Source organism: Myodes glareolus, chromosome 13 (assembly GCF_982192425.1).
Source record: "Myodes glareolus chromosome 13, mMyoGla1.1, whole genome shotgun sequence".
NCBI classification, from domain to species: Eukaryota; Metazoa; Chordata; class Mammalia; order Rodentia; family Cricetidae; genus Myodes; species Myodes glareolus.
Genome location: NC_142038.1, coordinates 40,866,277 through 40,928,153, shown reverse-complemented (window position 1 = coordinate 40,928,153; position 61,877 = coordinate 40,866,277). Strand labels below are relative to the sequence as shown.

Here is a 61,877-nt window from a genome sequence, read left to right as displayed (position 1 = left end):
AATCGTTGAAGGAAGTCAGTCAGGACAGGAACTCAAACTGGGCTGGAACCTGGAAGCAGGAGCAAACGCAGAGGCCATGGAGGGGAGTGACTCACTGGCTTGCTCCTCATGACTTGCTCAGCCTGCTTTTTCAGAGAACCCAGGACCACTAGCCCAGGGGTAGCTGCACCCTAGGTGAGCTGAGCCTTCCCCCATGAATCATTAACTAAAATGCCCTACAGTTAGGTCTTATGGAGGCATTTTCTCAGCTGAGGTTCCATCCTTTCAGACGACTAGCTTGTGTCCAAGTTGGCGTAAAGGTAGTCAGCACAGTGTTTAGGTTGATTGGCCATGCCTCATGAGGACTAAAGGTCCTTGACAGTGCTGTGCACAGGCAATCAACTGATGGACCACAGGCAACTCTTAGCACTTAAAATAAGACTTCCCAAGCACGAACAGTATCTGAGGAGCCTTCCAAGCAGGGGGTCCTTTTATCCCTATAGGTCTCTCTCTAATGTATAATTTTGCAGCCATATTTTCCTAATACCAAAGGGTTCCTAAATTGAGTAATCGTAATCTAAAATTAGCCACGTGCTGGGGTTAACTGGAGAACCTTACACAGGCATCTAGCTGCTGCTGAATGCTACACAATCCCCAAAGTGCCACGCACAGAAAGACCAGAGCTCCCATCATTCTCGGGCAGGCTAAACTGCATCATCGACATCTGCCAGGGGTCATGGTCTCAGCGGCTCCCATTCTTCAAATGGTCACTATGATGTCACTTTTATAGATGTTTATGCTTGTGGTCTGTAGAATTGTCACATTTTACTGTTTTTCTTCTGGCTCTCTCTAGTTTGTTAGCACCAATTTCTTCCCTCCTGTGGAAATGGAAACAGCCTGGTGAGGTAGGTTTTCCTTCTAAAGGTTCAGCAATTGACGACTAGTAACTGCAGGCATTCTCGTAATGCGTGTGTTAGCTTCTGCCGTGTGTCCTGCACATAGCCCAGGGGACGCTAGAATGGGAAGGCTGTGTTCAGTGACTCTGGAAAACCTCGTGCACCTTTCTTGTGCTCTCTAGGGTTAGCAGGCGATGGCCACTGACTTGGTTTCAGCCGTTTGAGTCTTCTTCCTCTTCCTCCTCCTCCCCTTCTTCCATCTTCCTCCTCCACCTCCATTTTTTTTTTTAAGTCAATTCTTGTGAATCTTTTCCAAGAATCTTTTCAAACAGCCAGCTTTTAGACTTGCTGGTTTCTCATTCTCAGCTTCATTCTTTGCACTCTTACCTTGACTGTTTCTCCTGTTGTATATGTAGTTTTCTCTTACATGCCTTAAAGTACTCCACTCACATGAGGTGGTTTGGAGCGTGCGCCACGCTGCCCGGTAAGATTTTATTCTTTATGCTGGCATTTACAGCTATAAATTCCACTGAAAGGACTACTGTGGTGGCCTTCTACAGGTTTGGGGGAGGTTGGGGAGGAGCCCAGGGTGAGCCCAGGGTACTCACTGTGCTCTGCTGCTCCCTGGTGTCCCTGACCCTGGCCTCTTTCGTCACTGCTGTTACAATGGGCACTGCTACACGAAGGTTTCTCGTGAGGAACGGAAAAGTCACTACAACAGAAGCACTTCACCTTACAATCCACGCTAGGTCAAGAACATGGCCCAGCACCAGAGTTAATGCATATACTGGGCAGGGAGAAACTAAAGTCAGAATCTAAGTTTAAAGGCATTGCTGTATACCAAGCTGACAATTAAACAAGAATAGAACGGGGAGCGATTGTTCCAGACCCTGGACATGAGCCGCTGATCGAGACAGATAAAGAGACCCAGAACTCCTGAGTTAAGAGCTGATAAACGTGCTACAAACAGATGGAACGTTTTTAATTATGCAGTTGTCAAGCGTACAAAGCATGGGAAAAACCCACAATATTTTTATCACTCAGCCCAACAATGATTGACACATGGCCAAACTTATTCAGTCTGTAACTCCCGTACTTCAGACCTGCTTGAAGGCACAGTAAATGCTTTGACTCTTGTTCCCTCCTCTGATTGTTAGTTAAAACAAAGCAAAACAAAAACCTAAAGCAGAGCCCTTAATTTTTCCAGCCGTGGCATGGTGAGAAGGGCTTTTGTTCTGAGTAGGCTAGCCTCCCGTGAAAAGCCTGGGGTGGCCTGTGTTCACTCACCAGCCCTGGACGGAGCCTCTGTAACAATCTGAGCGGACCGTTACACCAGCCACAATGTGATTCTGGCTCTCAGAAATGAATGTTGAAGAAAAATCTCTCTAGACGCATACACATATATGTGTGACATGTACACAGAGTCTCCCATTTCATCTACCGTGGTGAGCCTGTCCTTTGTTTAAACAGGAAGGATTTCACTGTGACTGCAGACTGTCACTGTTTTCTCCTCTGTGAGCCACCCATCCCCAGCTACTCCCCCTGAACACACGGTTTTCATCTCAGCATTTGCACTGGCTAGCAGGTTATTCTCGGACCTACATGTCTGTCCATAACGTCTAGGCCCATACCCATTTTCTTCTGCCAGGCTGGTACACTTGTTTTAAATAAAAGTACCCTGTTCAGTGAAGAAGGTTGAGGAGGAATGTTAGGCCAAGCAGGAGAATGGGCTCCCTTGAGCTTAACATTTTAAGGGGATTAAAAAACCAAAGAGTTAAAGGGTGGAAACATGGCAGGAAATTCTCCAAAATACTAGCAATATATGACCAAGGGCGTTAGGGTTAGGGGCATCATTTTTAATCATTTCTTTATAAAATATGCAACATTCCATGTTTTCTCTTTTTAATTTATTCACGGAGGAGGTGCCTGTAGAGGACAGAGCGCTCAGGAGCCTGTTTTCCCACCCTGTGGTCTCCACCGATCCATCTGACTTGCCATTCTCAGCAGCAATCACCTTTACCCACTGAGCCACCTCACTGCCCAAAGTATTTAAACAGTCAGGGAAAAAAAAAAAAAAAAGAGAGAGAGAGAGAGACAAAACACAGAAACTTCTCCAAAACCACAGCACTAGAAATTGTAAACGAGATTAAAATGTTACAGAATCACTTTAAAGATTTAAGAGCTAGGCCTGGAGAGCTGGCTCAGTGGTTCTGCTCTTCCAGAGGACCAGGGTTCCTTTCCCAGTGCCCAAATGTCAGCTCACAGACAACTGTTAACTCTACTCCTTGAGGATCCAGCACTGTCTTTTGGCCTCTGTGGGCACTACACACACACACGTGATATATAGATGTAAGCACCGGCAAGACACACATATATTTAAAAGCTAGATAAAACATTTAACAACAACAACAAAGCCCAGACTTAGCAGTCAGACTTGCTCAAAAGTGTCACAGACACTTGGGACTGAGGTGTAACTCAGTGGCACTACGCTTGGTCACCATATTTAGGGTCTTAGGTTCAGCCCCCAGTTCTGAACGTGCCCACAGAATGCTGCTCCCAAACCATTGTTAAAGCACAGTTGTGTAGTTTTTAGGTTTTTTTTTTTTCTAAATCAGAGATAATATATGTTTACTTCAGAAAATCTGGAGACTACAGAAAAGCACACAGAATGAAATACACATCGTCCCCTCTGAAGCTTCCTGAGGCAGCCACGGGAGGGTTGCCCTCTGTTATTGTGGGCCAAGGTGTCAACTGACAGCCTCCAGTTGTCACCCCAAGAGATTTACAACAGCACACCCAGAAGCCACCCCCTAGAACCACACTTTCTGCCTGGTGGTAGATGCCCCTTCCAACCGACAAGAATCCCCATTGGCAGCTTTCACTCAGCTTTATCCTTCTATCCTCCATCCTAACCTTGGACTGAGACATCTACCAGGACATGGCACTGATCCACTGCACTGAGACGTCATACGGAATGGGCACTGTGATTATGAATCAGGTAGAGCCTGGGCAAGGTGACTGCATCCCCAGAATGAGAGGCAACCCCAGAGGTCAGCACTTGAGTAAAGCAGGAGACAGCCTCCTCTCCAAAGGGAAAGGCGAGTTTGCGATTTTTATTTCCTTTCTAACAAAAATAGACACACATCGACTTGGTGAGCCATTTAAGGTCCTGCAGTAGCCCTTCCCCCACCTAGCAAATCCTCTCTAGTCCATAGAGCAGCACAGAACACGGCCGGCTCTGCCTGGGGCTCAGAGTACTAATGGAAGCTAGGCCCATGAGATGCAGGACGCCCTGTGGTGTCGCAGATGTCACTGATGGGGAAAGCTGCAAGGTGGCAAGCCAACCTGGGAAAATTGTAAGCCTTTGGATGTCTAGGCAATCCCATTTGCAGGTAATTTGATTCCTTCTGAGAGCTTATCTTCCGGCATGATAATGGGCTTTGTTAGAGGAAGAAGGCTGATAACAGACCAAGTGACCATGCACCCAGGATTGCCCATTATGAGCTGGGATTTCTCAGAACCACCCAGGTCATTAAACGGAGTAGACCAGCATCAGTTATGGGAGGCCTCTGACAAAACCAAGCCAGGTCAGAGACCACCTGTAACATGCCAGAACCTGAGTGCTTAGGGCTCTTCCATGGTTTTTTTTTTTTTTTAAATTCTTTTAACTTTATTCTTTGTGAATTTCACACCATACATTCCCATCCCACTTATCTCCCTGTCCCCTTCATGTACCCTCTGCCCTTGCAACCCCCTCCAAGCAAAACACAATTTAAAAGAAAAACCAAATACCAAACCAAACAAGAGAAAGGGGGGGAGGGAGAAAAAGAGGGAGGGAGGGAGGGAGGGAGGGAGGGAGGGAGGGAGAGAGAGAGAGAGAGAGAGAGAGAGAGAGAGAGAGAGAAGAATCTTGTCATGGAAGCTATAATGTGGCCTGTTGAGCACAGTTTCCCCTTTAGTTCATTCATCTTGCAAGTGTTCATTGCTATGAGTCATTGGTCTGGCTGGAGGCTTCTGGTTTCTGGGGCTCCTCTTGGATATCCTGTTGTGTCCTATGCCATGGAGATCCTGCTGTCTTGGAATTGTAGGTTTAGTCCCTTCACAGATAGGCTAATGTTGGGGTGGGCTAACGCTTGCCCTGGTTCTGGGCCTGGGGGGTAGCTGTGTTGGACAGCCCCCTAGCTTTCCCTTCTTGTCACTCTCCGGAGGAGCTCCAGGGCTGCTTCAGCTAGCTCACCCAGTGCGGCTTGCAGCAAGGAGCAGGGCCGGTTCTTCTGCTGTCAGGCCCTCAGGTCCATTTCGCCTGCATTCACGCCATCAGGTGTCTCCCAGGCCAGGTGCGGGGCCCTCTCTCCTGATTGCTGTGGTGGGCATATGAAGATGGCCGGGGATGGGGTGTCTGCTCTCCCGCCCTCATTACCCACCCCCCACAACAGAGTCAGCTCTAGTGTGCTGCCCAAGTGGAGTACAGGGCTCTCTCTCTCTCTCTCTCTCTCTCTCTCTCTCTCATGCTGCTGTTGGTGAGGAGCAGGACTAGCTCTCCCATTTCTTTGACCCTGGGGCCAGCTCTGTCACCTCCCACAGTAGCAAGGGGTAAAGGTGGGAGGTCAATCTTTCCCTCACCTCTGCAACCATGTGGTGCATGTGAAGGGGCAGAGGCAGCTCTCCTGCCCTCACGCCCTCAGGGCTGGTTCACCTGCGTTCCTGACGACAGGTCCAGCTCCATTGTGCTGACCGGAGGGTGTGCCGGTTTTTAACCACTGCAGGTGTTGAGGGTCAGTCTAACTCTTCCAGTCACATGACCCCAGAGCCTCCTCCTGTCTCTCACATCTGTCACAACCTATACAGGAATCAATGCAACTAGAAGAGAGAAGAGAATTATAGCAGAGACAAAGACTACACATGGGCTCAATGATGTCGTCTCTATTACCAAAACTGACTTAGCCATCGCTATTTCCTAATGTCTAACCTGTCATCACCAGAGGCCAGGATGGATGACACTCTACCTTGAGGTCAACCCATCACCCGAAGGAAAGAAAACTAGGCAGGGCCCTTTCCATTCTAGAAAGGTCAATAGTTAAGCTTTGTAGGGAAAAGGCCTGTTTTGGGTATAGAATGACCTTTTTTTTTCAACTTTATTTTTTAAAAAATATTTATTTATTTATTATGTATACAATATTCTATCTGTGTGTATGCCTGCAGGCCAGAAGAGGGCACCAAGCCCCATTACAGATGGTTGTGAGCCACCATGTGGTTGCTGGGAATTGAACTCAGGACCTTTGGAAGAGCAGGCAATGCTATTAACCTCTGAGCCATCTCTCCAGGCCATAGAATGACCTTTTGACCTCTCGGAGCCTCAGTCAGCACCACCCTCTGGGGACTTAGAGAATGTTTACTTGCATAAGTTCCCAGAGAGCATGGTATCACAGAAAAGTAGGCGTGAGTGTGGGCAATCCACTCATACCATGCCATTTATAGCACCGTCTCAAAGTTCCCGACTTTCCACAGTATTGCTGTGGTCATACACAGATAGAGCTGAGGTGCCATTATGGGCACACTGCCCTAGAAATGCTGCCATCCTTAAAGACTAAACCAGAGGCCTTTATATGGTGCTGTCTGTCCCCCTATAAGAAGTACACATTTCTGATGCCCAAGGTGTGTGTGTGTGTACATCACTATAGCAAGATATCAGAAACCATAAGAATTATGAAGATTCTTATGAAGATGCTTATTTAGCAGTTCGGGAGGCTGAAAGTCCAAAAGGCATCGTACAAATGTTATGAGGAGCTCATGGCAGGTGGCATCATGGTGGGAACACATGTGAGAGGTATCACGTGGAAAGCAAAGAAGCCAGGGCATGATGGAGGTCCCACAAAGCCTACTTTAATCCCATCTGAGATACAGTCCCGATAACTTCAAGACCTCCTGCTAAACTAACTCTCACACCACGATGCTTAGGACTAAGTTTCCAACACAAGAATTCTAGAGGGGCATCCCTAAACTATGTTCAAACAATTGTACATTTGAAGAAAGATGGCCCCACTTGCCACCACTGCCATTGACACACAGGGATCTCCTTCCAGAAAACTCTGGACTCTCAAAGGTTAAGGTTCCTGATATCAAAGGAGAGTCAAAGTGTTTTGTGAAGACATGTACCAAGAGCTCCAGTGATCCAAATGCTAGGGCACTTGAAACTCCTTGCACTCACAGGCCAGCAGATAAGAACAGTCACCACTACCATGGGTGGAGATCTGGCCGTAACCAGCAGGATGAGGTAACAATGTTCATTTCAGGCTTGCACACGAAAGCTGGTAGAATACATGCAACCCACTGGTTCTTAGGAACACTCACCCAGCTGAAAGGGAATGTATTTTATGGCAACCCAGGTCTGAACTGGGTACAGTTATCAGGAGCCTGTACCCTGAAGTCAGACTTTGGGATAAGAAACCCACAGTTCATACGTGGAGGTCAGATTCTGTGTGGTACTGGATGGGTTGAGGGATGATGTGGGAGGTCCTTCTGTATATGTGTTGCTTTTATTGGCTAATGAATAAAGCTGTTTTGAACAAGGCTTATTGGAGTAAAGCTAGGTGGGAAATACGATATAGAGAGAGAGTAGGCAGAGTCAGGGAGATGCCATATAGCTGCCAAGGGAGAAAGACACCTCGGGAACCTTATTGGGAGGCCACAATCTCATGGTGATACATAGATTAATAGAAATGGGTTATTTTAAGATATAAGAGCTAGCTAGGAATATGCTTGAGTCATTGGCCACACAGTGTTGTAATTAATATAGTTTCTGTGTGATTATTTGGGTCTGGGCGGCTGGAAAATATTCAAGCTGTCTCCATTTACAGAGGCAACCTTGGAAAAGGTACTGCTCCAGTCTCTTCAGAAGAGGACTTGCAGCCTCAGAGACTCACCAGCTATCGGCACCAGGACCGTGCCTTCCCCAGGCAACACTGGCTACACTATTCCCCAACCCTTTTTGATTTCTAGTCCTACGAATTCTTATTAGAATCCACTTCTGATTTGTGGCATGAATATTAGTGACTTAATCAGCCACCAACCAACCAATTGGTAGTAAGTGTTTAAACAGAGACCAAACAAGAAAAATGCCATCCTAATGAAGGGTAACCATGTGGAAATCTAAGGTTTTAAAGCTATGCTTTGTTAATATAGGTAGCTACTTAATATTCTATCAGAGCAGAAATAAAAAGATTAGTGAAATGGAAATTTTATGCAAAATATGCTAATGTGCTCCAATCCTCTCCACACTTATAGTTGATTGAAAATAAAAACCAATGACAGGGAAAACTAATCAATGATAAAAAATGAGCTAAATGGAGTCTAATTTAATGTTTATATCCACTATGTAATCTAAATATTATTTTATAGGTAAAGCTCACAAAGCTGAGAGAGTAAATAATCTGCCCCCAAACCTTAGTAATTAGTGGATGTGAAACTCAAAGCTATGTGTGTCTGGCACTGTTCAAAGACTGGATTGTTACCCTCTATGGATAAGCTAAGCATTACTCCCCTGAAACTCCTCAAAACAGATAGCATGCCACCAATGATAACACACTGTTGATTTATTGTTTCAGTTGTATTATCCTGTGTACTGTTCCCTGTGGGAGGGTTAGATTATGTCCCCATTTTTCTACAGGAGGTAAACTGAAGACTAGAAAGACATAGTTTCCACAATTAGCCATGAGAGCTACAATCAGAGAACCCCACATCACTGCACAGCAAGTGTAAAATGAATATGAAAAACCACTCTCAAATTCAAAAGTTCCCCTGAGTGACAGCCAAGAGTGAGCCTTCATGGAGATGCTGGTCCAGGTCTTCTGGAAGTGTTCGGTGCTTTTAAGTACTGAGCCATCACCCTCCAACCCCCGTAGAATTCTTTTTTAGTCAACTGAGCTGAACTACTTAACTCTCAGTGGAATAGGAACCACAGCTATGTATTTAAAATTTTCTGTGCTTCCCCCATGAGGTCCTTGTTCCTCAGAAAGGCAAGACCATACATGGAGCGTTTCCTGCTGCAGGCATGGGGTCACAGCATTTGATAAACTTGAAGCACTAATGCAGAGTGGTTAAAAGTGCCACCCTGGAGTCCAGGAAAGTTGGAGCCCCTCTACCATCTATCAGCAGTGTAACATCGAGTACGAAGGTCTATTTCCTCTATTGTATCTTCAGCGCATGTGTAACAACCCTGGCTGTCCTGAAACTCTCTCTATAGATCAGTCTGGCCTCAAACTCACAGAAATCTGCCTGCCTCTGCCTCCTGAGTGGGATTAAAGGCATGCACCACACAACCTGGCCTAAATCGTTATAATAATTAGAAATCTTACTTTGTTCTATGAGATCAGTTCTGGAGGATAATTCTGCTGTTTGGATTTTCTCTTGGTTTTTTAACACTGATAACCCTTTGGTTGTGTATCTTTAAGAGCATTCAATCTCCCTTCCTTTACTGCCTGTGAAGTGAGGTGCAGTACTCCAAAGGAGATGCTCCTCCATCCTGAGGGTACCACCAACTTCTTGGTCCTGTGCAGATAATACAGCCCAAGAATCTCCACTCTCTTTTTCTGTCTGGGAACACTGCTGCTGACTATCTCTGATTCACAGCACTGGAGAGACCTTAGAAGTCCATGACCAGCTTGGCTCCTCTTCCTCCCAGTCCTGAAAAATTGCCTTATTGGAGGCTTCCAGGTTCTCCTGCATCAGCTATGGGTGCTGGACCCTGTGCATGTCTGGACCCTGTGCATGTCTGGACCCTATGCATGTCTGGACCTGTGTGTATGTCTGGACCTTGTGCCTTTCTTTCTGCAGCAACTCCATTACATACATGTGAGTGTACGGCATGTCTGGTCCCTATGTCTTTTCTCAGCAATCTCATTACATACATGTGGGTGTACATACATGTATAATACATACATGAAGACATACAGCATGTCTGGGCCCTGTGTCTTTTCTCAGCAATCACATTACATGTGTTTGGAATATGAATCTTTATGACTTCATTTTTCTGAAGAAAATTCAGTCTGTAGTTCACTGGAATTAATCTTTTATTTCTATATCGGGGCACAATATTTTTAAATCGTCTTTATTTCAGAATTTTGGAGCATAAGACAGACACTTCTTTGCTTTACATATTTAGTTGACTATTTCTTTCTCTTGATCACCTAATATTTTAGTTCCAACTCACAGCTGCTGACCCCAGGTTGGCTGAGGCAGTTTAGCTGGTCTGAGACTCCCTGAAACCATAAAGCAAAATGTTATGTATCTGCAAACATGCACATTTTCCAGTAATACTTGTTTTCAAAGAAAGTCATGGGCCATGTGTTTAATGATTATATAAAAATAAGCTAGCCAGGGTTATGTAGTAAGACTCTGTCTAAAATTTTTAAAAGGTAGATAAATAAATAGCATTGAACAGAACAGCAATATGATATTGATTTCAGAATTTTAAATCTGATCTTGAATTTTAGAGTTTTTAAAAGAGTTTTAAGCCCCGAGTGTCTTTGATCTGAGGACCAGGAGAGGCACGAGGGACTGAAGCCTCTGATTTTCTCATAGGTTTCCTGTTACCTGGCAAACACTTTCAGACCAGGGAGGAAAGAGAAGAATTTTTCATGCACATTCAGAACAGACAGTGAGAACAATGGAGTATGAGCTACTTTGCCTTTCTTCCCTATGGCTTCTCAGAGAGATCTCTCTAGGGGAGCAATTGGAATTTTAATAAGAAAAGGGAAAGAAAATATTCTCTTTCTTCCCTGCAAAGGAAACAGAGGTTAAATAGACATATGGGCAAAAAACAAACCAGTGTCAGTCTGTAAATGGGCAGCAATGTCTTTAGTAGCTGCACTTGGGGTTCTGTAAACACATGAGTCCAGGGTCAAGTGGCCTGTGGCCTTTCAGAAAGAGAGCATTTCATGGATCCTTAGCAGTGGCCTCCAGACAGTCAAAATGGTGACAACCGTGAATGATGGAACACAGTTGTGTTGAGGGTGAAGCCAACACTGCAAATCTCTAGACTCATGAAGATCACATCTGAACTTCATAAACAACACCGAAGGGTGGATGTCCAGAGCACAGTTATTCCTCTGCTTCGCCATTAGTGGCATCTGAGGAATTTGCTTGGGTTGCTAGAGGAATCCTTGCAGGACTTATACTCAGGTAGCAATTGGTTGATAGTTCTGCTTGCCGTCCCATGGTAGTGATTACTAGATACTAGTTGCGGACAGGAGCTGTTAAGTGGATCCTCTTTTAAACCTTCTCTGACAATATTTGGGAATTTGAGGACCCTCTGAAGATGGGTGCTATAGAGAACAACAACCCCAGCCTCTTTTCTGCTCTGGAGGTGCTGAAATTAACCGTCAGGCATCACACACCTCCCCAAGGTTACCCAGCTCTTTAGAGAGATTCCAGAGTCTTCAGGGCCCCTAGTACTGAGCCAAGTTTGAGCTAGGCATAAGAAAGTTTTCTGCTCATCAAATATGTTTCCGCTCTTGAGTCCCTCCCTGTCCTCTGTCTTTGGCAATGACTAATCTTTCATTTCTGAAACCTACTCATTTCAAACATGTTAGGTAAGTGGAACATAATGAAAAATGTTTTTGGAGTTGGCCCTTCTTCATTCAGTGTAATTTCATGGAGTCATCCAAGTGACTTTGTTTATGCATACAACTCCCTGGTGTAAATATACCATAGTTTACTTAACTATCCACACATCCAGCCTCTGACTCTGGAAGAAAGAATGCTATGCATACTCATATTTATTAGTTTATCTATAAGCATAAGTTTCCATGCTTTCAAAACAAATGCCCAAGAGTATAATCATAAGGCCATAAGCTTTAATTTTATAGAAAATTATCAAAATATTTTTTCAGTATGACTGGGCCATTTTGTATTTATGCCCGCACTTGACCCAACTCCAGCATCCTTTCAGAATTTTCATTACTCTTTATTCTAGCCATTCCGATAGGCGTTTAATGACAGGTAACTGCGTTTTTCATTTTCATTACGGCTAATGAGACTGAATGTCTTTTCAAATGCTGGTTTTCCTTTGGAGATCTGTCCTCGCCAGTGAAATGCTATTCATGTCCTTTTCCCATGTCCTAATTGGGTTGTTCTTTAACTGTTTATATATTCTTGATGCCCGTAGTCCTTTGTTCACATGTACTACCTCAGTACTTGCCTATGAATGGGAACACACAGTATTTGTCTGTTTCTGACTGGCTTAGATTGCTTAGTGTAGTGTCCCAAGATTCAGACATGCTGTACCACATACCAGAGTTTCCTTCTTTTTTAATACTAAGTGATATTGCATTGCAGGAATGCCTCACATCTTGCTCCCTCTTTCGTAGATGGGTGACTGGGGCAGTCAGTCTGTTGTCTCTTGTGAATACTGATGCTGTGCTTGGGAGTGTAAAACCCCTCTTTGTGAGTCTCCTTGAGTCTTCCAAATCTGTCCAGATGGGGAATCTCTGGACTACACAGTGCTGTGGTTTCTATAACCGCTCTCCCCAGGCCCATGTGTTAAAAGCTTGCTTCTGAGGGTGGCTCTATTGAGAGGGTATCTTAGTCACCTTTCTCTTGGTTTGATACAACACCGTGACCAAGGCAACTTAAAGAAGAAAGTTTATTTTAGCTTTGTGGTTTCAGAGGACTGGAGTCCATGATGGCAGGGAAGTGTGGCAGCAGGCAGCAGGCAGCAGGCAGCAGGCATGGTGGCAGAAGGCTGTGGACTCAGTAGACAAAGCAGAGAGAGCAAACTGGAAATGGGGAGAGGCTTTAACTGCAAAGCCTGACGTCAGGGATGTGCTCCCTACAGCAAGACTACACCACCTAAACTTCTCCACTGGGGACCAAGTATTCAAATACCCAAGGCTGGGGACACGATGCGTTTCTTATTCAAACCATCACAGAGGGGATGGGTCCCTTAGGAGCCAGGCCTGGTGGAAGTTCTTCTGGGCGCTGGGACCTCTGCCTCTTCCTCTTCACTTTCGCTTCCTGGCTATGAGGTGAATAGCTTGCTCCCCACCATGGAACACACCCACCAGAGGTTCAAAGCAATGTGAGCACCTGATCTTGGATTGGAACTTACAGAAATATGAGTTAATAACATGTTCCTCGTCTAAGTTAATTCTCTCAGTTGTTTTGATAGCAATAAACAGCTTGTTAATACATACGGTAATTCTGGGTGAAGCTTTTAGAAACGGCCATACTCTTACACACCGCTATAGCAGCCCTGCATTTTATGTTCTGTGCCATTTTGCATTTCTAAGTATTCTCCTCTTTTCAGCTCAAGCTATCTTCTGAGTTTACTGTTGTTTGTTTCGATGATGTGCCCCTAATGGGTATAGTGTGGGACAGCGTAGCATTTTAAGTGGCACTTCCCAAATGCCTTTTTGAGTCATTGAGCATGTTTCCATATTTTTATCCGTCATTTGCACATCTTTTGATAATTGCCTATTTAAGTCCTTTGCCCAATTTTATTGGATTCTTTTTTTTCTGATGTTGAGTTTTAAGAGTTCTCTACGTATTTTGAATATCAACTCTGATCAGGTGTATGATTTATAAATATCTGTTGTTTTGTGTCTTTCTTTTTTTTACCATGCCTGTAATATTTTTGATGTACAAATGTTAAAAAATTATAAATTATATAAAATGTAATTATATAAATTATAGTAATTATGATATATAATTACATAAAGTATAATTTTCTCATTTTTTTCTTTTAATTTCTGTGCCCTTTCTATCACATATAAGAAATCATTGCAAAAGGACACAGTCAACAAAACAAAATGACAGCCTACTAAATGGGAAAAGATCTTCACCAACCACACATCAGATAGAGGTCTGATCTCCAAAATATACAAAGAACTCAAGAAAATGATCATCAAAAGAACAAATAATCCAATTTAAAAATAGAGTACAGACCTAAACAGAGAACTCTTAACAGAGAAATCTAAAATGGCTGAAAGACACTTAAGGTATTGTTCAACATCCTTAGTCATCAGAGAAATGCAAATCAAAACAACTCTGAGATACCGTCTTACACCTGTAAGAATGGCCAAGATCAAAAACATTGATGACAACTTATGCTGGAGAGGTTGTGGGATAAGGAGAACACTTCTGCATTGCTGTTGGGAATGCAAGCTGGTCCAGCCCCTTTGGATGTCAGTGTGGCAATTTCTCAGAAAATTAAGAAATAACCTTCCTCAAGACCCAGCAATACCACTTTTGGGTATATATTCAAAGGATGCTCAATTGTGTCACAAGGACATGTGCTCAACTATGTTCATAGTAGCATTGTCTGTCATAGCCAGAGCCTTAATGCCCCTCAACCGAAGAATGGATAAGGAAAATGTGGTACATTTGCACAATGGAGTACTATACAGCAGAAATAATGACATCTCGAAGTTTGCAGGCAAATGGATGGAACTAGAAAATGTCATTTTGAGTGAGGTAACCCAGATCCAGAAAGACCATTATCATATGTACTCACTCATAAGTGGTTTTTAACATAAAGCAAAGAAAACCACCCTACAAATCACAATCCCAGAGAACCTAGACAACAATGAGGACATGATTCATACATACATAAGAGAGACATACATGAATCTAATCTACATGGGAAGTAGAAAAAGACAAGATCTCCTGAGTAAATTGGGAGCATGGGGACCATGGGAGAGGGTTGAAGGGGAGGGGAGAGGAAGAGAAGGGATCAAAGAAAATTATGTAGCTCAATAAAAAAAATTAATTAAAAAAAGAAATCATTGCAAAATCCAATCCAGTGTTTTCTTCCAAGAATTTTCAAGTTTTTAAACTAGATCTTTCTTTGGTCCATTTGAAGTTCATCACTTTTGCATATTGTGTTTGGTTAGGGTTCAATTTTACTGTTTTGCATGGGGACATCCAGTTTTCTCTGCCCCATTTGTTGGAAGGACTGTTTTTCCACAGTGAATGATCTTGGTATGGCTGTCAAAAGTCACTTAGCCATATATACATGGATCCTTTTTCCTGAGTTGTCAACTGAACTCTGTGTGAGGGCACGTGTGTGTGCTTGTGTGCATAGATGTGTGTATGTGTGTTGAGACAGGATCTCATCATGGAGCCCAGACTATTCTCAAGCTTGGAATCTTCCTGCATCAAGCACCCAAGTACTGGAGTTACACAGATGCATCACCACCCAATCGGGCTTCATTCCTTTTGAGACTGTTATGGATGGAGCTGCTCTGTAAATTCCATCACAGATTGCTCAATGTTAGCAGGTAGAAATGCCACTGAGTTCTGTGGAATTTTTTTTGTTTCCTAAGATTTTAAAGGATTCACCATTATATTGGGTTATGGGGGTTCCCATAATTTGTGTGCAGAGTTGTTTGTTTCTTTCTTCCTGATTTAGAGCCTTGTATTTCTTTTTCTTGCCTAATTAGTCTGCCTAGAGCTTTAAGTGCTCTTCTTAACAGAAGTACCAAGAGAAGAGACAGTAGTCTGATACTCCTGAATAGATTTGTTGTAGTTTCTCACATGAGCCTTTTATTATGTCAAGATAATCCCCTAATCCTAGCACTTGGGTTTTTTTTTAATATCATTAGAGAGTAGCTGGCAGTCTTATCCTAATTGAAATGATCATATAGTTGTTCTTTATTCTACTGATGTCTGAGAAATTTAATATGTTTATACCATTGCTGCTTTTTGAGGATTTCATACATGAGTACAACATTTACACAATTTTGACCCACGCTCTTCCTCTTTAGCGTCTCCCCTGTCCCCCCTCCCTGACAAAACATCATGATCTCTTAATTATTTAATAATTAACTAATCCTTTAATTAATTATTCTTGTTATTGCTCTCTTTATATATGTACATATACATACATACAATCCTACTTAATCCATTTAATGTTGCTTTGTGCATTCCAGAAACAAATTCCACCTAATCGTTGTTTAATCTTTATGATATACTACAGCATTTGACTTGCTAGCATCTTGTTGATTTTTTATCTTCTTGGGTTTAGTTTGTATTGTAGTATTGGGAAAAAGAAGAGACTACCTTTATCTGCCTAAGAATCTGTATATTTCAGAAAAACGAGAACACTGGGACACACACACACAGATGGGAGGGGACTGATTCTGGAGACTGGCTCACCTGATTACGGGACTACAAGCTAGAGATTCAAGAAGGCCCATAGTGCAGGATAATTCAGTATGAGTCAAATGCCTGAGAATCAGGCATTTCTTCCCTAAGACAAATGTTGTAAGAACCATTTGTTTGTTCCCTGCTGCCCAGCTCTGAAATAATCACACAGAAACTATATTATTTAAAACACTGCTTGGCCCATTAGCTCTAGCTTTTTGTTGTTGTTGTTGTTGTTGTTGTTTCGAGACAAGGTTTCTCTGTAGTTTTGGTACCTGCCTGGAACTAGCTCTTATAGACCAGGTTGGCCTCGAACTCACAGAAATCCACCTACTTCTGCCTCCCAAGTGCTGGAATTAAAGGCATGTGCCACCACTGCCCAGCTTAGCTCTAGCTTCTTATTGGCTAACTCTTAAGTCTTAATTTAACCCATTTCTAGTAATCTTTGTATCGCCATGTGACTGTGGCTTACCGGGTAAAGTTCCCAGCATCTGTCTCCAGCAGGGGCTACATGGCTTCTCTCTGACTCTGCCTTCTTTCTCCCAGCATTCAGTTTAGTTTTTCCTGCCTAGTTCTGTTCCCCTACAGCTCTGCTATAGGCCCAAAGCAGTTTCTTTATTGATCAGTGGTAATCACAGCATACAGAGGGGAATCCCACAACAGACAAAAGGCCCGAGAATCAGGACTGTCAGTGCCAGTGGTCAGGAGAAGATGACTGTCCCAGCTTAAGCAGAGAGACAGTTCAGGCCCTCGAGAGATGGGTGATGTCCATCTGTGGTGATGAAGGAACTTTACTCTGTTCACCAATTCAAATATTAAGGTCTTGCAGGAGCACTGTCAGGCACACCTTGGATGTTTTGCCATCTATAAGGGCATCCTCAATCACTCTGACACATAAAATTAGCCCTCCCATCTATAGTCTGTGCTAGACTCTAAAATAATCCTTACCTTTTTAGAGGCCTGAGTGTCAGCATGTTAAAAATGGTAGTACAATGAGCAAGATTTTGGTCTCAATTTACAATTTTCTGAGGATGAAATAAGATTTCTGAAATATAAAGAGTGACACCATTTGTAGCACCAAAATAAATCAATCTCTTGACCCTATACATGTACTGAAATGCTGTTGCTGGTGTAGTTTAAGGCCTCCTGGCAACTTCCACCAAGGAAGTAGGACATGGTGAGATAAGGGAAAGTTATTTTTTTTATTATCTTTTCCATTTACTTTACATACCAACAACAGTCAGTTTTCCCTCCCTCCTATTCTCCTGTTCCCTCTTCCCATGTCCTATCTACCCCACCCCCATCCACTCCTCCTCTGTTCTGAAAAGGACAGGCCTCCCATGGGAGTCAACCAAGCATGGCACTTCAAGTTGAGGCAGGACCAAGCTCCTACGCTAGCATCAAGGCTGGGCAAAGTATTCCAGCATGGAGAATAGTTCCAAAAAGCCAGCTTATGAGTCTGGGACAAGTCCTGATCCCACTGCTAGGGGTTCCAGAAACAGGCCAAGCTACACAACTGTCACCCACACACAGAGGACCTAGGTTTGTCCCATGCAGGCTCACTAGTTGTTGGTCCAGAGTCCGTGAGCTCCCACTAGCTCAGGTCAGTTGTGTCTCTGGGTGCTGCTGTCAGATCTTGATTTCCCTGGCTCATACAATCCCTCCTTCCTCTCTTCAACTGAATTCCTGGAGCTCAACCCAGTGCTTGACCATGGATCTCTGCATCTGCTTCCATAAATTACTGGATGAAGGCTCTCTGATAACAATTAGGGTGGTCACCAATCTGATTACAGGAGAAGATCAGTTCAGGCATGCTCTCCACTATTGGTAGGAGTCTTAGCTGGGGTCATACTTATAGATTCCTTGGAGTTTTCCTTGCACCAGGTTTCTCCCTAACCCCAAAATGGTCCCCTGTGTCAAGATATCTCTTTCATTACTCTTCTCCTCTGTCCCTATCCCAACTTGACAAACTCAATCTCTTATTTTCTCATCTCTCCGTCTCCCAACCCACCCCCAGTTTACCCAGGAGATCTCATCTACTTTCCCTTCCCAGGGAAATCCATGCATCCTTCTTTGGGTCCTCCTTGGACCCACAGCTTCTCTGGGGCTGTGGATTGTAGTCTGGTGATCAAGATAAGGGAAACATAATAAAAAGGAAGACCACTGTGGTGGTTTGAATGAGAATGATCCCCATAACTCATGTTTGAATGTTTGCTCCCCATTTAGTGGAAACTGTTTGGGAAGGATGAGTAGGTGTGGCCTTGTTAGAGGAGGCGTGTCTCTGGGTGTGGGCTTTGAGGTTTCCAAAGCCCAACACCATTCCTCTTGGCTGACTACGTAAGATCTCAGCTACTACTCCACTGCCATGCTTGCTTGCTTGCCGCAATGCTCCCTGCCATGATGGGCATGATCTCAACCTCTGAAACTAGAAGCAAGCCCCCAATAAACCCTTTCTTCTCTAAGTTGTCTTAGTCATGCCATTTTATCATAGCAATAGAGAAGTCACTAAGACAGCCACCTACAGGAAGGGGCTCTGACGATAAGAACCAGAGCTCTGAAGTTCCTGCCATCACTAAGTATTTGTGTGCAGAAGAACTTGCAGAAAGGGGGGTAAACTCGTCTCATCCCAGCTCAGTCTTTTCCACCTAACACTTTGTCATTGGAACTTCCTCTGTGGGTTCACATGACCTTGACTGATACTCGTCTCAGAGACATACTTGGAACAGCACGCATATGTCATTTTCGTAGATAATTCGAAAGACAGGATGAGGCAAGGGTTGTTAGTGTCCTGTGAAAAGAAGAACAGAGCTTTGTATTTCCTATTGTTTGGCTACTAACCGGTTTCAAAGTACTAGACTCCGCGCTTCAATGTACCGGGAAAATAAAAAAGGGGTCGTGTCAAGGCAGCTTGCTGTTTCCTCCATCTGAGAGAATCTTGCTACACTCATCTCTCTTGGAGAATTTTGGCAGTGTTGCATCTATTTTTAACTGAAGGCAAAGTGCTGTAGAACTCAAACCAGATGTTGAGTTACACACAGAGTGTCTGTGTTACCAACATGTAGTGTGCAAGAGCTTGCAATGCTGAGACTCACAGTGTTTATGTGTCTGGCTGTAGGCTTGACTGTATCAGAACTGCTTTGTCTTGGACAATTCCAACTTGAGACCTTAAAAAGTCAAATTAATTACCAGCTAATGAAGAAAATGTGTTCTCAAGACACTCAACAGGATTCTCCCAAGGAAAGCTATTGATTAAAGAATTTATTTGTTCAGAGTGGCTAGGGATATGAGTGTGTAGACGTAAGTGTGTTTTTAAAGTGGAAGAGAGGGGGAAAGGACCATTAAGTTCCTGTTAACCTGTGTGTGCAATGTCCCAGTTTGTGTGACATACTCTGTAAATCTTATAAATGTGTATCATTATATATACATTAAAATTAACTGAAAAATGTCAAAAAAGTACCTGCTACCAATTATCTTAAGTTTCTCATTAATTTGGAGGTTCTGCATATAGAATCAATACCACTGTTATTTTTAAGGCATGAAATAATTTTGTGCTGCTGAACGTCAGGAAAATGCTATAATTTTTTATTCTTATCTTCTAGGTCTCTTCAATGATATAATCTTCTGTTAGGTATTTTAAAACTCAGGGCATGCAACTGCATTTTATACAACTATTCTGGTTAGTATCTTTAAAAATTTAAATACTTGGAACTGGAGAGCACACTCAGCAGTCCTTGTTGCTCTTTCAGAGGGCCCAGGCTTTCTTCCCAGAACCCACATGTCAACTTGCAACTGTCTGGATCCAGTTTCAGGGAGCCTAATAGCCTCTTTTGGCTTATTTTGGCACTAGGAACACATACGGTGTACACACACACACACACACACACACACACACATTAAAAAAGACTAATATAAAAGAGAAATAAAATACTTATAAAATATGGAGAAATCAGGACAACACGGGACTGTCTCAGAATAAAATAGAAAGCCATAACGAATAGTCTGAGTTGATCGCAAAAAGAGTTTTTTGTTATTATATTCTTAGAAAGTAGCTCAACAGGATTCATTAAATTGTACTTTCAACAACTCCCAGAATTTGCCAATAATGTGTGGGCTCTTAAAGGCCCAGCTCGAAGGCCCCTCTTTCCTCATAGGTCTCTTGCTCTTCTGTGGCACATAGCTGATTTTATTCTGTAGACTTTGAAACTCTCACCTACTGGAATGTAAGTTTTGCAAGATCTCATCTGTCTAGCTCATCGGTATGGTCTCACACCAAGAACAGATGCCCAGAAAAGAATCATGCTCCCAATCACTGGCACGTGTCATTAAACTACTAACCCAGGTGTTCCTGGGTTTGTCTCCTAGGCAGTCCAGACAACACTCAAAACTGCAGTGGAGGGTATCCCTGCTGCTCCTGGGAGCCCTCTGGAATGAAAGAGTTTGATGGCCAATTATCTCATAACATAGGTAAGCCCCATCTAATAGACTCAAAGTTTTAAGAGAGAGAGAACAAAAGAACCAGGGTTCCTTCATGATTGCTGAATTCTGTTTCTAGACTGCTTTTAAACTCAACACAGTAATCTGAACTCCTCCTGGAAGTTCTATCTTGCCCTACTCTGCAGAATTTGGGCTTGTAGAACCCATAGTCTCACAAGCCAATTAACACCCACCGTGCTCTCTCACACACACCCTATGGGTTTTGCTTCCCTGGAGAACCTTGACTACACGGGAAGGAGATAGGACAGCTTAGCATCAGTGCTGCCTTGTGTTCACTATGTCCTGTGCGTTACCACCTAGAGCAGAATCCAATTACATAGGCTATGTTGAAAAGAGAAGAAATGAACTCAAAAGCTCTTCTGCTCAATTTCATCTTACTCCAGAGCAAGGAGTTGGAAAGAGTAACGACAAACAAACACAGGACCAAACAGCAAAGGTCACAAAGCTCCTGACCTCACTGGTGAGGACGCATTAGCTGGCAGTGCTGTACCAACCAGCAGATGTTTCCCAAAAGACAAACACAAAGCCTATTGCTTCAAGGTAGATAATGGTTTAACCTCTGTGATGGACATTCTTGGCTCTCAACTGAACTACATCTGGAATGAACTAAAACCCAAGCAGCTGAGCATACCTGTGAGGGCTTTGGGCTGATTGGATCACTCAAAGTGAGAAGACCCACCTTAAATCTGTGCCACACCTTCTGCTGGCAGCCTATGGAAAGGACACAGAAGGACGCTCTTGCCCTTTGTCTGCTTGCCCTCACTCTCATTGGCAAGTTCATTCCTTCACTGGAATTAAAGCCTACTGCTTTGGGGCTCTGGCATATACAGAAGACCAGCTGAGAGATCCAGCAGTGGACTGAACAACTACCGAATTCTTAGACCTTCTGTTGGGATACAGTCATTGTTGGAATAGTCAGAACACACCCTATAACCCCTTTGAATAAATTGTGTATGTGTGTGTGTGTGTGTGTGTGTGTGTGTGTTTCTACCAGTTCTGTTTCTCAAGTGAACCCTGACTAATACAATCACAAAGGAAGAAAAACTCCATCATTGAAAAAGAGCATTTGAAAGCAAATGTTTAGAAATCATTTTGGTACTGAAATTTTCCTGGAAGTTACCTATAGGTTTGGGTAAGATGATGGATCAGAAGCCGTCTTAGTGTGACTTGATGAAGTGTGAAGGGTAAGACATGGCAGATTCTATAGAATAGAGAGAAAGACCATAGAAACTTTGGACATCCATGAAAGGGTTGCTGGGACACCCGAAAAGTACAGAGAAACTGAGGGGCAAAGCACCAGAACAGAAGAAAGTCAGCAAAAATGATTCCAGCTATACACTTTCTTTCCGGAGGAGACTGTTTGTTGTGGATAGGTGAAATGCAGGAGGAGTGTGCAGATGCGGAGGGTTTCTTGCAGTGTGACCTTGACATGTTAGCAGCACAGATTGCTTATAACTCTGCTGTTTATGCTCAGATATCTGCCGTAAAGCGTGGATAGCTTTACTTAATAAAGGTGCAGGGGAACAGCTGTCTAAGGTCCTTCAAGGACCCTCAGAACCGTATCCCGAGTTTGTTGACCACCTGTTACAGCTGGGAGGTTGCATTTTTGGGGATGTGGACACAGGTATGCCTGTCATAAAGCAATTGGCCTATGAAAATGCTAACAAATAGAGTCAGTAAGCTATATGTCCCCATAGAAATAGGAGTTTGAGTGACTATATCCATTTCTGTAGAGACATTTATGGCACTCTCATGATGGGACAAGTAATTGTTTCTGCCCTTAGGGGAGAGTCAAGGTAAAGCTAGGTTAAGGACTTATTTTCTCCCAGGACAACCAGGACAGACCAAAAGAAACTGCCCTGCAGGGAAAGGGATGGTTTATCAGTCCAGGGGAAATTTGCTTTCAATGTACTTGGAGATCTCAACTGGTCCAGCCCAGTTTGAAAATTCCTACTGCTGCCTTAAAATTTTTTCCTCTCTCAGCATAGTCCTGCTGGAGTTTTTTTGGCAGCAAGAACCCAAGAATGAAGACACATTCTTGGGTACATGAACATGTGTCACCTGTGAAAATTGTTACCTCATATCCATCTGCTGTGCTACGTGTTATTCAGACAGGGTATAAACTTAGTTTGTAAAACTTTGGAATGTTACCTGATAAGGTTATTACACCATATACCCAGGCAGAAATAATTTAGCTGCAAAATTTTGCTGAAGATAGGGCCTTGTTTTTTATGCACTAATCCCTGCAGGTTTGATAATTCTTACCTTTCTGATAAGTTGGTCATCTTTTTCAAAAATCATCCAGTATGCTTCCCTAAAGTTATTTCTTTTCATCCTCTGGCAGAGGCACAGAATGTGTTTACTGATGGGTCTTCCACCAGGAGAACCATGGTGGCCTCTCCTGATTTTGATATTCTTCCTGTTAATGCTAAATCTGCTCAGCTGACTGAATTGATCCCTGTACAAATGGCCCTAGAGAAATATGCTGATATTTTATTTAACCTTTTTACTGACACTCAATATGTAAGCAAAATCCTTGCACCTTTGGAAACTGCAGCTTATATTACCTCTGTATCTCAAGTTCAGATGCAGTTATTGGCTGTTCAAACATTGCTTTGGGTCTGACCCATTCCCATTTACGTAGGGCACTTGCGGGCTCATACATACCGACCGTCCTGGTCCCTTCAGTGAGGGAAATGTATTGACTGATCAGCTTACTCGCCAAATTTGTGCAGTGAATCAAGAATCTTATAAAGCTGCAGATAAAAATTCATAGTCATTTTCATCTCATTGCGGTGTCTTTAAGACTTTATTTTAATATATCTTGAGAGCAGGCCACTGATATTGTTTTAAAAAATGTTCTCTGTGTACAGAACGTTTAGCTGTTCCCCATTTGGGAGTTAATCCTTGTGGGCTTGCTCCTCATCATCTATGGCAAATGAATGTTACCCATGTTCCTTCTTTGGGGCGTATGCAATATGTTCACGTAACTGTAGACACATATTCTCATTTTTGCCTCAGCCCATACTGGAGAAAAATTATGGTATGTTAAAAGTCACTGTTTCCAGGCTTTTGCCTACGTGGGAATTCCAAAAACTGTAAAAACTGACAACGGGCCAGCATACACCAGCACTGGCTTTGCTAAATTTTGCTCTGAGTTCTCTATTTCTCATAAAATAGGAATACCTTATAATCCTCAAGGACAAGCTATAGTGGATATATATATATATATATATATATATATATATATATATATATATATCGCCCTTTGAACTCATGTATGGGTGGCTGGTTTTAATCCCTGGCCTCTCACCTAAAACCTCTCCCCTTCCTGGTTACTCTTCTGTTATCCCATCTTCCTTCCCTATTGTGGGATTTTACCAACTACTCATTACCTCAACCATGTGCCATTTCATGCCTACCACTGATTAAAATAGGATATCAGGTACTATTCTCTCCCCTAGATCAATGGCCCTCACCCCTTTCCTCTAAATGGCAGGGCCCCATTAAAGTAGTTCTTGAAACTCCCGCAGCTGCTAAACTCGAGGGACTCTCTCATTGGATCCACCTGTCCCATCTTAAACCTTTTACTCTTCCAGCTCAAGATACCCGCTCGTATATGGTAACTCAAACAGGGCCTTGCTCCCTTAAGTTCCAGAGGACACCAAGATCAGCTACTTTTTCTCCAGTTCCAGAAAAATAAAAGTTTCATCACCGTACTCAACTCTTCTGTGCCCAAAACTCCATATACTCTTCCTCTTCCTCTTTCTCCTGTCTGCTTTACCAACTTCTCTACATCTCCAATGTCATACTTAAATTTCCAGTGAACCACTCAGCTGTTATTACAGGGACCATCATAAAACATAGAGCCGGAGGTACCAGGATTGCTAAAAGCCCAGGTGGTAAGAAACAATAACGAGTTTGGAGACATTCACAGCCCCAGACTCCAAAAACTCTCAAAACAGACTTTAACATAACCGGTTTATCACTGCCTGCAGCAGTGAATCCTGGGTGTTAAGGTAATACCATGATGCCAAAGAGAACAAGTGCCTTAAGATTTGCTTCAGGTAAAACATTAAAGGGTCTAATAATTTCCCTTTCCAATAATTTCCCCTTCTTTTCCTCCCTCCTCCCCACCATCTTCCATCCCAACACTATATCATCATAATCATAAGCTTTAATATGTTTAAAATTTATTTCTTTTCAAACATTTTTTTCATAAGCTCCAGGGAGCCAGTTAGACCTATCTTAACAGACCAGACTTGCCAAGAATAAGCATCATTTAATTCTTTTCTTATCATTCCTGGTCTCGGGAACCCCTGGGAAATTCCCTCCTCCACCCCGCCCCAAACCCCTCTATCTTCCATCTTGGAACTCTCCTTCCTTAATCACTGGGATCTAAATTTTTTTCCAGACATAATTCTCTGCCTTTCCAGCATCTTGTGAGGTCAAAGCTGCCAGCCAACCAGTTCCACAGAGCCTGGAAAAAACACATAAGTAATCAGCCACCCCAGGATGTGGTCAAGCATCTCAATAATAAGAAAGCAGAGTTCATGAGGGTCAAGGCTGTTCACCTTACAACAGCCAGAAAGCAGAGCGAGGGAGGAGCAGAGACAAGACACATCCTTCCAGGACACATCTCCAGACACCAACTCCCTCCAAACAGCCAAACCTCCTAAAGTACCTACCCTCTCCCAGTGTTGCCGTTGGTTGGTATCTAAGCCTTTGGCACATGGCCACTGGAGACAGTTCAGATCCAGATCATCACAGCTTCTATATCACAGTATATTGAACCAAGGATTTAAAGTGTGACAGCAAAGCTGTGTCCATCATGATGATGACGCCACCTAATGACTCTTTGCTATTTCGTGCTTGGCTTTAGGACCATTGTGTTATACTGGTGTAGTTTGTGATGACTTCACAAACGCAGGTGGACTGGGGCTGCGTACTCAGTGCTCTTCAGGTAAGGATTTGTAGACAGATTCAATCTGTGTCGCCCAGGATGCCATTGAAATCACAAAGATCCCTTGGCCTCTGTTTCCCAAGACCTGGGATTAAAGGTGTGCACCACCACCACCTGGCCTGTATGACTGACTGACGAGTATGGTTGCTTTGTCTTCTGATCTTTAGGCAAGTTTTATTTATTAAAACACAAATATTATACCACTATAGTGACACATTTTCTTTTCAAGTTAATTGCATTTAGACTAAATGTTAATAACATATTTCTGCTCTTATTTTCAGATACTTATTAATCACAGCAATCAAAATTTTCTTTTTTTTCATACTGTAGGTTCTGGCTGACATGAAAACTGGGACCACTCAGTTTTGTCTGGGTGGATGACTTCTATTTTGCCCTAACACTTACCTAAGATCCCTGCTACAAACCATAGATGGGAAATTCTGGGGAAATGCTCTTCAGCAAAGACCTGATGATGCCTATTTGAGTCCACAGGAGAGCAGGCTCAAACACCTAACTTCACTGAAATGGAGGCGCATTGTTATTTCCACGACCTGAAGCCTGTCAACTTTATAGAGTCTCAGTCCTTCTACAGATCTGAGTTCAGAAGTGACGAACGTCACAGATGAAGTCTCTTACATGGAGATTAGCAGAATGCCTTTATCTTGCCCATTTCTCCCAGGTCATTACAGAACAGGGGTTGGGAAGACCAAGAGTAAGAACTTCTGCAATGAAACAGTATTTGCGGGACACAGCAGGACTCACAGTGACTGCTATTATGTGCACAAAAACTGAGTAAAGTCAAGCCTAACAAAATCCCAGCATGGAGCAGGGAGGGAGATGGAGTTTTCCTCAGGGATGTGGCCCTTGCAAGGCTATCCATGCTCCAGTAGATGGTCCTACACACATGCACATACAGGAAATAGTAAGTGGACCCAGTCACTGTTGAGAGAGAGGAGAGGACACATTCAGGAAGTTGAGAGAGAGAACACAGACATAAATTGGGAAAGAAAAGTGTTATGGGGTATAAGGGAGGAACTGGAGGAGAGGAAACGAGTAAATTTGATTAAAACATATTCTATGGGTGCATGAACTCCTCAATACACAAATAACTGAACGAAAGATGGGCAGAACAGGAGTTACCTACCGAGGGCTAAGGAGCTGAACTGGTTATGGCTCTGTTTCATCTACAATGGGTATATGAGCACTGGCTTCTTTCCGACTTAATAACATCTATTAATACCCTCAGCAGGCATTTCCTTTAGATCTCACTGAACTAAAGACTGTGAGGTCTTTTCAAAAGTTAATATGATAGTAACTCAATTGGTGACATTTGCTTAGTGCCTCTCTGCATGTGGCATTGTACTAACTGGTGTGTAATTATATTGCCAGCAGTGTAGTTTATGCCTGATAGTCTCCACTCTGCTATATTAATGATATGTTGAAGTTGATGATACTAATTCCTGAGTTGCTTTTAAAAGTATCAACCACTGTTATTAGATGTGGCTGTGATTGAAACCCTGAATGTTACCCAGAATCCTGTATGTTACAGGCTTGGTGGTCAGACAAGGGTTCTCTTGGGAAGGAGTGGAAACTTTAGGAGGTAGGTGGGGCCTAATAGGAAGTTGGGTCTCTGGAGTGTGTCTTCCAGAAGGATGTTCTGCCTTCCACAGACCCAATTTTATTATGCTGTATTTAGCAAAGGTATAGCGATATGTGTCATCTTGGTCTGAATACAATACACAGGATGGCATCTGGGAAACAGAGGACAACAGGGTTTGATGAAGGGACTGTCACAGAGGCTGGGGGTGGGGAGAGGCTGCAATGCCTTCTGAAGTGTTCCGTGTCTCTAGAGCACATTGTGTAATCCCCTTGCTTGTCCCTCAGTCGGACACAAGCTCTGTGCTCTTGCCAAGTTGCATAAGGGGAGATTTCAGGGCTTTGAAAATGTGCTTTTACCACGAGGACGCTGTTGATTGTGACAAAGACATCAGGCCACTCTGTGTGTGCTTAGGGCCTAAAGGAAACGCCACGTATGCGCTCATTCCTTCCCTCCCTCCCTCCTTTCCTTTCTTCTCTCTCTCTCTCTCTCTCTCTCTCTCTCTCTCTCTCTCTCTCTCTCTCTCCTTTTTATATGTGTGTATGGGTGTCTTGCCTACATGTATGCCTGTGCACCCTGTCCCTGCCTAGTGCTCGGGAGACCAAAAAAAGGTATTGTTTTCCCTGGAACTTGAGTTACAGATGGTTGTGAGCCACCCTCTGGGTGCTAGAAATCAAACGCAGGTCCTCTGGAAGAGCAACCAGTGCTCTTAGTTACTGATCCATCTCTCCAGACCCCATATATTCTGTCTTTCTCAGTGGCCTGAGTTTGCACCAAGTTGCAGGGCATTCCAGGTTGCTGGGTAGAGTAAGGGTGGCAGTAGGGAAGAACTTGGGTGGTGATGGCTGGAGAGGCAGTCAAAAGTTCTGCACCCACACGACAATTTGTCACTACAGTTTGTAACTCTAGTTCCAGGGGATCTGATGACCTATTCAGACCTTCATGGGCTCTTGCATACACTTGGTACACTAGCCTCATGAAGACACACACACACAAACACGTAATTTTTTAAAAAGTAAACAAAATATTTTCTTTTTAAATATAGAAAGGACCTGAGTCGAGAGGACAGCTGGGGCTCAGACATCCAAAAGTACATCACCAATGATTAAGTATGTGACATGTTTTCTGAAATCTGCCTCCTTCTAACCATCATGCTCCATCATTCTGATTTATTGATAACCTAGGAATAATCTGTCAAACACATTCAGAGTGCAGTCTGTGGATTGGAGGCATTCTTTGGGATCTTGTAAGGAATACTTCTCAGACTCCACCCACATCTACTAAGTCAGGCCCTCTGAGATTGGTCCAGGAACCTGTGTTTTAATAAGCCTTCCAGATGATTCTGAGGCACACATCTGAGCAGAAATGATGTCACTGTGTCCCTGGGGAGCAGCAGTCTGATGAGGGTGTTTATGAAATGGCTAAAGCCCCACAGGAAGAGAGTCAGACCGAGGATGGGAAAACAGTGTCTTTCTCTGTTTGGCTTGCACTAGATCCATGCCAATGAGTTGGCAAACATTGCACACCTCTGCTGTGACTGTTTTGAAATAGTGGGCAAGAGGAGAGTTTGAGTAGTTCAGAGAATTAAATCGGAACATGTTGTTTTGAGAGTCTGAACCCCTTTCCCGCTTCTCCCATTATCGTCCTATAAATATTTTGAGAACTCAAACAGGGTCTCACTCATGCCCATGGCTCAGGAACTTCTCATGATAGTTGCCTCATGAATATTTGAAATCAATGTTTTTTTGTCTTACTTCTGTGGATTGTATATTCTGGGGACAATGAATTTCTTTGCTCGTATTGGTTGTTGGCAAGTCCAGTTCCATGCAGTTGTCAGGCCGAGGCTCCCATTTCCTGTCAGTTATGAGCTTACGCAGGCCACAGAAGTTGCCTGCCAGCGTTTTTTGTCTGATGGCCACTTTCCTCTCCCTTCATGGACAGTGTGAGTTCCTCTAGAGTACTGAATTTCTCCTTTCTTATCTTGCTGTACCTCTTGCCTGACTCTCTTCTTCCACTGTTAAAGGCTCACTTGGGTAAATTAGGATTCTCCAGATAATCCAGGGAAAATGCATTATATCAAGGTTCAGAACTTGGTCATGTTTGTGAAGTTCCTTTTTCCATAGATGGTAGATAGTCACGCATGCAGATCTGGACATTTGTATCTTTGGGGAACCACTATCCTGCCTTCTATAAAGTATCCTAAAAACACTGAATACTAGAAATTGAAGGGGGAACAGACATGATGTTTTTGTAGAAGCCATTAGCACAAGTTGCCAGCAGCCAATATCAAGTCTTTGAGAGATGATGATTCAAAGAAATCAGTCTGTATCCCCTCTTGTAAAACTCTGCCCCTCTCTCGTTCATACACTTCTAGACAGCACGTCTTCTCCCACTCTCCTTTGCTGGCCTTCCAATCAAACTATGATATAAATAGTTGGTAATTATGGATTGCTTTACTACACACTGAATATCATCGTCACACAAACCAACACGAAGCAATCACACTCAATTAAGTGTTTGTATTATTTTAGAGGGAAGAGAGATTGTTCTTTTAAGGCTTAAAACTCAGGGGCATTCAAACAATTGCTGTGGGACAATGGTCTGAGCCCTGTCACTTGTATTTTAATAAAATGCTGATTGGCCAGTAGCCAGGCAGGAAGTATAGGCAGGACAATGAGAACAGGAGAACTCTGGGAAGAGGAAAGTTTCAGTCTGCAGTCGTTACCCAGAGAGGAAGCAAGATGAGAATGCTTCGCTGATGAAAGGTACCAAGCCACATGGCTAACACAGGCAAGAAAAATGGACTAATATAAGATGAAAGAATTAATTAATAAGAAGCCCGAGCTCATAGACCAACCAGTTTATGATTGATGTAGACCTCTGTGTGTTTCTTTGTGACTAAACAGCTATAGGACCAGGCGGGACAGAAACCTCTCTCAACAAACAACGTATTCAGGGTAATAAATACCAAGGCTTAACTTCCACCAGGCCTATCTGCCTCATGATGATGCATCCCAAGAAATGGATAAAACAGTAAACTTGATGTAGGCTTATGCATCACTAGTCGATATATAAAGGTCTCAAGCTTGGAGGGTAGTATCAGTGATGGAAATTAAGACACCCTGGGGTCGGCCTGGACAAGAGCGGGACGCAGCTGCAGTCGCATGAGAAACATTCGCCGGTAAAGCTCCACAGAGGAGCTCAATGAAAGCATGGGAGAGAATTCTTTTGTATCCTTTCAAACCAGAAAAGCAAAAGTAAGATGTATTCATTAGCTAGAAAGAGGGCTTGGGGAAGAAACTAGTTGTTGCTGTAGGCACAGGGCTTGAGCAGTTTCTTGTTTCTTAATAGAAATTCTATTGGTACAACATTATTTTAGAAGTGATCCAAACGTCCCCTCTATACGAGAACCCACATGAGCAACTGTGTGATGAGTTCTGCTGTCCCTTTGAACAGTTAACCGTCCCTTACCTAGCTTTATTAACCAGCACTCAGTGATTTACTATTAGCACACACACAGCGAATGTTTAGGTTATTTCCTGATGTCGTTCCAAGGGCAGAGGTGAAAAGAAGGAATTATGAATTCAGCCACGGACGGAAACACACCTGCATCCATCGTACCACAACATGACCCAAGCCCCAAGCTCACATTACCTTTCTCCTGGACAAGAAACTCCCAGGCTTTAATTCTGAATGGCATCTTTGTTTGAAGGCCTAGGCTGATGTCCAAGAAATTAATTTTAAACAACCGCCCCACTTCTTTTTCGCTCTGAGAAATCTTTGCTGTGTCCCGTTCCATCCCTAAGAAGGAACATTGTTCCGGGGGAACAGGGGTCATTTGCCCCATTAGAACTCCCACCAGCATCCTGAAAGAAGCCGCAGCTAACTTCTCAATGAGTTCCTGTCTTACTGAAGCCAATACATTAACATTATTAGGTTCTCTACTACCATGTGTGCATTTGCTGCTTCCGGCTTTGGTGACTGCACACACAGTTTACTTTTATTGCAGTAGCTGGCACAACCCTGTAAATGCCACGCGACGGGTAGAGTGTGTTATCCGTTCTCCATCAAACCAATTGACTTCCTGTGACACCAAGCAGACAGAGGCTGCTATTGGATCCAGTCTTCTGTAACCCCCAGTTTTAGCCTTCACCTACTTAGAATGTGCTTTTCCATCCTCCACGTGGCTCTCAAATGTCTACTTTCTAACCCTTAATCTAACTTCCTGGCCTGGTTTCTCCATTCAGGACTTAATGTTCAAGTAACTAGATGAGGACCCAGCCACAAGGTGTTTATCTTACGCGTCTCTGTATTGCCAAAGGTCAACTCCTTGTCTAAGCCATGTTAATAAATAATACCACAGATCACATCAATGATAATTTCATACACTGCTTTGCAAATGCTACTTACACAATCTACATACATTAACTCGTTTCATGAAAACGATAAAATAGGCACCGTTGATAGATTTGTTTCATAGATAGGGGAATCTGTTGGGTTAATGAAAGAAATTAATTAATGTGAAATTACTGCAAGACTTATAAGGACTGTTGGGAGCCTGAACCTCATTCAAGCAGAATAAGTCCCACAGTGGAACTTGTGATGGGTTGACTGTCTAAGAGGAAGATCCTCAGAAGTGTATGGGACTGGAATGGGTGCGGACAAGTCTGCGGCCTCTCCAGGGTTCTCTCCTCGTCTGGAGTCGAGTTTCAAACAACTCTCTATAGGCATTCTGATCTTAAGGAGTACCGGGAGCTACAGATACTATATGTACCTGCCCGGATGAGGAGAGCTCTCTGTAGAACTTAGAGCTCTAGATGGAAGTCTTCGACCCAGTTCAGACTGGGTCGGGGCAGCCATCTTAACCAGCTGTGGGAGCCTGCAGAATACGGCTTCGCTATAACTCTTGTTCAGAGTCTCTGAATTCACTCTCTAACCACAGAATAAGCACAAAATCAACAGCTTAAAGCAGCAGCCATTTGCCCCCTCACAACATCCACATTTCAAGTTTTCAAAAGTTCTTTACTGATACATCTCTCTGCTCCAAATGCCAGCCACTGTGCTCCTACCTAGAGACTTGACTGGGGCAGCATTCACCTCCAGCTTCACAGATTGTTGGTGGACTGCAGTTCCTTAGATGTAGGACTGAGACTCTCTGCCCTTAGATGCTTGCCACGTGGGCACTTTATACAGTTCCTTGCTACTTAGTCAGCCACAGATCTACAGTGGCTCAGACATCGAAATGGAACCAAATACAGCAATATGACCATAGAGGTAGCAATTCATCACCTTGACTGCATTTTATGCTAGTACTAAGTCACCCGCCCTGCCTACCCTCAAGTGAAGAAACGTGTACCAGTGAGTGGCAAGGTCAGAGGACACATTAGAGGCTGTCAGCCAGGTTCTCTGGACTCCTTCAAAGGGAGCTTCAGCAGGTGGCTGGAACTTATATGCACTGCCTTCCCCCAGCGTGCGGACATTGGTTACCCTAGTGACTTGTTTGTAGAGGGATTCCTTCCCAGAAGAATGCTTCTTCCTCCATAAATGTCTGAACAGGAATGAGAAAATGATCCATGTTAGGTTGGCAGTAATTATAGAAAGCAATGACAATCAATGGGTAGGAACAAGGCTAGAAAAATTGACTCCCTGCTACTTTTAAATGTGAAGATTGGTTCTTTGCTACTACTTATCCCCAAGGGACTAGATTTTCTCTGACAGAAGGTCATCAGCAAATACGTTGTTTTGGATATTTGTTTAGGAGAGCAGGCATGGTAATACACGCCTCTAAATCTAGTACTGTGGTTGTGGGGTGGAGAAGAGGCAGGGGCAGGAAAATCTGTGAGTTTGAGGCCAGCCTGATCTACAAAGTAAGTTCCCAGCCTACCTGGGTTATGTAGTGAGCCTCTGTTGTTAAAACAACAGAAACAACAACAAAGAAAAGGGAAAGAAAACAAATTTGTCAGAAGATGAGAAAGAAGGAAAAGGACTGCCTCGGGAGCCCCTTTGCTAGCAGACAGAGATGCGGCCCCTTCCTGGGAGAGCGTGGCACCCAGCAAAGAGCAGTTTCCACGAGACTGTGCTCTTCAGAGGGACATATTGGAAGAGCGGCGAAGTGTTTACAAGAGTGGGTGTGCTTTTCTTTCTTACAGTACTGTATAATTTCTATAATAATATAATTTAGGTAAAATCTTCTTGGATTTTTCAGTCCCCTGCAGGCCACTGGGTACAGAGAGCAGATGAGAAGACACATTGCAAGGAGAAATGAAAGGTCAATACTTTAGTTGCTACTAAGGACCGAACAAAGGGGATGGAGCGATGACTCAGCTGTCAAGAGCACTTGCTTCCTTCCAGAGGACCCAGGTTCAATTCCCAGAACCTACATAGTGGCTCACAACTTTCTGTCACTCCAGTGCCGGGGGGGTTTGACACCCTCTTTTGGCCTCTGCAGATTCCAGGCACAAAAGTGCTGCCCAAATACGCATGGAGACAAAGAACTTATACACATAAAATTAAATCAGAATTAAAAGGTAATTAAAGAGCCAAGTAGACACCACAGGCAGATGTTGCATGGAGTCCCTTTGTATCTGAAAGTTCCTCCCATGGATCTAGGACCTGAGGCCATGGGACAGAACTGGGTAGGAGCAAGGACATAAGGACTTGAGCACAGTAGACTCTGTGGATGTGAGTTTGTCCCTGATTTAAAATGAATAGAAACAAGACAGTGCCTGGATATAAATAGCTACATGGCAGGCAAGTCGGGCGTTTCAAATACTGGTTGTTGGTGCACCCATGTGCAAGCTTGTGTGAAGTACAGGGGATGCTTGACTGGCTTCACTTCCTATAAACCGTGTCATTATAAGAAGCACCTAACTGGGAAAGGGACTACGGGGCTTTCCTGTCATAGTCCTCCAGGTGCATGGGGACAGCAGAAACCAGAACGAAGAGGTGGACTCTGGTCTTCTTCTCAGTAGACTTTCCAAACTCCTAGTGTACAGAAAGAAAAAAAAGGCCTATTTATAGGCTGAGGTTTCACCAAAATTTATGCATCCGAACATAATATGTAACTAAGAGGGTTACAGCCAGAGCAATCCCTAAGATGAAGGGACTTGCTCGAAAAAGAAACAGTGACCACAAACAGCCAAACCCAAAATCTCGGGGAATGATTACTGTGGCCTTTCTGTCCACAACTGAGCTGATGCTTGCACTAGGAGTTTCCAGAGGCTTCTAGAACATTCCATTTGCATCACTGTGTTCTCTGCTGACTGGTAGCTCTGCAGACTGCCTGATTGGGCATCTGGAGGCTTTGTCTTGTTCCTTTGCTCTGTGTCTGTCTGTCTCCTAGCTAGCTGTGGGTCACACTACTGTCTCCAATTCTTACCTATTACTTCTTGGGTGACAGAGTTAGCTAGAAGGTCCCTCAAACACTCGTTCTGCTCCCATAAATTGTTTGAATCATTGTTTGGTCCTAAGTGGGAAGCTAAAAGACACTTAGGATCCCTTATACTGATACTGCCTTATCTGGTCAATATATGTGGATTACAAATATTTTAAGTAATATTTGAATATATACATACATATGAATGTGCTCATGCATGCAGGCACACACACACAAATAATACATATCTTGCAGACTAAGTCACTGACAGAATTGCTGCAGCTGTGGAGAAGACACAAGGCTTCCCCTCTTCCCCATCTGGGAAGCAGTAGAGATTCCAAACAACCCTGGCTTTCTCAAGCACACTATGCGGTGAGTGACTTTGAGTGGCATTGTAGATGGTATCTATGCTCTGCCCTCTGTGGCTATTTATTCACTCAGGGAGTGGTGGCTCCACGTTAACTCTCCGGGAGTGCTGTCACAGGGCACCTCAGGCTGGATGGCTTAACAGCAGAAAGGTTGTCTTCTCTTACAGTCCTGGAAGCCAGATTGGCCTCCCCCGCTGTGGCTAGCAGTTGGCTGGCTTCTCCGTGCCTCACTCGGTCTTTCTGTGGCAGTCTGTTCTACCAGGCTTAGAACACCTGTATCTGATTACGACTCATTTTATTTCATTCGCCTCACCTGTATCACCGGGGAAAATGATATTCTATTTGCTTTTTTAAATTAAAAATTTAATGGGATAAAGACAGCATTAAGCGAACACTGCGAACGTGGAGACAGATGACAAACACTGCCCTGACAAGCTTCAGATGACGAAGGGCGCTTCCATCGCACTTCATCTAGTTCTTCAAGCAAACCCACGGGGACACACTGTAATGAAGACACTTTAATCTCTCTGTGTGGTTTGAGCTCTCCCATCTAGTTATTCTCAAAGCCGGGGTTCACCTGCTGTTATGTTTGACAGCAAAGTATCTTTAACTACTAGAAAGCACCATTGCTCATCAGGCCGCAGCAGCTTTGTGAGTTAATAAAGGGAACTCTTTAGAGAAAATATACAGGGTGGTGGTGGTGCACACTTTAATCCCAGCGCCTGGGAGGCAGAGGCAGGCTGATCTCTGTGAGTTCGAGTTCAGCCTTGTCTACAGAGTGAGCTCCAAGGAAGCTAGGGTTGTTGCACAGAGAACCGTGTGTGTGTGTGTGTGTGTGTGTGTGTGTGTGTGTGTGTGTGAGAGAGAGAGAGAGAGAGAGAGAGAGAGAGAGATTACCAGAGAAGCTCGAGAGATGGATCGGTGGTTTCAAACACTTGCTGTTCTGTTCCCAGCACCCACATGGTGCCTCACAATGGTCTATAACTCCAATTTCAGGAGAATCTGATGCCTTCTTCTGGTTGCTGTGGCAGTGCACACATGGTAAACCTAACATACATGCAGGCACAATACTCATGCAAATAAAAATTTAAAATAAAGTTAAATTTTAAAAAAAAGGAAGAAAATACTTGAGCTATGGGGTAATGGGATAGTACAGGCTGAGCGCTGAGTGATGTGTGAACACAGTAGTCTCCTCTTAATTCTGATTTTACGCTCTATGGCTTTATTTACTCAATAGTCTATAGTAGCCTGAAATTTACCTATAAGCTCTTAGATCAATCTTCCCTTGAGTGTAATTCTCTACCCTGCTGTATCTTGATACCCTAATGTCTTCAGGAGCAAAGGTTCCCTCACACCTAAGCAGAAATGAGAAGCTATTGTCCACTCAACCACTATATCCACCAATTTCATCATAATAAGCGATTTTAATATCCTGCAGACAATAATTGGTACTGCCACATGATCATACATGGTCCTTTAGTACTGTTTGAGATTATGGGTAAGGAAAAAATATGAAATACAGTTCTCTTAGCTGATCTTAACATTTATAAGTCTCAAAGTAACTATATATGCTTTAAAAAAAAAAGCCTGCCTGTTTGAGACAGACTAATTCTTTAGTCTGACTAACAAATGGATCTTTTGAAAAAGTCTCCCCAGGACCTCCATTTCACAGATTGAAAAGCAACATTATTTCATAAGCACCTTGAAGAAAGGTTAATGTTTTATTCATCTTTATGTACTCAAGACCTAATCTAGTGCCTCGCACGAAGCAAGTGTTTCCTAAGAAGTAGCTATTCGAGAGACGCTTTGTTTTAGCTGAGTTTTAATATTCGCGGAGCCTTTCTCACAGTTTACAAGACTCCGTGCTACAGACTTCATAGGCTTTGTCTTAATTAGCTTCACTCCACAGCAGTGAGACACCAGACAGGCTATTTTTAAAGTAAAGAAAGGCTTATTTTGACTCTTGTTTCTGGGGGTTCTATAAGATCTGATGCCCTCTCTGGGTTTGAGGCTTTGGTAATGGTAGTTTATCCTAGAAAGGATGTGTGTTGATGCATTCACATCACAAGCCAGTGAACCCAGAGATGGGCTCCAATGCCCTAGAGTTCTTCCAGGATGTTCTGCCTCTTCTGACTTGAAGGCCTTTCTCAGGACCATCACCCCGAGAAGACACCTTTACACTGGACCATTTTCAAACCATGGCATGTATTGAGTTCAATAATTATTAAACAACTAGGAGGTAGATGACATTGTCATACATGTTTTACAGATGGCAAGGCAGACTCAGAGATCTTCAGGAATTTGCTCAAGGTCACATTGCTGTGTATAAAGCAAGATTTTATTGTTTTGTATGCTACTAAACGTAACTTCCTAGCAGAAGAGAAGTCTGTGGATACTGCTGACTGGCCACATTAATAGAACCCTACTTGAACAGCTCCATTTTTCACGAGATGGACCACAACTTTCATAGAGACATCGCTCCCCCATTCCTAAGCAACCAACAAACTACATCACAAGCATGTATCATGCTTTGTGCATACCCACTTCTAATATGATCTGTTTTGTACAGTAAACTCTCACCTAATCTTTGAATGACTGGATCAATAAATGAGCCAAGGAGTGAATGCCATTCCTTGAAAACTGGACATAGCATCAACCATCTTTCTGGAAGATATATGGTTATAGTATGAGGTCCCCGGTGAAGGGAAAATGACACTGGGGCTTTATTTCCAGTGGCAGAGAAACCGATTAAAGCTCATCAGTAGAAGAAAGGATAGTATAAGATTGAAAGTGGTGGGAGGCAGAGGTCAGCCCAGTAGGGATGCCCTGAGTCTTCCGAGCCCCTAGTTCTGGGGACTACCAAGCAAGGGTGCTATGTAGGATGCAGAGAGAAGCATGGTAAATACCCTGTCCTGGGGAGCTTGAGAGTCAGGGAGAGGGAAGTCTGGATCACAGCAGTGCCATGTCAAATGGAGCCTGAGCTAAAAATCAAAACAGACAGCCTTGAACCAAGATCTCAGGGAACGCAGACAGAAGCCAGATGGCTTCCAGCTGGAGGGAGCAGGAAGTGCCAACCTCAGAATCAGCTGCGTTTTGAATCAAAGATTAGCAAGGACTTTCTCCACACAGGAGACTCTACAGAGATCTTGGATAGGGGACAGGGGAGAAATGACAGCTGATTAAACACTGGCTACACTCCGACCAGCTCTGAGCTAATCTTTACTTGGTTAGAACATTACCGTAAGTTTTTGAGAAGCAAATGTTATATTCGAACACCCGGAGGGAGGGCTTGGGCTTTGTGTTACCCACCTTCTCTTCTGTCGGATTTATCTGCCCTCCACTCATTCAGACAACTTGCTATCTCTGTGGGTTTGAGGAGGAGAGGGACACAACACTAAAGCAGAGAGTGTCCTGAGGCTTACCTGGGCCCAAACTAGAGAGTGTCCTGAGGCTTACCTGGGCCTAAACTAGGGAGTGTCCTGAGGCTTACCTGGGCACAAACTAGGGAGTGTCCTGAGGCTTACCTGGGCCTAAACTAGGGAGTGTCCTGAGGCTTACCTGGGCCTAAACTAGGGAGTGTCCTGAGGCTTACCTGGGCCTAAACTAGGGAGTGTCCTGAGGCTTACCTGGGCCCAAACTAGGGAGTGTCCTGAGGTTTACCTGAGCCCAAACTAGGGGCAGGTATGGGGGTGGGGGATCAAACACCAGAGGAGATGGAAACGGGAGAGGCAGTGTGGAGGAGAGCTGCTGTCAGATGCACAAAACAGTACACTGCTGTTTTCATTCATCTCTGACTGAAATTTAGCATCTCCTTTCATCTAGCTATAGAGGAAAACTACATCATCAGCCATCATCTGTGCTTTGTCATCACTGAAAACCAGAGAGTCTGGGGGCCAGAAATACAGCTTGGTCACTAAGAGGCCTTCCTAGGCTTGTGGAGGACCCAGGTTCAGGTCCCAGGACCCTCAGGTAGCTCCCGACCAACTGGAACTCTTGTTCCCGGAGATCCTACTTTCTTTTCTGGTTTCCATGGACTCCTCCTTGTATGTGATTCACAAAACTCATGCTACTACACACATACACAAAAATAATAATTAAACAGATCTTTTTTTAAAAAAATATTTATTTATTATGTGTACAACATTCTGTCTATGTGTATGTCTGCAGGTCAGAAGAGGGCACCAGACCTCATCACAGATGGTTGTGAGCCACCATGTGGTTGCTGGGAATTGAACTCAGGACCTTTGGAAGAGCAGGCAATGCTCTTAACCACTGAGCCATCTCTCCAGCCCTTAAACAGATCTTTTAAAAACATCCTGTATTCATTGATTTAGTGGGATCATAAAATAAACCATATAACAAAATAGGTTTGTCTATGTGTTACTTTCATTGGTTAATAAAGAAACTGCCTTGGCTTTTTGATAGGACAGAATTCAGAAAGGTGGAGTAGACTTAACAAAATGCTGGAAGAAAGAAGCAGAGTCAGGCAGACGCCATGATTCCCCTTCCTGAGATGGACGCTGGCTAGACTCAGGCCGGTAAGCCACGACCTTGTGGTGGCATACAGATTATTAGATATGGGTTAGTCAAGATGTGAGAGTTAGCCAATAAGAGGCTAGAACTAATAGGCCAGGCAGTGTTGAAATGCATACAGTTTCTGTGTAATTATTTCTGGTGTAAACTAGCGGGGAAGCCGGGATCCTGGTGGGAATGCAGCCACTGCTCATTTTGCAACATAGGTTAAAAAAACAAAAACCTTGCTGAACGTAGCTTGATACTACAAGGGATAGAGCTTTACATATTATCTTCCCAGTTTAATAGTGTAAAATTAAGTTCACAAACAAATGACAACCACTGACTTCTTTTACTATTACGGCACAATTACACACTGAAGTACACAAGTGGAAGCCAAATGGACTTTCACAGATGTAGTCTTCCACACAGCCAGTCACATACAATCAACACAACCAGCCACATACAGCCATCAACACAAGGAACCATATACACCCTGGAACTAAGCTGGAGGCACACACCTATAATCTCACCTAGCACTGAGAGACAGAATTAAGAGGATTTGGAGTTTTAAACTAGCCTGGGCTATGTAATAACACCGAAAGAGGAGGAGAGAGAAGGTAGGGGGAAAGGAATTGGTAGCAGAAAGTAAAATACGGAGCTGTACATCTTTACATCCTGCTATCCTATTTTCTAAGGATCCTGTTCACAGCTCGGGGGGGGGGGGGTGCCAGAACTGCCCTGAGGGATCCAGACCCTGGGTTCCAGTGAGAGAGAACAATTTCTATGATAATTCATCTTACAAGGCTACAGATGCTGTACAAACAAATCCAAGACAATCAGTCTTCAGGTACCTACTTATTTACTAAAGGAAGTACCATCATCAAATTGTAACATTTTACTAGCTGAAAGGGGGTGGAATTTGCTATTCCATTCTTACTGGCTGATGACAGGGGACAGTGCTAACCAGATCACACATGTTTTGATGATAAATATTTCACAACTTGTGGTAGTTTGAATAATAATGCCCCCCATAGGCTTTGTCATCAGGGAGAGGAACTGCCTGAGAAGGATTCGGAAGTGTGGTCTTATTGGGGCAAATGCAGCCTTGTTGAAGGAAGTATGTCGCCAGGGGTAGGCTTTGAGATTTCAAAAGCCCAAACTCTTTTTGTTTGGAAGAGAGAGCAGGAAGTGACTCTCTCTTCCTGCTGCCTGTGGATCTGGATGTTGTACTCTCCGTTTCTTCTCCAGCACCATGTCTGCTTCTGTGCTGCCATGCTCTCTGCCATAATGATAATGGACTAAATCTCTGAAACTGTAAGTAAGCCCAAATTAAATGCTTTCTTTTCTAAGAGTGGCCGTGGTCGTGGTATCTGTTCACAGAAATAGAAAACAGACTACATAACTTAAGCTATGCCTTACTGAAATTCCTGAAAATTATGGACATTATTTCAATTTGTTTCCATAAAAATGTATTTTTTTAAAATATACATTTTGCATAAGAATATTCAAAAGTAGCTGAGTGAAAGCCTTTAATCCCTGTGCTCAGGAGACAAAGGCAGGAGGATCTCTTGAGTTCCAGGCCAGCCTGGTCTACAGAGTGAATTTCAGGCTAGCCAAAGTTACACAGAGAAACCTTATCTCAAAAGAAGAGTATGTTTTGAACTGGAGAGATGGCTCAGTGGTTAAAATCACTAGAGGACCCAGGTTCAATTCCCAGCACCCACATGGTAGCTCTCAACTGTCTCTAACCCCAGTGCCAGGGGATCTGATGCCCTCACACAGACATGCATGTAGGCAAAACACGGATGCACACACACATGAAATTAAAATAAATACATTTAAAAAAGAATATTCAAAATCCTGTCATTACACAATATTGACAACAGACACAAGGGATATAATGATATAAGTGATTTTTTCCAATAAAGTGAGATTTTGCACATCTATGTTCATCCATTTTATCTTTAATAATATCTTTAATAATGTCTTTGATTTGTTGAATCTTTTCTTTGTTCTAAGTTACATTACAATTTCTTTTAACTGTCCCAACAATCCTAAAAGTTACATTAATGCCTCCATACTTTTGTTTTATTTATTATTAGTGGTGCATGTGCGTGCACATGGCCAGTGTGCTTGTCTTACCGGGTGCATATAGTCAGAACAGCTTTCGATAGGGTTTCCTTGCATGGTGAGCACTGAGGCTCCAACTCCGATCATCAGATTTACAGGAACAGGACAAGCACTTTCCCCCGCTGAGTCATAGTATTGGTTCTATGGCTACTTTCTTTAAGGCGATGAAGTGAGATACACAGAGATATGACTTCTACCACGTCCTCACTTATTCTGCGATGTATTTATTACTTATAATCATACTTATTTGTGTTTTAGTAGCCCATTTCACACATCCGGGTTGAAAGGAATGGATTCTAATTTTCCAGATGCACCCTGTGATCATCGTTTCTTTTTAATCTTACTTTAAAAAATAGCTAGAAAATGTAAAAATAATTACAGGGGCTGACTTTAACATACTTGCAGGTCAGTTTTAGTGCTGAACAATCAATACGTACAACAAGCACACTTGTAGGAAATAGTTAAAAAAGAAAATTGAATCTAGGCGAGGTGGCACATGCCTTTAATCCCAGTACTTCAGGGCAGAGGCAATATATTTCCGTGAGTTCAAGGCTAGCCTGATCTACACGATGAGTTCCAGAACAGGCCATGCTTCAAAACAAAACAAGCAAACAAACAAACAAACAAAAAAAAACAAAGCCTAAACCAAAATACTGTCTCAAAAAAGAAAACAAGAAGGAAAGGAGGAAAGAAACTAAGCTTGACGGTGGCCCACTGTTTCTTTAAAACCTGTTTCCTAAAGTCTCCTGGAAGGGAGGCTGTCAGGGGTGTGGGCAGGGAAAGGGGGCGAATTCTCTGAAAACAGCAGAGGTGAAAGCGATCCAAGTACATTATGTTCATGAATGGAAATGTTATAAAGACATTCTCCTCTTTCTATAATTACTATGCTTTGATGAAAACCATTTGTGTGGGTTGAGGATGTAGTTCAGTTGGTAGAATGTTTTTCCCAGCATGCACAGGGCTCAGGAATCTGATTCCAGCACTGCCGAAACCAGGCATGGAGACATATTCCTGTAATCTCCAGGAAAGAGGAGGCAGGAGGACCCCAGGGCGCTTCCTATCCCAAGGCTTGCTCTAATATTACAGTGCCCAGTCCCATGCACTGTACAAGACTTCCTTTTGAGTTAAATCATTTTCCTCCTCCTACCAAGGGCAACCTTCAAACAGTGGAGCAGAGGTGGCCTTTGTTTCATCCGCCAGCACCTCCCTTGTCCCCTTCAGCTCGATTCCCAGGCTCCTGGGGTTAGAGGGATTTGGGGGAAGGAGCACAGAAAGTTCCTCCTCGGCTGCTGTCTTTCTGAAGGACTTTGCACTCCCCAGCCTGGCAGTTGTTGACAGCTGATTCTCCCATGGGACCACTGAGCTCTTCAGAAGTTTCCTTGGATGTTGTTCCCGCTGCAGCGCTGCTAGAGAAACCAGCTCTCCAACAGTCCCTTTGCAAGTTGCGTTTCGATCCACCTCATTGCCTCCTTCGGTGTCTGATAGCTAGCGGATCTCAGAGACTCAGCCAGGGTTTCCTGGTCATAGCCCAAAACATTTGCCACTACAGCCGTTCTGGGTACTATACACACTCTCACTTTAGTGGATGCGAGTACAGAACGGAGCTTTCTTCCAGAAAATTAAGCAGTAATTATCTCAGGGTTGCTTCCTGGGCCTCCCATGGATATCAAAGTCCACAGATGCTCAACCGCTGTAGTGTTTGAAGATAACCTCTGCAGGTTATCAGCTCCAAAGCCCCTCCGGATCACACAGAATACAGCAACAATGACAGATAAATAGTTGCTGGTTCTGTATTGTTTCGGGAATAACTGTGAGACAAAAATCTGTTCATATTCCACAGAGTTTCAATATATTTTTCAAGTATTTTCCATCTGGTTTGTTAAAAACACACATACGACGTGATACCGATAAAACACACATACGACGTGATACCGATAAAACACACATACGACGTGATACCGATAGAAACAGGTGGTCAATCATATATGATAAATGTTGCCTGGCATTTGGTACAGTGCTGAAAACATTGTTATTATTGCTAGTTATTACTGCTCATTTACAGTTTTATTTTTATTTCAATTTGAAAATCAATAACACCTACTCCTCACTCACTCTTTATTAACCCATATTTTAGTGGTTTTTCAATAAATATGTAGTTTCAGTTCTGTCTGTTCCATCTGTAAAACTGAAATCGATTCTGTCTTTCTCCAGTGATAGACGTTTCTCATACGAGTTTACCTCAGTTTACATTTTTCTATTTAAAAATGGAGAAGAAAGCATAAACATAACATTTTAATCTATTGAAGGGTTAAATTCAAATAGAGGAATACAGTATCATTTCTAGTCAATATCATTCATGCATTTGATAAACTTATTGGAATACCATTGGAGCCACACATTTAAAAATAATAGTAATATTAACTTTTAAACTTCCTAATTCCTTTTCCTAACTCTCTTATCCTATCAGGATCACAACAGAGATTGCCATGGCAACTACATCACTATGACCATGGCTAGGACAGGAAAGGGAGTTGCTTAAGACACACATGAGGTGCTCATTTCTAATGCCATAGAAGTGCTTTTGCTTGTTTTCATAGTTTTGTTTTGTTTTTGTTTTTGAGACGGGGTTTTAGCACGTAGCATTGGGCCTGCAACCCATCGTTTGTTTGTTCAATCAATTATTTCCTTGAACTCTTTCTGTGGACCAAACGTTATTCTTGCTGCTAGACATCCAAACAAGGAACAGTCAGATGAAAGGTGCTGGCCTTGGCATTGGGTCTCCAACAAGCACTGTAGAGAAAGAGAGCGTGGAGGAGGATAAAGACGTGCCAGAGTCGAATGAAGGGTTCAGACTGCAATAGAATTCTGGAAAATCCTTACTGACAAAGTGACATTTGGACACAGAAGTGAAGGAAGAGGAATGGCTCTGAAGATTTTTGACAAAGGATTAGTAATTGTCTGTCACTTGCTTATGATAAAGAAACTTCACAGACAGTTTGGACTTCATGCAGCAAATCCAAAGCTCTAGCAAAATGAAGTCACATTCTATGTGACAGCAGTTAGATGAAACAGAGGGGGACTGATTACTTTAAATGAAGTCAGAATCTTAATATTGGGCAAAGAGGTTCCAATTTCCCAAGTCTTCATTACCCGTCTCACTCAATTACATCACTTGTCAATCCCTTGAAGACCCAAGTTCGCAATCTTAACTATGTGAGAGCCAAAGTCACATTTTAAGTTTTAATTACTGTGCCTTAGAGATCCAGGAAACAAAAATGCCGCTTGCCCAAGGACAGACACTTCCTGAAATGCTAGAGGCAGTGTTTATGGGAGATAACAAGTCACGTGCCTTTCATTCTCATAAACAAGTTTGTTTGAGTCACTTGCACCAGATATGCCTGGTCACATGTAGGCGGGAGGTTCACAGGCTGGAGGTGTGTCAGAATGTATGCTTGGCCCTGATTGGACCTGGTGGGAAATGCAATGGATTGTGGGTTTTCCATCTCAAGCTGCCACAAACTGTGATTCTGGGCCATTTCCCAGGAACCTGGGTATGAACCTGGCCAGCGCCCGTTCACCTGGCCAGGATTTAAATAAAGCTTGCTTTCGAATTTGGCCTTAAACTGTGGTAGTGGTCTTATTCTCAATCAGTGGGATTAACAACTGAAACCTGAAGAAAAGAGAGACCTCAAATGCCAATACCCTCCTTTAACGCAGAGTCTAGGCTTGAGGTCCTTGTAGTGCAACACCTACTCAGTGGTGGGAATGCCCCCGTGAGCCCCAGCCTGGGTCCTGGCACTCTAGATGGATGAATGGTGTTCACTTAGCTGTTGGAAGCCTGGAGCGACAGACACCAGTGTCTCTTGCACAATGGCTGATGTTATCGGGACTGAGTTAAGAACTCACCATCCTGGTCTGCACACATTATACCTTTCAAACACACCAACAAAAATACGTTGATTAATAAAGAGATTTGGAGCCAAACAAGGCATATTTTCTGTCTCAGCAGAACCCCAACACAACAAGCTATTGCAAGCATTTGAACTCCACCTACCTGCTGGCACACCAAAAGGACAGGAATTTTCCACTTTGCCTGAGAAAGCACAGCGTTCACAGAAACTCCTCTGAGGAAGATCTGAGTGTGGTAGAGGACACGAGCGAAGAGCCCTCTGTCAGGTGTAGACACCGTCCCCAACCCCAGCAGTGTCAAATGTGGGTTGACATAGCAACGACCTCCGGCTTTCCACCCCAGGTAGATTTTTGTCTCCGTCACTATTTGTCTAAGCCTCAGAGTCCTTTAAACTGACGCCCGATAGATGAGGAGTTGAGATTTCCCAACCTCATTTGCAATTGCATCCAACTAGTTTGTTATAAAATAAAAATAGGCAAGAGCGTGGTGACTTTGAAGCGTGGCACACACGTTTGCGGGGACAAATTGTAGGGCGCAGTGTGGCATGCACGTTTCCGGGGGCAAATTGTAAGGCACAGCGTAGGTTTCCATGCATTGCATTTGCACGGGGATAAGAACGCCTTCAGCCAGGGATGGGGGAGGGGAGTCCACCGAGCACAGGTAACCTTCTTTGTATTTCACAATCAGTTAAAGAAAAAAAAAAAAAAAAACCAAGGGGAGGAGAAGGAATTTTCAGCCCTAACTCCAAGTGGGGATTGGAAAACTGAAGTTTCACACTAGTAAGACTGAAACCCACAGGTGAAAAGTTGAAGGCACTTTTAAAAGAAGCGAGTCAAGACCGAAGGCACTTTTAAAAGAAGCGAGTCAAGACCGACTGAACCATTCCTATCAGCTGGCTGCTAACTTCATGGAAGTGGGAGAAAATTTACGGAGGGGATCACAAAGTGTGTGAAATAGAGGAAATGTCTCTTTTGTGTCTGAGTCCCCCTCTCGTGTTGTTTCCCCCTCCAGCACCGCCGTCTACGTTCTACAGTAGAACACAGAGTTCCCAATGACTGTGTTCTCTTTCACAGCCCTAAATATGGACCAACGCAGAGACTCAAGAAAACTTTTTTAAAATTATTTTTTAAAAAGAATTCTTGTTCAGTGATTGATTGTGACTTTAAGACTGAAAAAAAAAGTAAAGAGAAGAATGAGCTCTCACAGAGGTCTCAAGACCTATTTCTCTTCTCACAGGGAGTTTTCCAGGGGCGCCAGCCACTTTTCCCAGGAATGACTTATGCAGTTTTGGGTTGGAAATGAAGCATTTGCCACCAGCATCTGGCAGGTGCAGTTTTTGGTTCTTTTAGCTTTAATATTTTATATCCACTGCATCAGTAGAGGCTCTTTGAAATTGTGTGTGTGTGTGTGTGTGTGTGTGTGTGTGTGTGTGTGAGAGAGAGAGAGAGAGAGAGAGAGAGAGATTCTACACACAATCATATCCCAATTATGTAGCAGATCTAGATTCAGCAAAAGATAAAACAAAATAAATCTTATTTTTATTTTCCGGGGAAAAAAAGCTTTAATGTTAATGCTCTTTTTACCTGGGACCCACTTTCACTCTTTCGTTTGACTGAAAAACAGTGGCTAGGGATGTAGGAGCCCAGTTGGTAGAGTGCTTGTCTATCGTGTGGGAATCCCTGTGTTTGACAGTCAGTGCCCCGTCAGCTGGGTATGGTGGTATACACCTACAATCCCAGCTCTTAGGAAATGGTGGTGAGAGGATCAGAATGTCAAGATCAGTACATAGGAAAGAGACATACATAAAACCCATCCATCAATCAAACAAATAAACAACAGGGCCCCAGACCTTAGTAGGCCCTGAGGTCTTAGCACAACTGACTCCATGATGGAAATACCACTCAGTAAAACTCAACCTGTGGGCAGCACCACCTGCCAAAATGAAAACAAATACCTAATCTATCAAAGTCCATATAGTTCTGGGAAAGTCTCTAAGTGTACTAACCTTGCTCTTTGGCTTCTGCACTTTCACTACTGGCTAACTGTTCTTGTTAACTGAAGTATGACATCCCAGGACATGTTTTTTGTGCTTAATAGGTCACCCTGAGAAATGTTCAGTACTACCCTGGGATCCCGAACACCCAGCGTGGTCACTGGCTGGCTAATAAAGACTTCCTATTGGCTTAAACCCAAATCCGAGCAGTCTCCTTTGGTGAATACCCCAAAACACACCAAAAGGCACCTGTGAAATTAATTTGCAGATAGCTAGCTACCAGTCCATACATTTGAGTACTAAGTGCATATTTACAGAAAAACATAATTTTAGTATACTTTCATTGTAAGGAAGTCACAAGTGACAGAGATTTTTAAAAAGTGGTTGGTGAGGTGACTCAGTGAGGAAAGGGACCTGCAGCCAAGCCTGAGGACCTGAGTTCAATTCCTGGGACCCAGGTGATGGAAAGAGAGAGCCAGGTCTTGCAAGTTGTCCTCCAATCTCCACATGTGTTCTCTCATTACACATGCAAATGCTTGATATTAGTCTTTTAAAAATTAATTTCTTTTTAAGGGACATATTGTCTAGCATCCATGACTGGAAGACCCAGACCCACACAAGGAATAAAAAGGTATGGTACCTGAGATTCAGAGGAAATCTCGGCTTATTCCTGAAATCAAGACAAAACAAAAGCATGAGTATTTTTCTCATTTATTAACCTTGCCTATTCTTCCCTGCGTTTCTTTCACGCTGTATCTGTGACTTCCCGTACCAGACAGGCTGAAAAGCTGGTTTGCGAGCCTAGACTCCCACTTCCCCACTCACTACCCAGGGCACAAACGTCGGAGGCTGGTGTTCAGCTTCAGTTTTGTCTTTCAGTTTGTAACTCCAAGTGTATGTCCTGTGAGCACCTTCTTTCAGGGACCAGTCGGTGACAGGCAAAAACTCCCATACCTTGCTCTGTGCAACGTGTTCATCTGGCTGCCCCTGATCCATATCAATGTTAGTAAACTGGTAATCTAGGAAGCCAACCACTTTCCCAAGTCCTGTGAGCCACTCTAGCAAATGATCGGATCAAGGAGCTGGCTGAGGGAGTCACTGGTTTGTATCCCATTGGTTAGAAACAGCAAGTCCTGTGCCTACGGTCTGCAGGGGAGCAGTTTTGTTGGATGGAGACCTTAACCCGTGGGGTCTGGTGATATCATCAGAAAGATGTGAATGGTTGAGAATGTAGGACACCAAGTTGATATCTGTAGAAAACTAGAAAATCACTTTATATGGGAAAAAAAATCCCATATTGGCCACAGATGCAGTCTGTGTTAAATTTCAGTATAGAGAAAAATAGTGTATTATACAAATTCAAACCAGCATTTACTGATGCCCCAGACAACAGCAGTACTCATTCTTATCACCTGAAACGTGGGACAGGTCCTGTCCCGTGGTAGGCACTGTGTCACGTGAATCAGGAGGGGCATGCTTGTGAGGTGCCATTGTAGCCTGTGATTTGGGATAGTTGTCTGTTAGAGCTTCAACCCTCCCTGTCTCTCGGGCTTGCCCCCAGAAGATCTGGAAACTGTCTCTTCACATTCTGAACTGCCAAGACTGTTGTAGCTACCACCACAAGACTAAGCGGTATTAGGGCTCAACTCTGAAGCCCGCGGATGCAAACCTTTGAAGGTCTGTGACCACTGCGAGTTGCACCCCCACCTTTGGGAACTGTTGCGGTCCACAATACTGAGGCACTCATATATATTGTTGGCAGCACTCGGAGCTAAAAGTCATAGAGAAGCTACACATTTGGCTCTGCTCATAGCCAAAGCTTCTACCTTCCTAACTGACACCTTATTTAACAGCATCGGGAGTCTTCTCTTAGAGAAAGTTACTGCATTGAACTGGAAGAAGCAACTGCTTCACTAGATGTTTAGATATCAGGATAGGAACAGAAGATCCATGACGGTAAAATGACACCTTCAAACAAAAATGATAACTCTCTGTAGATAGAACTCAATTTAAAGAAAAACTTGAAATGCTTTTTAAAAAGTATAAAATCTATCCTCAATAAAATGCAAGAAATAATATATAGAGATAATACATCGAATTGAGAAAAAATTCAAGAAATGAATGAGAAATTCATATCACCAATGGATAAGAAATTAATGTACATACATACATACATATACATATATATGTATAATGAACCAATAAGAAATCACATAAATGACGTGTATATATATTGGTTTTTCAAGACAGGGTTTCTCTTTGTAGCTTTGGAACCTATCCTAAACTCGCTCTGTAGACCAGGCTAGCCTAGAAATTTATGAGCTTGGTACAGATCGTTTGAGTTTAACCAACTTGATGAGACATTTAAGGTTTAAAAACGGAAAGAACAAATATTTACATTAGGGGAATTCCATAATGACAAAGGAGAGAAAGGCTCTGGAAGGCTATTTCATGTAGCATTTTGACATTAACAATCTTCCCAATATCCAAAGACTCTGGGCACCCCAATATAAAATGCTAAAATATTATCAATTGCATTTTTAATCTATTATATTCATTGTATATATTTTATTTATTTTAAAAAGGGACCTCCACCAAATGTCATAGTTCAGGATAAATAATCCTGAGAATAAGAACATAAGCAACATGTGAGGCAATGCCTGATAGACACGCAGCAGAGTTCTCAGCAAAGCCTTCCTACACCAGGAGGGAATGAGATGAACTATTAAAGGTACTGAAAGAGGAAAATGATCCCGTCAATCAAAAAATACTAAGCCTTGCAAAATCATTCCTAAAAATGATGGGAAACTAAGAGCTGGTGAGATGGCTCAGCAGTTAAAGATGCTTGTTATGCAAGCTTGGCAACCTGAATTTGATCCTTAGAACCCAAGTAATGTGGAAGGAGAGACTCGGCTCTGTATAGCTTTCCTTTACTCTCCATGAGGGCTGAGGCACACATGCCTATACACACCCACCCGCACAGAATAATAATAAATGAAAATTTAAAGCGATGGAAAAATAAAGTATTTCTCATATTCAGAAACTAAAGGAATTCATTACCCACTAGCATATCTGCCTTTCCTTCTCTGCCTTTGACAGAAAGAAAAGATAAACAGCAGATTCCCTAGCCAGCCCTCCTTCTCTGATTAGAAACAAAGAATCCTTGTACACTTGCCTTCTTGGAAATCTCACTGCCAGATCCTATCAGGGGCTGCAGAGAGATCAGCTAAACACACACACACACACACACACACACACACACACGACATCATGATTTGGTGGCTTGGAAGGTGGGGATCAGGCAGAAATATGCCAAGGAACCTTATGGCAACTGCCCTGCCAGCTCAAGTCCATCAGAGATGGTAGGGAACATATCTTCTCATCGCCCTTAGCACCCGACTTTGTTAGGTTAGAATTTACCCCTTTCAGTGAGCCCTCCCATGCTTCCCTAGGCAGAAAAACACCATTGGTCATTACAACAACAACAACAACACTTTGGGGAACAACAGAAATATTCTGTGTCTTAATTGTGGTAACAGTTGTATGGACTTACACATGGCCCCACAAGTCAAATAACCATTTAAATATACACACACTTCAGACTGGGGTAGAGTACTTGGCAAGCACGCCTGAAACTTGGGGTTCTATTCCCAGAACACATAAACTCCATGTGGTGGCTCTTGTCTGTGATTCCAGCACTCAGGAAATAGAGGCAGAAGTATCAGAAGTTCAAAGTCACCCTTTACTTGACAGCAAGCTCAAGGCTAGCCTGAAACATATGAGATCCTGTCTGGGCCAAAAACAAAAGAGCAAAACCAAACCAACCAGTCAAAGAAAACCCCTAGATTTCCCTGAAGTCAAAAATGTATCATTTGGTCTTCATTTTTTATATGCCCAAATTAATGACGAATATGTAGCAGAGGAGCTATGAGCTGGTAGAGCAATCCCTGACAGACCGACAGACAGACAGGCGAAATACAGGTAATAATACAGGCGAAAGTCTCCCAGCATCTCCTTTGCCTTCCTGGTCTGAGACAGAGAAAGGCCTGGCAGGCTTTGTTTCCTGGCAGCATGAATTTCTATATATTTTCCCATCCATATATATATATATATATATATATATACACACACACATATATGTGTATGTATATGTGTATACACACACATATGGAGAGAGAAAGAGAGGGAGAGGAGAGAGAGGGAGAGAGGGAGAGAGGGAGAGAGGGAGAGAGAGAGAGAGAGAGAGAGAGAGAGAGAGAGAGAGAGAGAGAGAGAGAGAAAACTATGGAGAACAGTGCCAGGTTAAACCCTGGAGCTAAGAACATTCTCACAGAAAAGTGAGATACAGGGAGTGGTGGGGATGAGCTACGCCCTATATCCCAGGGAAGAGCATGCAAGTCAGAGACAAGAGCACAATAAAGTTACAACCAACGGAGTCTTGGCTCAACTGGTTCAGAGCAGAATAAGAAACAATGAGAAACAGTGTTTCCAGAGTGGGGATGCTTTAGGGTCCCTCAGCTGCTGAACAGAATCCGTTGTTTACTAGGTGAGAAGCCTCTGACAGTTTTTGCCAACAAAATAATGCCGGAGTATCTGACTGTCTTACTGTTGAGCTAAAAATAAAGAGGGAAATAGTTGTATAATCGCATCACTGCACCAGCCCACGTAGAGACATCCGAGCTTGCATTTCCTGTTAGTTTACTTGAATCTTGTGATAGCACACAAGTCACCTGTTTTTCTACCCTGACAGAAAAATGCAGTCATGTTAGTTAACTTTCAGGCCACTCTGGTGGACTTCTTCCCCTAGCCTTTGGGAAAAACGAGCCTCGCCAGTCACGGCAGGCACTTCCCTCCCCATCCTGGCATCTACTAGCCTTATCATCTGAGGTGGGTCTCACCAAGTTGAAGATCCCTGAGAGGAACACATCCCAGGTATCCTGTCTGAAGCCACACCATTGAGAACAAGATGTACGATTCCTTGCAAGGAACAGGTGGTGTCCTTGATATTTTTTCTCAGCAGCCACACCCGACAGGTAAACTTGTAAGTGGGTCGCAGACACAAAACGAGCTTTGAGATTAGAGGAAGCAGGTTCACTTCTAAAGACAAAGCTAAGCTTCCGAGACAATCTCCTCAGCTGGGGAAACAGTGCTAAACAGGAAGTTAGGTTCCGGGTGTTTAACCCCGGTGTGACTTGGAAAAGAAAATCATTTGGCTCAGAGTCATCTGGCACAATGCAACTTCAACCAAAGTCCCAATTAATATAAGCCAATTAAGACAAACTTGTTTCTAAATTAATAGCCCGAGTCAGGAATAACCACTTGACTTTGTGTTGAAGCAGGAGGTAGAGTTGGGAGGACCAGGAGCCCTTCCCAAAGGCTACAAAGTTAGCATACCAAAAAAAAGAAGAAAAGAAAAAAAGAAAAAGAAAAGAAAAGAGCTGGCAGAAAAGATGGTTGGAAACCCTGCCCCACCCACTACCACCCTGAACCAAGGCAATAGAAATTCTACTCTATGCAAACAACACACAAAGCCTGTGGAATACGATATAAAAGTGATGAAAAGTGAGACCCCAGCCCTCTAACACCGCTATATCCTAGGAGTCTGGGATAAATGATTGGAAGCATCACCCCAGCCCCTGGCCTGGGAGTTGCGTTGGTCTGGACTACAACTCCCAGCCTGCCAAGTGCTGACCCCTCCCCGGGGAGGATCAGGACCACTCCCACAGGCTATTTAGGCTCAAGTTGGAACAAGGAAAGCGGGGGTTTATGGGGTTTGCCTGGGCTCCTCTCCCTGCCATGCTGTCTCAGTCCACCCGAGAGTGCCGCATTTATTAAACATGGGCATTTTAATTTGGTCTAATCTGGTTTAATTGTGTCGGAGGAGTGGCTTTTCTTAAGATTAAACCAATCAAAAAGCCCAAATCCTCTACCCGGCCTGCATACTCTCTCCCTGGATAGTGTCTTTATTCTTAAAGCATTCTCTCCTTTTCCTTGCTGTGCTCCATGAGGTTGGCAGAGGGTTAAAGCCACTGCAATCAGTGTCTATAGAGGACATTATTTTCACTTTTAAAATTTTATGTGTGCAGATGTTTTGCCAGCATGTATGTCTGCACTGTACGGTGTGTACAGTGCTCACTGAACGGAGTTATCGAAGAGTGTGAATTTCCATGTGGGTGCTGGGAATTGAACTCTAGTTCTCTGAAAGAACAGCCAGTGCTTTTAATTGCTGAGCTGCCGTCTCTCCAGACCCAAGACAGGAACTTTGTGATAATAACAACCTAGCTGTAGCTGTACTCCATGTGGAAAACTGTGTCTGCCAGCCTAGGCTAAGTGGGGAGCCCAGCACCATGCCCACAGCACCTTTGCCTTTTCCCAGGGGTTGAGCAGAAGCCGGGCTGGAGTCTCCACTTTTAACACAGCAGGCAGCCAAAGAGCAGTGCTGTCTCCTGTGGGAAAGGTTCATAGGAGGTCTGCTGAAAATAAGACTTAAAGATGTCCAGAACATAACAAAACGAAGGCATTGACCGAGAGAAAGCTGAACTTGGATGAGTTATAACCAGATGCTGTCCCCACCTATGCTGTGCTGCTGTAACAGACTAGATAATACACAGAAAAATACAATCACTGTTTTGGGTTCTGGTGGCTGGAAAGCAGACACTAAGATCCAGGGACCTTCCTATTGCTTCATCTCATGACAGAAAGACTCTGGGGTGCAGAGAGAGGAGGCAGAATGCATGTGCTATAGAAGGAGGCCAACTTCTTTTTAAATGAGGAACCCACTATTTTATCCATTCGGAAGAGCTAAGTCACCAGTGCATCTACAATAGAAGATAAAGCATTTAGGCCACTACAGAGGAGAAAGCCTGGGAATAAAAAGGCCTCTAAAGCAATAATCACGAGAAAGTAGCCCATGTTTACCAAGAAGTACTAACAAATTCAAGAAGGTACATAGTCTCTAGCTGATATAAACAGATAGATTCTCACCATGGCAGAGAGAGAGAAAGAGAGAGAGAGAGAGAGAGAGAGAGGAGAGAGAGAGAGAGAGAGACTTGGAACGGCCAGAGAGCAGGGGAACCTCTAATTTTCACTGGTTCTCTAGCTGGCATCAGATTGCCCATCTGAAACCATGGGAACCAGAAAGAGATAGTTATGTTTTCCAAATACTAGAACTGTGTCCTCAGCAAAAATATCCTCCAGGCAAGGGAAAAGTGTCGGAATTTGTTGCCAATAGATCTTCCCTTAGAAAAATGGCTTTGCCTAGCATCTCTGAGACTCCTGGTTCATTCCCAGTACTATGGGGTGGTGAAAATGGCTTTAAATGGGTTTTATACTTGAAGAAAATAAGAGAAAAAATTTTTAGGACCTCACAAAGGAAGGAGGATCAACAGAGAAAACAAAATTGTGCATAAACACAACAGACTTTTACTTTTGAGCTCACTAAATGATGTTTGAAGTTGAGACATACGTAGTCTGATACAGCTATCAATGCATACAGAAGGAGTATTTTAACACTACTGAACAGGAGAGGGACAAGGAACTAACGTATTTGGATATCTTAAACTGTAACCAAGACAACTGATGCAGATATATTAACCAGTTGCCCCCCCCCCCCCCGCCGATCTGTGTAGAAGCCTTGGGGAGATAGTAGAGTAGCATGCTTACTGCCCAAGCATGATCACCCACTTAAAGCTGAGTGCAATAGTAACCATAGTGCTAGGGGTCAACCAGTCTAAGCCAGTCTAATGGAAATTGTGAGCTTCAGGTTTTGTGAGAGACTATGTCTCAAAAAACAAGGTGAGGAAGAAGAGAGGAAAATACCACACTCAATCTCTGACCTCTACATGCCAATACATGAACAAACACACACACACACACACACACACACACACACACACACTGTGGTGGTTTGAATGAGAACAGCTCATATGTTTGAGAGCTTGGTCCCCAGTCGGTGTAAACTGTTTGGGAAAAATTAGGAAGTATAGCCTTGTTGGAGGAGGTAAATCCCTAGGGGTGGGCTTGGAGGTTTCAAGAAGCCCACAAAGTCTTCACTTAGTTTTCTCCCTGCCTCATGTTTGTGGATCAGATGTGAGCTCTCAGCTACTGCTCCAGCTCCATGCTTACCTACCTGATGCCATGCTCCCCGCTGTGATGGTCATGGACTCTAACCCTCTGGAACTGGGAGGCTAAAATTAAATACTTTTTTAAGTTACCTTGGTTATGGTGTTTTGTCATGGTGATACAAAAGTAACTAAGACACACACCACACACCAAATCTATGTAGAAATACTCTAAAGAATGTCAAATAGGGTAGTCCTCTCTTGGAGGTCCCCCAAGAGTTCCTTCTAATTTTCTTAATAAAGCTCTATTTGTTTTACTTCCAAAGAAATTTTTAAGGAAGAAATGAAACAGAAAGCAACAAAATAAAGTGGCAGAAAAACAAATTAAACTAAAAATAAAGTTTATGAAACACACACACACACACACACACACACACACAGACTAAAAAGAAAACACAGGTGCCGAAACCCAGGCCTATGCTCCAAGTACTTAGGAAGTGAACTTGACAGGGTCAGGAATTCATGGCTATTCTTGGCGATGGATTGAGTTTGAGACAAACCAACCTAGGCTAAGCAAGACTCTGTCCCAACAAAACAAAACAAAAGCTAGGAGAAACAGATGCTAAAATGACTGAGTTCAGTCAAACACATTAGCACCTTTTAGTGATTATGGATGGGTTCCCACACACTCCACAATCCTGTTATCTTGTGTTCTAAACCTTCATTTGCTATACTGTATTCTCAGACAAATAGGAATGGTTAAAACAACCATTCACACCATGATTTTCCATGATAGTATAGTGATATTTTATTTATGTTTTAATAAATAAAACTTGCCTAAAGATCAGAGGGTAAAACTAAGCCACTAGAGACCAGGCAGTGGTGTCATGTAGGCAGAGGCTTCTTGTTTATTCCTGGCCTCTTAGTCCTGAAAGAATCACACAGAAACTATATTAATTAAGACACTGCTTGACCAGTCACTTAGGCACATTGCTAGCTAGCTCTTACATCTTAAATTAACCCATCTCTGTTAATCTGTACATCACCATTAGGCCGCAGCCTACCAGCAAAATTCTAACAGGCTCCTGAGGGCGTCTTTCTCCTTCAGCAGCTACATGGCATCTCTTTGACTCTGCCTATTCTCTCTGAACATCTTTTTGAATTTTCTGCCTGGCTTTACTCTGTTAAGGCATTGTCTGAAAGCAGCTTCTTTATTAACCAATGGCAATTAAAACATATTAACAGCATACAGAGGGAATCTCACATCTCCTCTCTTTTTCTGTCTAATTAAAAAGGGAGGTTTTAACTTTAACTTAGCAAGATTACATACAACAAAATAGTCATCAAGCAAGAATTTTAGTTACAATATTTAGTCCATTTACATTTGGCAAATTAAGAAAAATACTCTATGATCTTTCCTATTAAGTTATATATCTAGTCTATCTTTTATAATTATAACTATGTTTCTTCAATTCTATCAAAGACTCAAGAAGGATATAATAATATCTAATTAAATAGGAAGTGTATTATAAGCAACTTCCAAAACTCTAGAATTGGCAGAGACATCTTGTTGCCTGGACAGTCACCCAAAGTTCTTTGTAACATTGGAGCATCCATCTTTGGCTCATAGTATCGGGCAGACTTTCCCATGAAGCAGGAAATTTGAAGAACTGTTTTGCCTTGCAATGGCAAAGTTCATCAGATGCATTCGTCTGTGTCCTGAAAAATATCTGGCAATTCTTTCATGAAGCAGAAAACCCAAAGGACCATTTCACCTTTAGGCAAGTAAAACAGTCATTTTTATGTGGGTCCTACATGTCCAGTTCATACAGCATCACATCAAGCAGTCCAGGCAAGAGCAGTTTCTTGCCTAAATGGCTAACCAACTCCATAAGGAGTCTCTTTGATGCCCATCATCCTCTTGAAGTAGATTTGTGCTCCCAGGAACAGATGTATCTCATTGTCATAAAAAGTTCTAAGTTCTTAAATATTTTTAAATACTGTATTCTGTTAGTCTTTGAAAAGCCTGAAGAATAAGTATCCATCAAATATATCTCTCACGTCTAGAAAACCTAACACGATTACAAACTTAACTACAATAGATAACTATCTAGTAACCTGTATTTCTTAGTTATACATTACATTTTAAAATGAGTTGTACAGCATGATACCTTAATAGCAGGAATATACATATAAATTGAACTTAAATTTGTATTAATAGACCAAGATCCATAGAAATTCAAAGTATTCATCTCTATATCATATCCCCTTTAAATGTAAATAAATTTTTATAAACAATATTTGGGAATGGTTGTAGTTCTCTCCAAACTGCTTCATGCTTTTTGTTGGGCAAAGTAATTTTGGGGTTCATGGAGACCTTTCAGTGGGTATTGGTCCATCAAACCACATTAGTCTGGAAGGAATCCACAGGTTCTCATCCTCTGTGGAAACAAAAGCAGAACCTCTTATCCAAAACAACACATCCTTAGACCCAAATTTTGAAGACAAGATACCTTTAAAGTATATATGTTGGTTTATCTTATCAGCCCATACAATGAAATGTCTCTTTGTATTTAGCTCATTCACAACCAAAAACTTCAAAGAAAACACAATAATATACATAATCCAGACTCTCTGTGCATTTTCCAAGTTTATATGTCTTATTTTTATTTACTCCTTTAATCTGTAACTGTACTCTGTCTCTTTAAAGACTTTATTTTTTTTCAAAAAACTTTTTATAACTGTCTACATTCTTTTTCTCCTCTCTCTCAAGTCTGCATATATTTATCCAACACTGACCCATTTGGAGGCCTTTTCCATCTGAATTTGTTTTTATTGTGTATTTATAATAATTTTCTGACTAGGAGTGCATTTTTTTAAACGCTAAGCAGGCATGGCTAGGACCAACTTTGTGGCACTTCCTGTTTGTTCTGCCCAGTTCAGCATAGTGGAGGAATGTTCACTGCCTCTGAGAGCCACACACATTGCCCCAGATCCAGGGTTGCAGCGGGTCTGTGTCACCATTAAGCAATTTGTAACATGCTGCTCACAGACCCCATTTAAGTGCTTGCCTTCCTGAAAGAACCAGAGCTTTTCACGCAGCTAGCATGAACCACTAAGCCTTTTTAAAGGAGCTGAACAGTTTTTGCTGCCAATGCTGAGTCAGGAAGACCTCCCTTAAAGGAGCCAGGCACCCCTGCTCACTCAGCAAACAGAGACCATAAAAAATAAAATGTGATATAAATATAATTTGATATAAATAAAATAAAATAAAATGTGGCTGCCAAGAAGCTGAACCAAACTCTGTTCTTTTCTGTCTAGAATTCCTTTCCAAGCTCTCGCAGATTTTATATGGATGTAGTCAGCCCACACTGGCATGCCAATCTGTAGGTGGAGGCTGTTTGTTCCTTCTCAGCTGCCCAACTCTGAAATAATCACACAGAAACAATAGTAATTAAGACACTGCTTGGCCAATCACTTAGGTGTATTGCTAGCTAGCTCTTATGTCTTAAATTAACCCATCTCTATTAATCTGTGCATCACTACAAGGTCATGGCCTACTGGTAAACTTCTGGTGGATTTCTGTGGGCCTGTTTCTTCTTCAGCAGCTACATGGTGCCTCTCTGACTCTGCTTTCTCTCTTTGAACATCTATGTTTGAATTTTCCTCCTGACTTTACTCTGTTAAGCCATTGGCCCAAAATAGCTTCTTTTTGTAATTAACCAATAGCAATAAAACATATTCACAGCCTACAGAAGGGATTCCCCCTTCAGCATCACACTTTTTTCATCCCAGTAGTAAGTAGTCACATGCCTTTAATCCCAGCACTAAAGGGATATATAAGACCAGAGGAGGCAGAGGCTCAGAGCTCAGTCTGCAGTCTCCCAGGCTTGGTAGAGGTAAGAGCTCTCTAGTTATTGGCTGCTTTGCTTTTCTGATCCTCAGCTTGAACCCCAGTATGTGTCTCTGAGTTTTTATTATTCGTGCTATACTTTGGATTCATTACATGGCTGAAAGTGTTCCCAAAACCACAGACCTTAGAGTCTAAGGTGGCATTCTGTCAGATACAGATAGCTAAATCTAAGCTTAAACTTTCAGCATTTTTTTCTAAGCCAAGTCTTTCTAGATGGTTCAGAATTACATTGAACTTCCCCTCTACCCCAGTTCTCCCTCTGCCTCATAACCAAAGGTGAACACAGTATTATAACATCACCAGGAAGAAGTTCCCAGCTCCTGTGTGATGTCCCTGTTCTTTGTGAGTAGAAGAATGAAATGATCTGAGCAAGTCCCTTTGTAATATGAAGGCATCTCTCTGCTCCTGTCATCTCTGTGTTCATGGGCTGAGTTTTGAACTCAACTTCTGTCTACGGAGGAGATCCTTATCTTGTGAAGCAAATGTTAATCCCCAAAATGGGAAAAAGACCATGACCCAATTTATCATGGTCAAATTACCTAAAGCAAGCCTCTCTATTAGCATACATGGACTTCCTTCTTCTAAGGCAGGGTTCCAGAGGGCAGCGCTGGATGTGAAGCAGACAAGGCTTTTATAGAGCTCTGGCGTAGGGGCTTCCAAGTCAGGGAAAACAGATAGGACAACAGGAGCTGAACATAACGGTGGTCAGAACATGGTAATCCCAACATGTAGTCATAACAAGGTAGCCATAGGTGGTCATATCACCTTTGGAAACAAAGCTAAGGTTCAAGATGATTATAAAAAATTTTCTGAAACAAAGACAAGATTGTCTTTCCTTGAGTATTGGGTACAGAATCATTTGTAGCTAAGATTACAGGTGGGGCATAGCTCAATCCTTGAAAAACAGAAGTTTAATCACAAACAAGGAATGAACCTAGCTGGTCTTCACTATAAGATGGCATTTAAGCTTAAGATGGTTTAAGCAGGGTGGCTCTTGAGAAACACATTTAGTAAATGTGAATGTCTCTATCATAAATGAAAACAAAGATGATGATGCTATTGGCCATCTATCTCTCTGTGTTCCGTATCCATAGATTCAACTGTCTTAAATTGAAATTTTTTTAAAGTTCTGACTTGTATTGAACATACAGACTTCCCGCCCTTACTTCTTAAACATTATAGTTCAATATATTGTAGAACTACTGCAGCTGATGTAAAGAATATGGAGATGCTTTAGAGTTTGCAGGAGGATGTGTATAGCTATAGAAGAACAGTAGAACACTTTATATAATTGGGGGGTTGGTCCTAGGAAGTCCCCATGAATAGCAGGGAGCGACTGTATTGCCCTTTCCTCCTTTCACTTCAGTTTCTGCTAAACAGACTAATGTGGAGAGCTCTAGAACAGAGCCTTGCAGCCTGTTTTCGAGCTTTCTTTTTTTCATTTGCAAGAACCCGAGCATAATTCCAACGCACAGATCTCTTGAAGATGAACCCAGCACAAGATGGTTTTTAGTACAGTGTTCAACCATGTGAGTGTTATCACCCTTCTATAACATGATCACTAGTTAATCTATTACCCTACCTAGAACACTTGTAGGTGAAACTTTTAGGTTAACTGTGAAAGAGGACACTGTCGATCTGTTCCTCGGGATAGCAGGATGGATGCTTACAGTTCAGTGATTCAGCAGTGGCCCCAGCCCCATTTAGTGCGTCTGTGAGGAGAGCACCAAGTGGGGCAGTTAAGGGGTGCTTGCAATGCTATGTAGTTTAATGGCAAGAAACTAAGTGTGCCAACCGTCACACTCACACTGCTGGTCTTGGGTCCTTAAGGAAAGTTTGACTCACACTCAGGTTTCAGTGTTTCTAGCTCCCAAAAAGGTGGTTTTAATTTGCTTCATGTTCCGAAGAACGAATACTTAAGTATTTGAAACTCAGCTCATCCAAAATATAATAAGGGGGTCTTAGCATAAAATCAAATTGGGCCTGGCATCAGATTCCTACCTCTGCAGCCCTAGCAAGTCTGGTGGCCTCTTGGGAGGGAACTTGCCTGGGGACAAAGCAGCTACAGGAGCAGGTGCCAAGACAGCAGAGACTGGGTAGCATGAGGTACTTTGGCGGAGCCATGGCTTTGGCTGCCCCCTGGTCCATTTCCGTTCTCTGTCTCGGGCTCATCGACATGTAGCTATCTGCGTACCTGTGCAAGAGGCTTGAAGGGCAGGTCTGTAATGTTACTATTAGGTGGGAGTTGAATGCACTGAGCAACGGAATTTAGAAGGGACCAGAACTTCCCCAATAGTACATGGAGATCAGAGCCAGCAAAGGGATAAACTCTTTTTATGGTAGATGCAGACTGGTGGGGCACGGGACATACAGAGCCCTCAGAAGGCAGGACTGTTGATATTCCCCCAACACACACACACACACACACACACACACACACACACACACACACACACATACACACACACATACACACACACATACACACACACACACACATACACACACACATACACACATACACACACACACATACACACACG

General features: G+C 42.9%; 1 long non-coding RNA gene across 1 annotated transcript; it reads right to left on the bottom strand.

Annotated features, from left to right (window-relative positions):
- Positions 1-41,270: 41,270 nt before the first annotated feature.
- LOC125390616 (uncharacterized) lies at positions 41,271-45,980 on the bottom strand. The gene is made up of 2 exons (XR_007228818.3): positions 45,513-45,980; positions 41,271-44,248 (listed from the first exon to the last, which is right to left on the bottom strand). It is a non-coding gene; the product is annotated as an uncharacterized LOC125390616 (long non-coding RNA).
- Between the last annotated feature and the right edge of the window lie 15,897 nt (positions 45,981-61,877).